We start from the raw sequence: 72,089 nt of genomic DNA, 5'->3' as shown, positions 1-72,089 counted from the left end.
CCAAGGATAACAACCGTCTCTCTCCAATGAAAACGGTTAGTCTGTTTGATTAAAGGAAGATAAATGAAGGGGCAAGGCCGAACACACCTCACATTCTGCCCTGGCTTGGTTTCCTTGAGACCAAACTGCCTAATGTAGGGGAAAAAAATGTAGCCAGTGTTCAAGCCCCTGCATTCCTGAATCAAGGACTTCTAAGACCTACACTAGCACTGGAGGCCTAGGCCCTGGGCCCTATTTTCTAAGGAGCTTAGACAGGGCCTGGCATAAGGAAGCAGACAAGACAGTCATAACCACTGTGTGTTCTCCGTCCATTCAAACAGAGGTACACAGCTCACCCTACAAGAGGAACAAAACCAGGAGCTATAACCTAACCTCAGCCAATCATGGGCATCTTTAAGCTTCTGGGTTTGTTTGTTTTTCCCTTCCTTCAATAAAAGAATGATCTAGAATGATATTTTTCAAACTGTGGGTTGTTGCTTATTAGAACGTAAAATCAATTTAATAGGTTACAATAGGCAACCTTTTGATAAGATGAGGAGAGTAAGTGTAGAGTATGTGACACAGCACCACATATTGTTTCATGGGACTTTGAAAATATTCTCATTTTAATGGACATGTAATACTTATGGTGTTATGTAACATTTAAGCCATGTGTAGAAACCATAATGATTAGCTCAGAGTGATTGGCACACATTCTTCATTTTATTAAATGTTTCAAATGTGACTGTTCATGGCAATACAAAATGTTGTTTATTCTTCGCCACACTTAACTTCTAGTGTGTTTGTAATCCTTGCATGTAAGCTTGTAGTTTAACATTACTCTCCACTATCTACAGTGTTAACTGAGGAAATGGTCTTCCAGAGAATATTTGATCAGCTCTTGCTGGTAAGGATGGGCACCTATAACCCAGAAGTAGTTCAGTTCTGAAAAGTCTAAGGTCAGAATGAAACAAAAATGCCCAACTATTTAAAAACAATAATTGAGGATATTATTTTGACAAATTAATTATTTCAAAGTATATGCATTTTATTTATTTATTTGAAGTCAGCCACGGCACTAACTTCACATGTTTGAAGGCTGTATCTGTCTTTCTATTTGCTTCTAGAAGTCCTACAATGAACAGTATCTCTTCATTACGACCTGCGGCTGTGATGTTCTGACTCACCAAAGGCCCAGAAACAATATTTCCAGATTTATTGGACTATAACTGACAAGCACAACTTGTTTATATTCAAGTTGGTGCTTTCACATACTTACAGACTGCGAAGTGATTCCCACGAGCAGCCTAGCATCACCCTCAGTTTACTCTTAACCAAATTGTTTCAGACCAATTTAATCTCTATTCCTTAGCCACCACGGTAGATGTCACATGGTTGTTTGTTGTTTGCTGAGCCAGAGTCTTGCTATGTAGCTCAGGCTGGCCTCCAACTGGTGATCAGCCAGCCTCTGCCTGCTTCAGTGTTGAGGTAACAGGTAAATGTTCATCAAAACTCTTCCTGATCTTACTTGCTATCACTGGGGACTTTTTTCATGAATGCCATCTTCTTCTGCTAGAAGAGATTGCAATTTCCAGTGTGTACTTCAATAACTATGTGGTTGAGTTTCAGTCTTCACTCATAATGATCCTACTTACCCATTGTTTTTTAATTTATGTGCCCTATTAAAAGATGAATGTATGGTTAAGGTCCTCAAAATGTAACTCACATCCAAAAGTGAATAATTTGAATTTCCTAACTATACATTTAATGTCAACAACTTGATAAGCAAAGATAATAATGACCATATTTGTATGCCTCTTTAAGAGACTTGTCACCATATCTAAACTAAAATATCCAAATTATTCAATAGAAAAAAATTCATTAATATCAATCCCATTTTAGAAACAAACACTTTTATTGCTATTGTTGTGACTTGGATATGAAGTGCTCTCCCCCAAATGACTCATGTGTTGAAGACTTGGCTGGTCCCCAGATGGTGGATCCAACCATTAATGAATAATTGGACCATGAGTAGTCTGACCTTGTACCTATGAATTAGTGGGTTAATCCTCTGATGACTTTATAACTTCAGTGGTATACTGGGAGTTATCGGAAACTTTTAGAGGTGGAGGCTAAGGAGGAGGAAGTATGTCAATAGGAACACATGTTTGAAGGCTGTATCTGTCTTTCTATTTCCTTCTAGAAGTCCTACAATGAGCAATATCTCTTCATTATGACCTGTGACCATGATGTTCTGACTCACCACAGGCCCAGAATCAATGAACTTAGCTGACAAGGTCTGAAACCTCTGAAACCATGAGCCAAAGTCAACTGTCCCTGATTTCGAGTTGATTATACTAATGCTAAGCCAGTGGTCCTTTAAAACATCGACACAATGGAGAAGTCCTGCTTAGGCTGTATGGCTAACACTAACAAACCAGTAAGGGAGGGTGACAGGTCTGGTCCAGCTAATGGACATGTTTCCTTTTTAGAGGATTCCTGACTGGCATAAACAGAAGGAAGGAGGTAGAAGATGAACATAAAGCCTCTAAGATTTATCCCTACACTTTTTATTCTTTAATACAGATGCTGAAGGAAAGAAAATATGACAATGAGACCCAACATATAAAAAAGTTTATTAATAATAGTGTGCCCTCTTTTCCCATGTATTAGAACTGCCTACCTTTAGAATCTCAGATATCCTGGGTAATTTTAAATAAATGCCATATTTTAAGGGCTCAAAAGAAAATTCACATGCAAATAAACAACTCCTTTACAATGAAAATACAGTGGTTCTAGTACACACTTGACATAATGGCAGCTTTTTTTTTTCTTAACTGAATCTATTAAATAACCCAGGGACCTTTATCAACACCTTCTTACAACTCATGTCATCCAACTTCTCCTTTGAGGGAATACTCATGCATTTAATATAGTGATGCTCTGATAGCACAGAGCTGGTTCTATGCCTGGAACTGTCACAGTGCTTTGCATTTACAAAATGATTTAATATAGCAGCTTCTCTATGATGTATATAACATTATCAGCATTTTTTGTCTGTATTTATCTTTAATAATATTTTTATTTTTATTTATTTATTTTTAAAGGTCTATTTATTTTATGTATATGAGTGCTCTATCTAGATATACACCTGCAGGCCAGAAGAGGACATCAAATCACATCATAGATGGTTGTGAGCCACCATGTTGTTGCTGGGAATTGAACTCAGGACCTTTAGAAGAACAGCCAGTGCTCTTAACCTCTGAGCCACCTCTCCAGCCCTTAATATTTTTATTTTTTTAACATATACAGTTATATTATTACACATATGTAAAAATAAACTACATACAGCAAGAAGAACCATGGAACAACTAGGAATTATATTAATGTTACATTCATAGTGTTTTGGCTATTTGTATTTGGTAACCTTGAAGAAAACATTTTCCTATCTTGGTGAGAGTTATGGGTGACTTTTCAGGCAGCAAACTGTCTCTATTATTTTTTTCATCTTGGAAGCTGCTAATCTGAATTTCCTGTTTACTCAGGTAATTAATTTTATTCCTTCTCAAGTCTCTGATAGGGTTGAAGACCAAACAGTTTAGTTTCACAATTAAGCTTAGTTGTTTAGGGGTTAGGATGTTTTTAGGTCTAGATAGGTGTTTTATCTTGATAGAGATGAGATATGATAGATATTGATTTACATTCAGAATTTTAGACTCACTAAGATATCAGCATCTTATAAAGTTAGTAACAAGATACTTAGAGGTGTTAGGGGACCACCTAAGGTTTTACTCCCCAAAGTATAAGAACCTGAGCTTATAAAATTGCCTCACCAGGCGGATCGCTGTGAGTTCTAGGTCATCCTGGTCTACAAAGTGAGTCCAGGACAGCCAGGGCTATACAGAGAAACCCTGTCTCGAAAAACAAACAAACAAACAAACAAACAAAAAGCCTCCGAATTCTTATAGGAAAGCTGAAGAGAAAGCAATTGATTTTTTTCTATGCTTGTGAAACTAAAGGAACTACTAACAAATGTCATATGCAAAACTGGGTAACTCAGGACATAGCAGAAAGTAAAATTTTAGTTTGACTCAGAAACATGTAAGTTTTTAAAACTATCAGCTTTTCTTGACTTCCCTTCTCTTGCAAAGACTTCTAGAGTCTCTGGAAGAGGAGATGGGTGAGAGGGCGCTCATGAAGTTAAAAACAGTGTGCACCTCTCATTGAAAGCCAGAGAAAACTCAAGTCGTTAATATATCGTTATTAGATACATTAATAACTGGATCCTTGCAGGGATATTTCAGCATGTGTACTATCTGATTTCAAGGTGAGCAGCACTTACTTTCCCCTCTTAGATAATAAGTTCAAACAGCCACAGACCACCCCCCCTGTCCATTTTCCTCACAAAGAAAAGGTTTGAATAGGCCCAGAAGTTGTCTCTATACTAAGCCTTCCATTTTCTTTCTAATCTCTTTTCTTTAGCACTTTACTGTTTTGTTTGTTTGTTTGTTTGTTTTTTGCTGTTTGCTGGGCAAGAGCAACTAGCTTAATTTTAAGGATACTGTAGTGACTTCAGAGATGAAGAACTCAATCACTGTTTAGTTTTCTGCATCCCATACTGGCTTAAGATGTGCTCCCACAAAATGTGGGGGAAAACACCAGTGCATTTAAATACCACAGATATATAAGTCAAACACTAAGAAGATGGTACTTGTGGGTACAGGATTAGAATGTTTCCATGTTGTCAACAGTTGTATTCAAGGTGAAACACTTAAATGTTTGGCCCTCCGGGTGGGCCCTGGGAGAGGAAGGATAAGCCCTCTACAGTCAAGACAAAAAAAAAAAAAATGAAGTGAAGTATTTCTAGCTCAACAGCATTTGGAAACAGTTGAATTTGGAGAACAGACTTCTGATGGATTGGTGCTTGGGTCAGCCAGGCAATCAACAAGGGGTGATCTAGGGAGGGGTTCCATCCTTCATTCCACTGGAGGCAGAACGGTGTTGATGTATAAATGTATGTCCTGTTTTCCAATTGTTCTCATTCAGCAATGAGGCATGAAGCCTGGGAAACCACAGATACTTGGATCTAAGAAAGTATTTATTTCACTCTCTAGGGCTGTGGAGTGGAAAACACGCAGGGCACTTTATCTTAACCTTGTGAGTTCTCATAGCCTTACAACCTTCTTCCTCTGAGATTCAGGTTCATTAATTAGATCTGTACATAATTCTGTTATCAAAAAGCGGATCCTATGCTAGGCGAGGCAGAAGACAGATGAGATGGCGTCCCTCCTCACATATGGCACACCTTGCCCTCCTGGCTTGTCAGATGCCTTTAATTCAAAGCAACAACAATCTGTGTAGTTACATGTTTCTCATAGAAAATGATTCTTCCCTCGACCAAGACAGACAGACAGACAGAAACACACATGTGCATGTACACACACACACACACACACACACACACACACACAAACACACACACACACAATTTTCTCCTGCAATCCTCCATTGTCCTCTATAACTCCCTCAGGACTGAATCTTCTATCAGAGTAAAAAGAAGACAGAGGGATGAATTCAGGGCTTTGCAACATGGGAATCCATGGAGACCTTCCTCTACAACTTTTTCCCAGCTGTACTTGGAAGCTGTAACAGATCCAGAGACCATTTTAGAACCTCATTTGTATTGGCCTGACACTTAGGAATCTAGTTTCTGTTCGAGAGATGTCATCAAAGTTGGTGGGCTCAAAACATGACCTACTTTTTAAAGCCCATCTGTTAGAAGCCTATAGATTTTCTTGGTTTGTTTGTTTCTAGCTGTCTGCTGAAATGGCAACAACAGCAATCTCAATTTCCAAGCCCAGCCCACAAACAGCAGTAAACTGAATGCTTATGACAAGAGGCAGAATGTCTTCCAAATATGAAGCAGACATGCACCCACTTACTTACATACATATATACATACATACATACACGCACTCAAAATAAACACATAAATAAATGTTTGATAAAATATTCTTTCTCTTTAGCCAACTCTCCACTATACTCTATTCAGAGTTGACACTGTTGGGATCTCTCTAGCCCTCTGGGAAAAGCCCAGAATCAATGCTTTGACATGCACAGCCCTTGCCAACTGACTTAGATCTTCAGTTTTAAATTTATCTTTACTTTGTCTCAACTATTCTGTGCTCACAAAAATAGTTCTTTGGTCTCTTGGATTATGGCTGTGCTTTAAGTAGAGAGAGCTGAGAAATAAGAAGAAAAACTAAGTCGGGCGGTGGTGGCGCACGCCTTTAATCGCCGCACTCGGGAGGCAGAGGCAGGTGGATCGTGTGAGTTCGAGGCCAGCCTGGTCTACAAAGCGAGTCCAGGACAGCCAAGGCTACACAGAGAAACCCTGTCTCGAAAAACTTTTTAAAAAAAATTAAAAATTAAAAAAAAAAAAGAAGAAAAGCTAAATCACACGAAAGTGCCTCTACCTTGGGAGCTGGAAGTGTCCCCATGGTTGCCAAGAGCTATGACTGGGGTGTCTTTAAAGACACCTGCAGTACTGACAGTACTGATAGTAAGAAAAAGGAGAGAAAATGAGAAATCACTAAATCAAATACTAACATCTTTATGATCATTTTTTTTCTCATTGATGTGTCCTAAAGTCACAAATTGCTAACAGACTTGCGATAAAATGAATGGGCTAAACTACCATAACATCAGCAAGTCAACTATTCTTCCTAGTTAAGAGCATTGTAACTTTCTCCAAGTATAAAAATGGATATGGAGATTATCCAGTATTTTAGATGTCTGCATGTAGGCACATTAAACTAATTGATATTTATTTTTAATCAGAAGAAAATAATGACAAATATTTGCCTAAAATAATAGTGCTAATAGAAAGGATTATAGCAAAAAACAAACAAACAAACAAACAAACAAACCGATTTCTACATAAGAACCTTCATGGAAGGAACCAGAGGGTTCAGGAGCCCCACAAGGGGACCATCAAGGCTGGTGGATCGGGACCCGGGGGGGCAGGGCTGCACAAACTGTTGCAGCAACCGAGGACAACGCATGCAGTGAACCCAGACCCCCCTGTTCAGATCTAGTCAATGGACAGCTCATTCTCCACGGTTGTCGGGGAGAGTGGGGACTGCCTCTCATATGAACTCTGGTGCCCCCAATTTGATCACTTCCCCTTGGTGGGGAGGCCCAGCAGTGGGCACACAGAGGAAGGCTATGATAGATCATACGGTGGGGGAGGAGGTCCCCTTCTGTCTGAGGTCTATGGAAGGGAATGGGGCAGAAGAGGGAGGGAGGGTGGGAACGGGAAGACACAAGTGAGGGAATAACAATTGGGATGTAATCTGAATAAATTATAATAACAATTTTTAAAAGAAGAACCTGCATGGAAAGTATAAGTACTAGTAGGTCATCTCTGTGAAGGTGAAGGTGTATGGGTTCTCATCAACATTCACAGGTCAGCTGTAGAGATAAGAATACACAGGAGAAATTGCCTCTGGGATCACGTCTGTGATACATCATCATCGTCTTTATACTTAAGAATTTGGCAAAAATGTGTAGAACTGTTGCCAAGAAGGTGGAAGTGAGTTTTCCCATAACCAGAGTCGACCTGAAGGGACCAGAAGAGGAATCACTGGACTTTGCTTCCTGTAGAGAAATTTCCTCCCCTCCCCCGATCTTTCACTTTGCCACCAGTACCTACTAACTCAGGCTGGTCTTCTCGTGCTTTAATTATTACCTGTGGCTTTTATGCCATCTTCACCTTAAAATGTAGGCTCCCAGAAGTCTGTTCCTTTTCTATCAAGCCCGAGTCCCATGCCCAAATCCAAAGAAAGCAGGCACAGTCCGAGGACTCAGACTTCCTTCCTCATCAGGCTTCAGGCAGCTCTTCCGCCTCCTTCATTTCTGAATGGGAACCACACCAGCCAGCCTCGCTTCCAGCACTGTTTCCTCTGCCATTACATATTTATGAAGCATCTGTATGCATGACACAAAGCTGGATTGTGCAGGCTAAGCCGACAGAGCTGCCCCTCACTTAAGGGACCATTTATGATGTGAAAGATAGGCAGTCTTGGGCAACATGAGTAAAGGCGAGAGTGTGCAAACTTTTGTGTCTGCAGACGGAAGAACAAAAACTGGAAACGCATTCCATTGGCTGTTTCTCTGGGTGTGTTTGCCTTGATTTTAGATTATCTTTGGAGAGAAATAAATGGGAATAAATTTGAATTTCAAGAATATTGGGTTTCGTTCCAAGAAACAAGCAAATTCTACCTCTTTTTCTTTTCTTCTCCCCCCCCCCCCAAGGGCATTCACTAGCATACGGCCAAGCATATTCACATACGAGCTACTCACAGCAACTCTATGGAGGAAGAATGTGTCAATAGTTGAAGTGCCAGGGAGAGTCTCGGGTGCCAGCTACCTAAGCATATAACGTTATGGTAGCATTTGTCCTTTATGAAAGAGTCAACATGAGACTACTGAGAAACTACTTTCTCTGGAAGGAAGAATGAATTCCAATAAACTGATAGCCCAGAAGGCGTAGAATGATAAATATTGTGCTAAAACGTCTTCATCCGCGAAGCGTCGGCCTTTCTCACTGACACTGTGGAAAGCTGTAGAGTGAAGAGACAATAGTTTAAGCGAGGTACTTTATAATTTCGCAAACGAGCAATGGCTGGAAGTGTTCATCTGGGCTCTAGCTGTATTCCCCTTATTTGTTTAATCTAGGCTGGTTTCCCTGAAAGATGAAAGTCTGCCATTTTGGCCTCAATGCCTCATAATATATGTGTTAAACTCACCACTGCCTCATTATTTATTAACGTCAAGTTATTACACTTCAGTGGAGGATGGGGGCTGAAGCCACACAGTGACAGATGTTCCAACAGATCAGCTTATATAATAAGAAGCTGGGCCAAAACTGTCGAAAGGGGTGTTTTTTAAAAAAACATACAGACTTCAAAGAAATGAGCGGTGGCATCTGCAGCATCTACAGAACAGTGCCAGGGGAGGGGGCGGGTCTGCAGGCGTGCGGTCGGGTCATGAAATGATGTGAGCTTGCAGCCGGGGACTGGAACAACATCTGGGCTGCAGCAAGCTGGCCAGGACATTTAAAAAGAGCTCCTGTGGTGCCTCAAACTTTGATTTCACGGAGCTGACGCAGGGGGTTGGGGCGGGGGGAGACAGGCTACCCTCAAGAGCTCATGTGTTTTGGCTCGCATGCTTTCTCCTCAGTCACTGCGGAGGGCCACACTCAGTTGCAGAATCGGATGGACACTCTCGGACAGTCTTTCTCTAAGCACAGGGCTGTCACTGTGGGGTTGTGCTGAGGTCTGGGTAGGCCATTGCTGCAAAGAGTATAAAATAAGGAATGTCATCATAAAGCTGTGAAAGCTGTGCATGCCCTTTCTCAGCAAGGAGTTCCCCAAATTCCCAAGAGACGTACGTCCATAAGAACATAGCATTCATCAGTTTGGGGTAATATATATGCCAATTAGAAACTAATTATGAGAGAGAGAGAGAGAGAGAGAGAGAGAGAGAGAGAGAGAGAGAGAGAGAGAGAGAGAGGATGCTACACACCACATGGTAAAATGAAGAGTTTCCTTTGCCAGCAGCACAGTGCTTATGTAGCACTAGCACCCAGGCTCTTCTCTGGAATGTTTCCTTGAATTGAACACATATTGCGAAACTGTATATGACACCCAGTAGAAAGTGTCCTGGGTGGAGAGAGGACTTGGTGTCGCAGCCCACCAACTCTTGAGTCTCACTGACGGCTGACAGGCTCTGCAGCCCCAGAACCTTATAACACGATGAAGGCCATAGGGCAGAAGAGTGATGACAAGGTGCTTGGACTCCGACGCTAGACCCCTGGGTGCAGATCTTGACTTTTGCTCTTTGTTGGGTATGTAACCTTGGGCACCTTAATCTCTCTGTGCTTCTCTGTGCCTGCACCTATATGACAAGTATCGAAACAGTAGAATCCACTCTCGAGGCTTGTTGGCTTACAAAAAAAAAAATGTGTCTATCATGTGATGCCTTTAAAATCGTACTTGACACAAAGCTTTATACACATGTTCTGCTAAAGCCACTCTCCCTGCCTCTCATATGAAAGATGATTATTTCAAAACCCACGCCATCAAACTCTGAAAACAAAAATGTCCTCTTTCATTTTTTGCCTTTTTTTTTCCCCACCTTCACTTGGCCAAACTCTGTCCTGGATTTCCTGGTTCCTTTGTTTCTCCCAAAACTTTGTCGTGATTTAATGAATAAAACTTATTCTTCCTTTTAAATTTTTTTGTATGCATAAAGTTTATACATTTGCAAAACTCATCAAGGAACTGGACGCAAGAGAGGGTGCTGTTGTGGTCCTTGTGACCTAAGGAAAGGTATAGTAAAGGCTGGGTATATGTCACTACGTCATGGAGGCTTTGCCTAGCATTCATGGCGCCCTGGACAGAAATAAAGGTGCGGAGAAGCCAGTCAGTACGGAAGAGGCTGGTGGTATAGGGTGGCAGGCTTTTATACTCTCATTGACTTGCCTAACAACAGTCACATGCCTCTGATACAGCAGCTTTGACAAATCACAACCACTGTGAGAGAGACCAAGCCACGTGACGTTGATCCTTTTCCCTCTCTCCTTCTTTCTCTTCTCCTATGTTATAAGACAAAATGGAATCTATGTGTGAGCACTTTCCAAGCCACAGCGTCTGCTTAAATCTAGAGAGGAGTCGGGATGGGAGTCTTTTTTCTATAGAATCGAGAAGGAGCAGGAAGAAGACCTCCCAGCTCTTTGACATTTTTCAGTTCAAGCCATGGGTGCTTAACTGTCTCCAAGTGCCTACTCTCATTTCCGATAGAAAAGTAGGTCAGCAAGACACCTCAAGCTACTCATTCGGGAAAGACACTTGCCTAAAAAAAAGAGCTATCATGAATACCAAATTCCAAATGATTTATAGGAAAAGCTACTCAATTTTCACATCAATGGCCCCTGTACCTAACAATGCAGCTAAATATGCCAACAGAATAAAGGATATCAAAAATAGCTTGAATGAGGTCATCACCTTTATGAGATATTACATGTGACTCGGGCTCTAAAAGTGGCAGTCATCCTGATGGGACACTTTATGTTCACGTGCTGTTAAAATCTTAGAAAAGAACCCCCAGTGTGGAAAGCCATAAATGAGTCAGTCGGAAGAGCACGGCTTTCTTTTTATAAACTCAGTAACGGCAGAAACACATCATGCTCTCTAGAAGCCCCAGTGGTAATCTTCCTCATCCAAACTATTTTCACTTCAGGATGAAAGATGGTGTTGGGGCCCAGCAGATTTTTCTTGAAGTTTATGGTGGGTCAACTAAACAGACAAGGCCGGCCTTCCCTTTGATATCGTCCTTTTCCCCCTTATCTAAGCCAGTCCAACTCTGTTTTTTATTGGATTTCCATTACTTCAATGTTCTTCACAGAGTCTCAGTTCCTGTAACTGTTAGAGCTTATGGTAATTTAGTACTTTGAACATCATTAATTAAATTATTGCATCATGCAAGCCAGGCATATTTCCATCAAAAGTTGCTGTCTTGTCCCCCAGTCTGGAAGCTTGGCATGGGAATTCCTGCAGAGCCTGGATTGCATCTAAAACCATGTGGCAAAGGAGAAACCAAAAGGATGCCCTTAAGAGAAGACTCAGGCTGAGACTAAAGTGCTATTCTCAGGGGACTTAGCACACACTTGCAAACTAGCAGTGCCGTAACTTCTCCACCAGTCAGCAACCAATGGCTGCATGTTTCTGAGCAATTTCACCTGCTGCATACCACCTGCCCAACTCTTTCCATTGAATAAATCCAAACCATGATTTCAACCATGTCCTCTTCAAATATGTATTTTTTTCATATATATGTATACCATATGTAAAAGTTAAGATAGACCTAGTACTGCTAACAACACTATTACTATTAAGCCACAATTATTTTCATGGAATATAAAAGAAATTTCCTTTTTTCAAAAATATTTTAAGGGTTGTCTTTAGAGGAAAGCCCATCTTGAGTCACAGCCATTATCCATATATATGGATAAAGAGATTTGTTTTTATTTTAGATTATGTACTATTTCACTACTTTGATAGAATCAGATATTATTTGTCAGTCATATGCTATAACTTCATAAAATCAAGGATCTGATATTTATATGAAAAACCTACACTACTGACCTCACAGTAGAGGCTGACACCTTTGAAGAGAGTGTATTAATACCATGTTCTTAGGTCATTCTTTTTTTAAATTTTTTAAATAATTTAGCTATTTTTTTCACTTTATATCCTGGTCATAGCCTCCTCCCTCTTCTCCTCTTATTTAGCTTATTTTTTGAGAATGGCGTACATGAGTAATGTATTTAAATTATGTTCCTCTCTCCATCTCCTCCCATGTCCTTCTCAAATTCACGACTTCTTATTTTACACACACACACACACACACACACACCACACACCTATTGAGATCACTTAGTGTTTCTCATAGTTTTGCTGACATTTGGGGATTGACTAACCTGTTAAGGAGCTCATCCCTGGAGAAGACTGATTCTTTCTCTCTCAGCAACCATTAACTGCCCGTAACTACTCTTCTAGGGATGAAACCTTGTGAGAATTCTTCCACCCACCCCCATTCCAAGTCTGTGTTGTATGTGTACACACACACACACACACACACACACACACACACACACATATATATATATATATATATAATCATTTTTAAATTAAGTTAAGAGCCATAGACTAACAAACAAAAAACCGTTCCAGACATGGGAAACCTTCTTACAAGTTATTGATCAGAGGAGTTCAGAAGGTCCCAAAAGCCAAATGAACTAGCATCATTTTCCTTGGATGCCTCCCAGACACTTCAGACATAGGACTTGGAGGAACTGGGACAGAACTGACCTAGAAGTCTCCTCTCTGGGCACTAGCCCTCATAGTATCATAAGTAACTATGCAAGCTAGCAAGGGAGAAAAGCAAGCAACAGTCTTACCCAGCTATAACAAACATTCTCAGAATGGTGCAGTACTGGCACACATATCCTGGGAACAACCAATAACCATCTAGCTGGACTTAAGGCCCAGTCAACAGGAAGGAGTTCATGCCTAGTACAGGAAACCTAGACCACCACTCATGGAGCCTAGGAGAGAACCTATTTCCAGCACTTTCATAGCCTAGCATAATTCCCAACTGCAACCCATGCCCACACCTAAGTGCATCTCCCACCCTGCACCAAAGAAGCTTCTTTAGGCATCACTCAGAGACGCATGCGGGAAGCCACAACTGATCAAAACGAAAATAAAAAAACCCACAACAGATTGTGGGAGCCCAGCCGCACGTGTCAATATGTCTATACAGCCGCTACACCTAAGGCTCAGGAAATATCTCAGACGAGGAAGTGGAAAGATTTTCAGAGCCAGAGGACTAGCGTGGGATGTGCCTTCTTTACATGACAGGGAAACTGCACCCAGGAACTCGCAACAAAATAGTTGCCCAAACAAGATCTTTAAAATGGCCATTGGCATGCCGTCGTGGGCTTCTCCTTTCAGTCCTCCTTGTCCTAGTTCTAAGACTCTGTAGAGGCCCTAGAAGCCACAGTGTACAGACGTCTCACTTCTGCAATAATTTAGCATCAACACTGCACACGTTAAAATGTTAGAACAACGAGGTGATGTTCATAGCTACATAGCTACAGCACCATTTTCTCATTGACCCTTTAATTCTGTGTTGCCCAACATGGCAGCCATGTGGCTATCGGGTACTTGAAATGTGGCTGTTGTAATTATAGAATTTGATTCTTGCTTATACTCAATATTAATTAAATTAAACTGAGGGTAACATATTTTTCTTATTAAACACAACTTTACTGTTTAAAAGGGACTATACTGAAAATGTAGTGTGCAAATTAAATGTGCTGCTAGTGTCCCTGGAGTTCAAACTATGAATTTTTTTCAGTACCAAAAGCAAAACTATGTTTTAAAAAAAATCGCTCATTAATATGTTTTTCACTAATTAAATTTGAATATGCTTGGCTAAGTACACTACTAAAATTTACTTCACCTGTTTTCTTTTTTTAAATATGCCATCAGGAACTGTAACATTATGTGTGTGGCTCACTTTCTGTAACTAATTGAATAATGATACTCTAGAAGAGGAATTTTCAGGAGAAAAGAACATACCGTCCACGTTGAAATGCAGACGATGGCTAAAAATGAGAAAATATTTAGCCCTGATAACTGAATGAGAGAATAATCTCACTTGAGACTAAATCATGGGCCCTTACCTCACCGTAGGGGCTAATCTTTTATCAAAACTGACCTTGAGGGGCCTATACTGGCAACTTCAAGGATGAGACCGCTCTCTGAAATGCCGATCGCTCACTGTCTGGAAAGGACGTGCTCCCCGTCACTTATCAAAGGGCTTGAAATGGTGCGATAAACACATAGCACACACATATAGTATTAAACGTCCTCCCCTCTGGTATTTGTGAGGGCCTTAATGAAATAGAAGGACTACAGGAAAAGTTTGTGTCAAAATGATTCTTTAAAGTGAAACCACAGATCAAAGTTCACCATTGCCAAATATACAACTTGAGGACCAACTCAAGTGCTGCTATTAATCACGGATTCTCAGGATCTGATGACACAGATTAAACGGCTGTAAAGAACACTGCTGTGCATCATGTTCTTGCAACTGTCATCAACGCTTCTGCCAAGTGTCCACAGATCAGGCGAAAAAGGCTGCTCGGTATTTATTGAGGTGTCTCTAGCTGAGCCTAGCCAAGAATCTGGACACCAGGTTTAAGTTCATGACAACGCCTCAGAGGTATCTTCCAGACCTCTGCTCCCTTAGGAAAGAAAAGCCTGCAAAAGTGAGCAGAGTGTAGGGGTGGAACAGCGTGGGATCTGACAGCACATTAATTTCATTGACACTTATCTTTCAATCGTGATACGACTTTCCATAAGTATGCCATAAAACATTCTAAGTAACTTATAATGTGCCAAAGTTCAAAGGTCTGCAGCTATGTGTTTTTTTTTTCCATTAAAAAAAAAATCTCCCAAACAGAAACACATCCTAGAGTGGACAGCAGCTCACAAACACTATGGGACAGACAGCGTGCAGCTCCAATTTTTATTGACTTCTTTGCACAATTGTCACAAGAACTCAGTTTAGCTGTCAACTGAGAACATTTAAATGAGGACATAGCATGGAACCAAAGGCATGTGCATGTGAAAAAAAAAAGCATCAGAAGTAAATAATAGGGCATGAATCTGACACTAATGAAGCAAATAGCTATCGGGGAAGGAACGGTGCGTGTTGCACATTTTCTTACAAAACAGCAGTTCAGTACCAGATGGGACCAAACAGGAGAGGAAGGAAACTTCAATTCTATTTGAGACAGGCTCAAAGGAATGCCTACTTAGCCTCCATCTCTAGAAACTTCACCTTCTGTCTTAGCCAAGGTTTATATTGCTGGGCTGAGACAGCATGGCTGAAGGCAACTTGAGGAGAAAAGTGTGTATTTAAAGCACACGGTTCTTTACGGTTCTACATCGCAGTCTGTCATCGAAGAAAGTCAGGGGAGAGACTGAAGTCAAAAGCCCGGAGGCAGAAACTGACACAGAAGCCATGAAGGAGTGTTGCTGACTGGCTTGCTCCTCATGGCTTCCTCAGCTGGCTTTCTTATCGCATGGAAAACTACTAGGTATAGGAAGCTGATCCCACCCACATCTGTCACCAAACAAAACTATGTGCCACAGGCTTGTCTACAGGCCAGTCTGGTGGAGGCATCTTCCCGAGTGAGATTTCCTCTTCCCAGATGAGTGAAGCGTGTGTCAAGTTGACATCAAACTACCAATCACGCCTTCTCAGACTGAAATGTGGAACTCTCCTTTCCCTTCTTGCAGCTCTGGTCACAACCACTCCACTTCTTATTTCTATGCTTTTCATTTGTCTAGGTATGTCACGTAAATGGAACCAAAATATTTGTCCCCTGTGTATACATATTTCACCTTAGCATGTTCCCAAGGATCAGCCACGTTGTAGTAACAACTATCAGAATTTTATTTCTTTATGAGGCTGAAAAGATGTATCACTAAGTAATAATGCTTTTGCAAGCCTGTCTGCCCAAATTCGAATCCCCAGAACCTGCCTAAAAGCCAGAGGCAGTAGTCTAAGTGTCTGTAGTCCCAGAACACTCCAATGGAGAGATGGGAGGTGGAGGCATGTTGCAGACCCCCAGCTAGCCTGGCTATCTGGTAGCAAAGAACCCTGTCTCTAAAAAGAAAGAAAGGCAAAGACTGACACCAGAAGGTTGTCCCTTGATCTCCACACTTGCTCTATAGTATGTGGCACAATGGTCACTTCACACAGACACAGACATACACATGTACACATACTTGCGCACACACATGCACACACACACACAATTTTATGTATATGAATGTCTATCTGTATTATGTATGTGAGCCCCATGTGTGTCTGGTGCCAGCAGAGACCAGAAGAGGATGTCTCATACCTTCAAACTAGAGTTGCAGATGGTTGTAAGTTGCTATATGAGAACTGGGAATTGAATTCAGGTCTTCAGGAAGATCATCCAATTCACTTACGTGCTGAGCTGTCTTTCTAGCTCCATCATGGACCTTTTTGAAGGGACCTGGAGAAAAGAATTGTCTCTAAAGACTTCACTATTGGAAAGAATCTTCCCATAGCATTGTGGACTTACATACGCCTATCTCCAAAGTGCCCAGTTTCATGGGAAAGAAGGTTTGCAGTTTCATTTCTCCTTCCCAATCTCTAATAATAAGCTCTTAACATCATGCAGACTTCCTAGAGGCAGCTGTCCATTCAAGGGAAAGTATTCACTAAAGTCAGGTGACAAGCAGAAAAGTTGTGTTGAAGGATATATATTGATAACTCTCCACCAATGACTGTCCCCAACATGAGCTTCCCCCTAAGAGGACATCAGCGGCTAGGTCATCAGGTACCCACTGGCATCTCGCTAGCATGCTTTGGGTCCCCAGTAAGAAAGAAAAAAAGAGCAAAGAGGATTTTCTTCTGCTTTTTCTTTTGTTTTGTCTTCTTTTCTTTTCCATTTTCTTTGTTTTCCATTCTCCCTAAGGATTATTCCCCAAACTGATATTATTACTCTAATCAATCTCCCTTTCTTGCTGTCACACTCCATTTCAGCATCAGACAACTTAGGCTTCATCCGAACTTTCATTAGTAGTCAAATGCCATTAATAGTTAAATGTCATTTATGGTCAAATGTCATTAATGGCCAAACTCCTATAATTTTTAGTTCTCCTGTTAGTAAATCATGGACAAAAACACCTCCCACAGTTGTTAGAAACAATAAATAAAGCAATGTTCTATGCACTATCACTGTGTAAACTCATGCTGCTTTTCTATCTAGTATTAAACCTTCAAAATTGATCCCCCCCACACACACTTTTCTGTGAATAACTTTAATAGAGTAGGGCAAGAGGAACAAATACACTCGCAAGTAAATGATTGGTCTGGCTTGACATGAGAGGAAGATTTTAAAGTAGCAGACAAGTGTGTGTCTAATGTTTCAGCAGTGGGTGCTCTTTAGGGTTAAATGAACATGGGCTGAGGAGAAAGAAATTCAAGGGGAAATGTCACATTCCTGACATCAGGAACATGATCTGGAGATGCGGAAGTGTGGGAACTCCTGCAACACAATATACCCTTCAAAGACCAGCTCCAGGGACCCACATCTTCCATCCACGTCCTACCTCCTAGCTTACACTACCATCCCAAGTCATCATCAAATTATGAATCTATTAGTTGATTCATCTTCCAGAGCCTTCATAATCCAAGCACCTCTCAGGGGTGGATATTACAAGCTGGGAGCACGTCTCCAATAATGTGCTGTTTGGGAGCCTACTTCCCATTCGAACTGTAATAGAAATTCTAGTACTTAACTCTCCAAAATGTATATTTTAAATCTCTGCCTGCATGCTACTTAGTATGTGGTGATAAGGCAAAAATACATGTTCATTAGCTTTGGATTTCAATGTTAGGTGGGCCGGTTGGCCTACATGAGAAGCGTGCAGTAAAGTATTTATATACTCTTTAGGAGAAATATGCAGGGCAAGCAAGTTGACTCAAACAGGTAAGGGTGCTTGGCCCTAAGCCTGACACCTTGAGTTTAGTCTCTGAAACCTACCTGTGGAAGGACAAAGGTAGGAGGCGCTCCTTCAAGTCCCCTTCTAGCTTTCACACAAGCAGCCATACACAGACTAAGCAAGCAAACACAAAACCGCAAGTGGGCAGAACGCTCTTACAACGCTTCGCAGGAAGAGTCGGTGTCTCCTGGGGGACGTTTCGTATCTCTTGTTGGGAGGAATGGAAGTTGTGAAGAAGTCCCTGAGTAAGTCCTTTCAGCTGAGAAGGCAGCTGCAGAAGGACACGCGGGACAGGAGCTGGCATGGAAAGACAAGGAAGACCGGAAATGATGATGGAAGCTGTCAAGGAGACTCGCTGAATTTATTCATAGCTTTCCAGTATTTGTAGCAGCTGCCCACAACGCATCTCTGTGCCTCTCTGCTATCGGATCTCTAAAGGGTCTTCCAAACAAGAACTTTTGAGGTTTTTCTGGCCCTCTTACTGACCTTGGGGTAAATCTGAGCAGGCAGCAAACATTCTGATGTAAATGACATCACAGATCCTTACACCAAGGTTATCAAGCTTAGGAAATCGAATGCCCAAGAGCTTCAGAGGGTTCCAGTGTGTGTCCATTCCTTGCCAAGGCCTCCTGGCCGTTTTCATTTTTCTATGGCAGCCTCTTTAAAGAGTTCCTTTCCTGCTGCACAGTGGGTGCTTCTATTTTGTATGAAAGACATGTGGCTCAACTCATTTTGCCTTGAAATTCAATTAGGCAAATTAAGAAAAAGGAATCTGTAAGTCTCTGCAATCCATTTTGCCAAATATCTTTAAGAGAAATGTGCAGTTTTCCAAAACCCTAAATAAGCAGGGTTTTTTCCTTTACTGCTAATAATGGAGAAATATCCTGTTACTGTTCTGTAAATAAAGTCAATTGGAAAAATGAATTCTAAATGATGCTAGGATTTCCAAAGAAAACCACAAAACAAACTCTCGGAGTTAAGGTGATAATGCATCCCTCTTGTACCTTGATGCATGAGCAAGCAGTTTTTGGTGCCCATCTGGGATCTGTAATGTCAGGACAGAGGCATCAAATCATAGAAAAGTCAAGTAGCAATACGTTTCTTGCCAGCTGTGATATGTTAAAGAGTACTGTTTCTTCAGAAACCATTTTTGCAAGGCATTGATGGCACCAATGGTGCCATTCACAGCTGCTCATGTCTAAAATAATGCCAGGCAAGTAGTTAAGGCTTAATAAACAGTCAGTGATTGAATATATATTGGAAGTGCTGACTGTTTCCTACGGTAATAAAAAGTCCATGATGCTTTAGGATCCGTTTATCAAGATCCTGAAAGGAAGATTTATTTCCTTAAGAACATTTCAGACCTGTTGGGAGGAGAGGTAATTTATCAAGTACTATTAAATTTATCTACTCTAAAAGCACTTGTGAAATGTGTATCAGTTATCACCACTGCTACTATTAAGGATGATGATAGTAATAATAATAATAATAATAATAATAATAATAATAATAATAATAATAATAATAATAATAATAAAAACATCAGATTAAAGGAGTTCATCAAAATATCTTGGTCTTAACATCAAAAGAACTATCAAGAGAAGAAAAACAAACTGGACCTCCCAAAATTAAGGTTTTTGTGCTGCAAAGGACACCATTAAAAAAGCTCAAAGACAACACACAGAATGAGAGAAATTATTTGCAGATCATATATCTTATAAGGGGCATGGATCTAGTTTATATGCAAAGAAAACTTATACTACAATTTAAAAAAAGACAACCCAATTAAAAAGTGGGTAAGGAATTTGTATGAATATTTCTCAAAAGAAGATACACAAATGGCCAATAAAGCATAGGAAAAGATGTTCAGTATCATTCTTGTCACTGAAGAACTGTAAATCAAACCATAGTAAAGCAGCACGGCATGTCGACTGGGCTGACTATCATCAGAAAGACTAATAATAACAAGGTCAGCAAGGATATGTGAAGATCATAGCTCTGCATTGCTGGCAAGCATGAAAAGTAGGGCTTTCAAAGAGAGCAAAAGAGTAATTCAGCATCTCATAGCCCTACCCCCAGCTATATACCCAAGGGAAATGAAGGTGTGTGTCCTCACTATAATATCTGCAGAGTTTACAACAGCATTATTCATGATAGTTAAAAGTAAAAACGGGTTGAGCATGTTAGTTCACACCTGCAATTTTAGCCCTTGTGAGGAGGCAGAGGTAAACGAGAGATTATTCCAAGTTTAAGGCTAACTTGGTTTGCGTAATGAGTTCCGGGACCTGGATAAGGCTGCACAGTAAAACTGCCTCACAAACAAACAAAATGTAACAATGAGTACACACATGGTGGTTCATCCATATAATAAATGTATTTGTCATTAAAAATGGATGAACTTTTAAAATTTGAAAGATATCAGTCCCAAAGGACCATACCCTACATGAATCTACTCCCATGACATGGTCAGAATTAGGAGGTTAACAGTTGCCTAGGACTTGGTAGTAAGAAGGCATGGAGGAAAGGGAAGAAATGTTATTAAGGAACAAAATGTGATTTTAAAAATGTTTAGAATTGATGATGGCGATAGTTTTACAGTCCTGTAGATATACTGAAAGTCTTGAATTGCTCACTTTAGAAAGATAACTTGTACGATATGTGGACTACATCTTAATAAAATTGATATGTGGAAAATGTCTTGGTATTAAGAGAAAGTCTTTCTAGTGACCATAATAATAGGATTCAAACACTGCCATGGAATGTCTGTGTAGATCTATCTAGTCCTGTACAAACTCAGTAAATAAACTGCTTGATATTATTGCATCTGAGTTTTGGCATGAATGAAATGTCAGAAAGACAAGTTGAAGTGTCTTCCCAAGAAATTGAATGGGCTTAGAAAGATGTCTAGACACTTTAAAAGATTTCTATGCTTGTTCCATGTGATGATTTAGGCCATGCAATTAAGGGCAATATGAAAGGGGACGTATTTTATGCATTATCAAATACATTACTAAATATAGTTTCATTAAAATGTGAAAACATTAAAATTTGCCCTGTATGTTGTAACTGAGTAAAGCTCCATGCCATTTAAAAGCCATCTTTAATTAAACCAGTATATTGAAAATAATCCTGACATTACTATGTTCTTTGTAAAGATATAGATAGATAGATGTGTATATGTAGACCAAAATAAAGAAACAAACACACACACACACACACACACACACACACACACACACACACACACACTTCAACAGAACAAGCTTTCTGATAGTAAGCTAAGTATTAATAAATAGGTATTACATTAATTCATACTTGAAAGAAGTGGTCAAGATTCTCCTTCTAACTATACTTTTTACACACTAGAAAACTGAGACTCAAAGTGATTTTTTTTTTGCATAAAATCTCTATTGAGACATCCATGGTGTGCAACCAACTTATCCAATTAACAAGACAATCATGTTCTCACTCTGCCAAAAATCACAAAAATAACAACTCACCTGCAAATCTACCAAGCTCAACATCTGTTGGAAGCTTCTATACTTTGATTACTTATATTATCTACTTCTTATCTTGGATTGTGTTGATTTTAATCTGTCATAACTACAGACTTAACTGCTCACGTGTTTAACTCCATTCCCAACTTATCACTTATTTTCAGAAAGGATGATGAAATTAAAATACCAGCATGGTAATCATTCGAAGAAAATCTAGTTGCTAATGCGAAGTGTGGGGAATCCTCTATGTAGCTGAGCCAGCGAGCATTGATGAGGAAACTCACTCTGAAATAAAGCATTCTTTGCAAATGCCTACCTAGAGCACGGAAGGGCCTTTTGCAGATCTGAATCCCCAATCTCATGGGGTGGTTCCTTTAACGGTCCTACACTAGACTGAGGAGAATCTGTGATTTCACTAAGGATCTCCTCTTGGACTTTCTTTTTTTCCTCAAATATTCCCAGAAGGGACCTGCTGCAAAAGTTACTCCTCCCCCCACCCAACCCCCACCCCTGTCCCAACACACCAAACATCCAGTTATCTACTAAAGCTTCTGTTTATTATTTCAGCTACTAGTAAGTTTAAACTTGGGAATGGACAATGAAGACCTACTTGCATTTTTAAATGTCTTTTTTTTTTTTTAATCTCTCACAAATCCATGAATCGACATAGTGAGTCCTTCCTTATATAGGCCACACTCTGCCTCCTCTGGGAGGCAGGAAGGTCTCCTGACCTGCTACATTCCAGAAATCAGGAGGTCAGTCACAGTGTGCCCCACTTGTGAAAGGCTGTTGACCTCTGGGGAGGGGGGCTTGTATGGAAGCAAGTATTAATTTTCAGAATGTGACTGGTGTTGATAACGACACCCTCATCCCATCTCCATGTGCCCTGGAATGTTTTCCAGTCAAGAGGCCTTGAAGTAATCTGTCATCACTGGTTAGCGGCTCAAGCCGACCATTCCTACAGCCTTGCCTTTCTCTCTGGACCTGAACAAAGCATGCTATTCCACCTTCCCCTCTCACATCCAAGATGTCACGTGTTCAACATTTGTCAGGGCCTTCACCCTCAATGACATGGTCACCACAGCGAGACATTATATTGGACACAGGAAAAGTGATCGTCAGACCCATTTCTCCAGGCTTTGTAGTTGGGAGCTACAGAAATTGTGTTTGGGGTATGTATGAATATCTTTATTCTTTAAAAACTGCTAGTAAGCAACTAAAAAGATTACCCTCCAAGACAATAAAACGGATTCATAATGTACTTTAATATAATTTCTTAAGCACTTCTTAATAAAATACAGATACATAATTATAATAATCAATGCATGTATGTCATTTAGTACAACAATAAAAGGTTAGTATTTGGAGTGGCATGGTGATTATTATTTACAGCAAAACCTAAAAAAACAAACAACAACAGCAAAAAAAAAAAAACCCAAAACCAAAAAAACCAGCATTTGTACAATATTACTAATTTTACCAAAATGATTAATAAAAATGTCTACTTGCATCATGGTGTCATCGCAGATGACCAACAGCAAAAGGAGAAAGGCTCCACTTGAGTTTTTCTCAGGATAGAAAACTATCCACCATGAATTATAATAAGACGAAGGCTGAATGCATTCTTAAGGCCTTTATTTCCATATCTCTGTCAAGTTAATAAGGCCATGCACAAAATCTCACCTAGATCTACCTATGGCAAACATTTCACATCCCCTTATGCTAATCTTAGACTGTAAAATTGTTATTATTTGATGATAGTCTTACAGAACCCATGGGGAAAGTTGCCAGTACGTATAAACAGAGACAAACCCAGAATGCATTCTGTTTATGCGGAACGCTCCCCTGAATACCCGACAATGGCCCTGCCGATCCAAATTAGGGAAACGGTAGAGCAAGTCTATGGATAAACAGAAGGAAACTGTTCTCGGCATTGTTGAACAGGAAATGTAAGGAACAGCTGGGCAGACACATGGCTTTAGCTTCTCAGTAGAAGGAGCCATCCCCGCATGCCCCACTTTTTTCCTGTGTATCTCAGACCCACCCACGAGCAAAGCTCCTTCTTTTTGAACTCGTAAGTCACGTGTTCATTATAGGCACTTTTAGAAGCCAATCCTGTTTTCATTTCTTCACTTCCATGGTTAAAATGCTGTTGAGGTTAAAAGTTTTATAGCTCACTTATCGTAATGAGTATCTTCCTCCTTGGTCCTCCTAGGAGGCCTTTCTGGTAATGTACTTTGGCCTTTGACTACAACCACAAGACAGATTGCTGGAGATAACCCTCTGAAATTCCTTGCAGCGCTAGCACCATAAAGGCAAGACCTGTGTGTTTTGGAAAAGAGTCAGACAGGGAGATAAGGCTGAGGGGCGGGAGGGGGGAATGGTTCAATTTGTAGGAGTTATGAGACAGAAATAAGCAGCAGAAATGTGTTTTCATTACTCACAGACCAGGGGTCAAGCAGCTCAAAGATAGAAAAAGGTTCCTAAGTCTAAAAAAACCAAGCCTAAGGGGGGGGTTTGACATTATTCCTCTAATTAAAATTAAGTAAATAAACATGACTCATTGGGACAAAAGAATCTGAGCTGTACTTAATTTTCTTCTTCACAACTTCTCATAGCATACAATCCAGTCCCTACCATAGTGAAAATTGGAATTTAAAAATGTTTACAGGACATCTGTAATGGCCTTCTTGATGGACTAAATGAAATGAGTAACAATTTCATAATAACAAATATGTATCTTTTTAACAGGCAAATAAGATTTTCTGTCCCATGGGAAGTAAAAAGGCACAAAAGCTCTCCTCCGCCTCCTTCAGAAAATAAACATCAGTACAAACTATGGGTTTTTATAGACCCAAGGTCTGAGGCAAACAAGAATAAGCGGGAATGGCTGGATGGTGATGGCATCCATCTTTAATTCCAGCACTTGGCAGGCAAAGGCAGGTGGATGTCTGTGAGGTTGAGGCCAGGCTGATGAACAGAGTGAGTTCCAGGACAGCCAAGACTACACAGGGAAACCCTGTCTCAGAAGAAGAAGAAGAAGAAGAAGAAGAAGAAGAAGAAGAAGAAGAAGAAGAAGAAGAAGAAGAAGAAGAAGAAGAAGAAGAAAGAGAGAGAGAGAGAGAGAGAGAGAGAGAGAAGAATAAGCAGGAATAAAAAGCTAAGCCTTTATTGTTACAGGTACCACAGAAATGCACTAAAATTTAACTGGCTTTTGCACCTGAGGTTCTCACATCATGTCCAAGAGTAACAGAAACCACAGTGCTATCAACACTCAAATACAAACGGCTCAGAGCACTCTTCTGATGAGCGAAGTTACAAATCTTTGGTTAAACACGTACAAAACCACTGTGATGAACCCCATCGCTCTGCATGTGAGCATTAGGAAAGTCTTTGGTTACTATCATTACCAACTTTCAAGTGTACCATTTTGCTCTTAGAGTCTGGTTACTCTGGATAAACACAGTACATGCGGCCAATACTGTGTATAACTAGATAAACAAGGCAGAGAGAAGGCTTCCGTATGCTACATGCTATGTATATACAGCATACACATATACCATAGATAATTACAATCTTGCTGTGAGAAAGCAAAAATCTTCAGTGAGCCTTCATTTACTACTATATGTACATTTTCCCCATATTGCTTCAAAAAAAAAAAAAAGAACAATCCATTAGATTCAAATGTAGTTTAACTTAAAGGCTTCATCAGACCATGTGTGCAGACACTTGAGAAGATGAGAGAGTTAAGCTTCCTAGGGTCCTGGAGTCAAAGAAACTCTGCTGGCTCCCACTGCTCAGCAGGTGCACTCCTTCCACAGGGGGCAGCATCTGCCGGTCGGTCATGGTCCCACTTGGTGAGGACCCCAAGAAACTTCCTTGGGAAGAGACAATTTTCTCAGGACTGGCAGCCAGTTTGGGGGACGTGGAGAAGTTGTAGCCATACAAGGCGCAGGGACTGTGTAAGCGGAAAGTGTTGTAGGACCCCTGATGGGTCTGGTTAGCAGCAAAGGTGTTGCTGGACGGCGACGGCATGATGTACTGGAGTTGAGGGGACATCCCTGAAATCTGCATGGATAGGCTGGTCTGCGGGCAGCTGAAGGTGTCCCCGTCGGCGCCACCCATGGCCATGTTCACAGAGGGGCTGCCGCTCACACCCACGTAGGACGGAGTCCTGGGTGGAGCGAAGGTCTCGCTGCTCTGGTTGGTAAGTCTGTTGTAGGTCTCTGCCAAGGACGTGCTGTAGCGGTTGAGGGCGAGGCCCGAACGGGCGCAGGCAGAGTAGTCAGCTGGAGCCAGAGTACACAGCTGGCTGGTGTTTGGCCCCAGGTGGAAGGCAGGCGAGGAACAAGAAGAGCCAGACAGCAGGTGAGGGTGTGTGGCAGGAACACCATTCCCAGTACCTTGGAGAAGAGCGGAAGAACTTGTGTTTCCTATTAAAAGAAGTTGCAGCATAAAGAATCTTTTCTTTTAAGTTTGGCAAGTATACAGTATATAGGCCTTGGTATGAGGGGGAAATTACAAAGGTGAAAGAAAGGTGGCTTAGCTTTCAATGAATTCATCTCACTGAACCCAGATGGAGTAACTTAAACAAGCATACATGTTTTTAAGCCATGGACTGGTAAGGTGGTACTAACACCTGCGTTATTACAACCTGTGTTCAGTTCCTGGGACCCACAAGGTAGAAGGAAATTGTCCACTGACCTCTATACATGTGTTCTCTCTCTCTCTCTCTCTCTCTCTCTCTCTCTCTCTCTCTCTCTCTCTCACACACACACACACACACACACACACACACACACACACACACTCACACACACACACACTCATAGCAGTAATAATTAAAAGCAAAATAATTAATTAAATGGGATGAAATCTTAGAGGAATATTTTTAAGCCAAATTATCTCTCCAAGTAATGAAGAGGTAATGAAAACAGTAAGACACTATCGCATGGAATTTTTATGTTCTGTCTCAACTTGCTTTCTCATAATTTTCTCATTTGCAAAAACAAATATCACAGATGCCAAACTTGCCAGGAATTTTACAAAATTAAATTTCAGATCTTTTTGCCTCTTGCCCCAAAAGTGTAATAAACTGTTCTTTTCTACCTGTGTTATTTCCCTTCCCTCCACAGTCCGCTTTCTTACAGTATACTTCCTTACAGAAGAATAGAAACAACTGGAAAGAAAGCACAGGACAGGCACAGGATGTCCCACTTCACAGACATCCGTAGCTTCTCGCTGAGGCTTGTGTGCATCGATGACTGTATCACTGGGGTCTCTGCTATGCAATCCCTTGTCCCTCAAAAATCTCAACCCCATCTAGGAACCAGGTTGGCAAATCACAGGCAACACAAGAGCAAAGGTCTAACAAATAAACAATGCTGTGAAACTCAAAGCGGGTTGTTTAATCCTGCAAACCATCGCTAGAGATGACGGTCGCCAACTCCCTTCTCTGGGTTTGCTGGCAGATTGATGCCTGCAACCTTGACATAACTTAAGAGGAATAGAGGATTCCAAAGAGCTGGACAGGCTGTAAAGCCTTCATTGTTCTAACAACAGTATTTCATTCTGGTTCTTTAAATAATCTAAATGCCCCCCAAACAACCAATGATAATAAACTAAACCCGAGTATGTGAAATTCTCACTGGGAGCTGGCAGGATCCTGGTAAAGTTTGCCTTGAGGGCAACCTGAGAGTCTACCTACTGAGTAGACCACGGTGTCCCTAAAGGGACAGAAGCCCTGGGCTTGTGAGAAAGGAGCTCAAAATAGTCTAATCCAATGTTCCTGATCTCATCAAGGACCCAATATGAAAACCCTGCAAAGAGGCTATAGATGAGTGAGAGGAACAGACAAGGGCAACTTCTCGTGGAGTGCACCCGGCTTCAGGTCCCTGCACCCCATGTTTCACCCCATGTGAGATGTCAGGAAGAGGTAATCATGATGAAATAAACAGCTAAAACATGCAAGATTTAACCTCTAACAGCACAGGAGAGCCATCTTCCCCGGCCCTGTCTCCTGCTGTACTGAAGAGGAATGAGTCCTAGAGTTGGAGGATCTTGGCGATAAACTCGGCATCAGAAGTGTAAACAACAAATGTGCATTTCTTATGCCTTTCCTTGGATATTTGGCTGCATGCATTACCCAGGAGACTGAATTACCTTGCTTTGGAATCCCAGGGATATCTTCAAAGGTGAGAGTCCGTAGGGACGGTCTCCAGAACGCGTACGACTCCACCAGGGCTTCCAAGCCCATTCTAAATGGAAAGGTCAGGATAAATGGAGTCTAGTTAAGAATGGTTGGCGTTTTCACTAACGATAAGCATTTGAGTGAACAACGTGGTATTGGCAATGCCCCATCCTTTCCACACTTAGTGGCATGATAGGAGATGGCCACCGGTGAGGAGAAATGCTGTGGACAGGGATGTAGGAAAAGAATGGAAACCTACCACGGTGCCTGCCAACATTCTCAGGACTCGAAAGCTAACACGTGGGCCCGAGGAGCTGAGCCCATGCTAACTACTGAGCCCCAAGGCTCTGCGGTACCGGGTGTGCTTTCCGTCTCATGGGAGTTTGCCCTCTGATGATGAAGGCCATAGTTACAAAAACATCCTTATGTCAAAGTTTCTTTTCTAAAGAACATTTCTGCCCATCACTCAGTATCTCAGGAGCTAGCTCAGAGTAAGAACCGCTCAAAGAAAACCAACTTCTGCTCTGAGACACAATCAATCTCCATTGCCAACCAGGCGAGGCCAGTAGGGGGCAGCACTGACCTCCCGCTCAGCTTTGCAGCGTGCAGGAGGGGAGGAGGTGATAGATAGATCCTATACAAAGCTCTAGGCAGTCAGGAGAAATGTTGTAAGCTACTACACAGCCTCACCACACATACTTAATGAACTGCTGTGTAAAGTAACAAACTTGGCTGCAGACTATTTGTCTGCCTCCGTGTATTTTAAAGCAAAAGCGACGACTCTAAACGCAAGCTTAAATCACTTCCTCCCCTAAGTGAGTCAGTCTTCCTTCCCTCTTATATCTGGCTAAGAATACTATTCTGGATCCGGGGTTGAGCCTTTCCCTCAATTAGCCACTCTCAAGTCATCCTGAGGCCTCACTTCACATTTGCAACACCTTCAACCCTAAGCAATTTGATAAAAAGATAACATGGTAGGGGCAGGGTGCGTCTCGGTCATTTACCATTTACCTAGGATACACAAAGCACTGGGATCATCCTCAGCACCACAGAAACAGAAAGCCCTCTTCTGTGTCAACTACTACCTGGGCACTTCTTGTGACTTTTATATTTCTTACTGTTTTCGACTCAGCTGACGCCTCCCGGCACCCCCAAATGATGAATTAAGAACTAAGGGCTAGAGAAAGCCCTTATATAGAGAAAGCCAGTCACATGGCTTCTTCAATACAGTGAGAGCTACTCAAAGGGCAGGAATGATTTGTGCGGCCGGGGGTGGGGGTGGGGGTGTGTGGAAGCTCACACTGCTGTCTTTGTTCATCAAGGTTTTACACCTCCTCCTGTTGTCATGAGGTCACATGGGGACCTCACTCATTTCTTCCATCTCAGGGGAGGGCATATGTGGGAAGGGTTCTGAGAGGCGTCACCAGCCCGTAATGATGCTACCAGAGGCTGTCATAGGGAGAACACCTGTTTCTGTTGGGCTATACAGGTGTGAAGAATGGAGTCTGACCTCTGACATTATCGTTGTGTCACAGAGAGGATTGTTTTGGGTAAAGATACTAGCCTGGAACCAGAAGAGCTGAACTGTGAGGACAAGTCCCTCTAGCTAGCTGTGTGCCTTGACCTCCCTGGGTTTCAGTATCCTGAGACGGGAAGGGTGGATTGCGCAGCTCTCGAGTCCTGTTAGAGCCAAATGGAGGTCGCTTCATTCTACCTGATTTTTATTTTTGTTTTTCTATCCATTTATCTATGTATTTATTTACTTACTTACTTTTGTAAATCGCACATCATACCTGTGGCCAAACTACAAGCTAAACCCTCAAGATCATAGTACTCAGCAATGTTTTCTATATGGTAAAAATATTCCTTTCTGTGCAGCCTGTGGGCCCGACCCATCTCAATGTTGGGTTGCCTGAGGGTTGTATTTAATACTGGACTAATTAATGCTGGCTATTTCTTTGATGGTCTCTCTGTATTTAGCTTAAAATAATACTGAATACTTACTGCTTTCAATAGGAAAACAAAATTATGTTAAAGAACACTAGTACACACCTTTTTAAAAATCACTTTTTATTCTCACACATGTGAACTTTAATAAAAGATCTTTATCTTTACTCTGGGATAGTAAAGATACCAATGTAATTATGGAACAGTTTTATTAAAACCAGAAGTTTGTAGGACTACAGAGATGTGCTCTGCTGCTTTATTTGTGTTCACAGTGGAAGCTGAGTTATATTTCAAATCTACAAATCAAATTTGTAGGGAGCGGTTACTAGGCATAGCAAACACATAACCCTAGGCTTAAAGCGACGGCTCGGAGGAGACACACAGCCTACAAGCATTCTCATCGGGAGCTCCTGATATGCTGCCCGGGGCGTCTACTTCACACTGTCAGTTCCACAAAGGATTTCAGATATTTTGCAGGAAACAGTTATAAAATATTTATTAGTTGAATGTGGACTTTTGTTTTAAAAAAAAAAAAAGCCTTCATTTTTACCCAGTAATGGAGACTTTTCCCATCTAGTTAAAAGAAAGATGAAAGGCCCCTCCTGCAGGAGAGTAGCCAAGGCGATAATTTATACAAGGTGCCTCTGAGCAACCTCCACGTTTACCAGCGCCCTCATTTATGCTATCAAATGGCCGAGTTTATTTAGTAAAACGGTTATGCTTTTCTTGAAGTATTTAAGGGAAGAAATTTCTGTACCTTCCTGAGTAAAAACTTTTATAGGGTCAAACCGAAGGCCTAAGTGAGGAACGGGGCTATTCTCAGCACATAAATTCACTCTCACATAGCAAATGCCTGCAGGAGGGCTTCCAGGAGTGCAGGCTACCGACTCCTGTAAAACAGGCTGCAGAGCCGCGAGTAGCCAGGAAAGGATGCTTTTTAATTAAACGGGATTGGTTTTAGGAAAAATTTAAGCAATCACATGGCTGTGTTTATCTTGTGTCCTGATCGACTTGTTTATTTCATGTATGAGGAAAATAAAAAATAAAATTTTTATCTTCAAAAAAGCAGCAAAACTGCATGCAGCAGAACCAGGAACAATAAAGGAAGATTGTGGGCTTTTCTCAGAGACTTTCCTCTCTATTACTATATGAAAAAAAAAAAAGGTTATGTCCTCAAAGCTCTATACCTTCAACGAAGCTGCACATATAACCTTTTTAAGGAAAATAATACATAAATTTTACATGTTTAAAATTGAGAGAATTTTCCCACAATGGTAAGATCAGATTTTTTTTAATGTAGAGCAGCATTTCATAAGAAAAGATGGAAACTTTATTTCACTCACCAGAAAGCTTTAGAGCAATGTTCCTCAACCTTCCTGATGCTGAGACCCCTCTAAACTCAGTTTCATTGCTACTCTATAATTGTAATTTTGCTACAGTTTGAATACTAATGTGACTACCTGATAGGTGACCCCCTGGGAAAGGGTCGTTTGACCCCCAATCCCTGCCAAAGGGTTGGGACTCACAAGTTGAAAACCACTGCTCCATACAGACACCACACACTTCACCAGTAACAAGAAAGTCACTTGGAACAAAATAAGAATTTTGAATTTTAACAAAATTCAGAGTGTCAAAAATAGAATTGATTGTTTCTGTGTGTTGATTTAAAACATTTCAGGTTTTATTAGTCTCAAAAGAAATAACACAAAGCACCATTTGACGCTAAGGCTAAATATTTCCAAACAACCAAAAGTGAAGGGAGCCCACGTCAAACCTAGTCTGTGGCCTCTAAACTGGACAACAGGCTTTGTGGTTTATTTTCACCCGTGGCGCTGATTATTTTTAATAACACAATTTAAATAACCCAATATTTTCACTGTGCTGGCATATCTAGAATTCTTCCTCCAAGTTTATCCTATAAACCGGTCATCTGGCTTCTTATAGAAGGCCCATTTATTGCTACTTTCTGTTACAAAATATATTTTAAGACTGTTCATAAGTCAGTGCCTCATAAATGAACTGCTCCCCTCCCCATGCCAGTGTCAGTAGCAATGAGATCTTTTCCAGACTGACCAGAAAGTTGGACATGGTTTCTGGTATTGACTCTCAAATCTGCAGTGTGGCCCTCCTATAGGTTTAATGAGTTTTAAAACAGTGTTTTTCTGCCTAAGAAAGAAAATTCACTGAAGCCAATGCAAGACTTTGAAATGTTGTTCAGGTGTAACCCAAGTTACAAGGGTTCAACCAAGTATTTGCCGAGGTGAAAAAGTCACCGGATAGGTTCCCTTGGGCCACTGAACTCATCATTTTAGGGCTTAATAAGTTGGTTTTTCACTCGGTTTTCAAAAATATCCCTGCAGAGCAGGATATCAAAGAGCATGACCAAGCAACCTCCAGGCACAGCTCTCTACCACAAAACAGGTCTAAACAGGCATAAAGCAATTTCGATGCAGGAGATAATTTTTTAAAAAAATATTTGCAAAGCTTCCCACAGAGGGAAGCACTTCAGAAGAAGCTCTCCTATTGGTCAGTCCTACACTAAACATCAAAAGAAGCTCTCCTATTGGTCGGTCTCGTTGGTCCTCCTACACTACTTGGTAGTCACTTTAGTCTCACTGCATCTTAGTTGCCTTTAATGAACATTAACTGTGTGCTGTTTAGGTAATGCCACTGTACATGAGGGTGACACCAACTCTCTTTAGCAATGGATCACATTTTGAGACTTGTCTGTCACCTGTCTTCACACGTAATCAGCTGAAAACACTAGAAATCTAGGCTATTACCTCATTGCTTTTTCTATCTAAAGTGTCAAGCAAAATTGTTTCTTGATAACTGACGACTTTCACTTCATGTAGACAAATCCAGTTCATATCAGTTTCAAAACATATCAGAATACTTTGGGGAGTGGAGTAATAAAGAAGTTCATACCTCTCTTATCATGAAATGTCTCAGACGCATGCATATCAAAGTCTCACCTGAGAGGACATTTAGAGAATATTTCTCTATTCTCACTGTCTATTGCAAAGAATTATTTTTTTTTTTAGAAAATTTAACACGGAACTGTACTGGAATAGAAACATTATCAATAAATCTAGAAATTTGCAGCAAGCAGACTGGATGAGCTATTCCTTGATAAAGGTAACAGAGTGAATTTATTTGCTGTAGCCATCCCACTTGGTGCAAACACCATAAAACACAACACAGAAAAAATAAACAAGTGTGCAGCTGTCAGTGAAGCCAAGACAAATTTGGAAACTGAAGAGCTGGGTTTCTTGGCAGTGTGAAACAGTTTCATATTCCAGTTGGAAATCTGAGTTAACAAGAGACTGTGGCATACCCTCCAGAGGGAATCAATACGCAGTGTGTCATCACTAAGAAGTTTCTAAACCAAAAGCAGAGGCAGAAAACACAGTTTCTTGGGATATGCAAGCCCATGGGCCATAAGGGGCAGGCTTCTCCATGGCTCCTCCAGAAATAACATACAATCTACATGCCAAGAGCTTATATCTTCACCTCCGCCTCACACATAAAAGTTCATCTTAGGGCAAGCCAAATGACTACACTCCAAACCTAAGGCTCCTCCTTAGACATAATAATGTTTACCAGCCTAAAAATCTCATCAGATGTGATTCTAATGCTCTGCTTCTTAAGTTAACCTTTAAGCTTGTAATGGGAAAATCATATTAAAATGTCAAATGTATTTACTAGGATGGCCAGAGGATCTCATTAGGACTTACCTGTTCCTCCCAGAGTCTCGGAAACCTTTGGCAAATGGATTCCTGTCTATCTTCAGGCGAGTAATCTGCAGAGGAGAAAAGAGATGACACCAAATCGTATATAAACATCACAGAACGCTATTTCAAAGTTAGGAGAACTACAAACAATCCAAAAATTAACAGACAGAAGAGGGTTCTGTTGTGTTCCTCTCTCGTATGTGTTACTATCCTGACAGTGGAGGTTAAAAGGTTTCAGAAATCATCTAGAACTTCTGCTGTGAAACAGATGCTTGTTCACTGTTACCATCTAAGAACACAGATAAAGGTTTGTTTTGTTTTGAATGTTCCTGGAGAGGGAACCTGAACAGCCTCCTGCTGCTTTGATCATCCTCTCGAGCTGCTGAAGTTGTGCCCTTCCATTCTAGGATGTGGTTCAGCCCCCTGGGGGTGGAGGGTCATCCTGCAGCCTGCATTTATTGCCAAATCATGAGTTTGCTTCCCTTCTTAAATTTAAGCCAGGCGTGGTGGCCCACACCCTTAATCCTAGCACTCGGTAGGCAGAGGCAGGTGGATCACTGTGAGTTTGAGTTTCTAACAAAACAAAATCACATTTGAGCATCAGAAATAAATGCTAATTTAAAAATACTTAATTTTAAGTAGTTTCGAGTTGTTGACTCAAAACCGACTTCTTGTCCACTAGGCTCTCAAAGTTTCCAAGAAAGGAGCTTACAAATATCTTCACCATCCCCACTAATTTTGGTTTTGGCTCATGCCATCCTAAACTTGACATTTTAAGCACCACTCTTCTGTTTCTTAGTAGATCTGCTCTTTACACAGAGGAATCCAGAGCCTTTTCCTTGTGTTTTGCTTTATTCCTTGGCTTAATGAAATCTATGTGGTTAATGAGCATGTTTGTGATTGCAGTAGTACGCTAAGGGTGAGACAGGCTGGGTAACATGATGGAGAAGGGACGCCTCTTTGGAATCTCCCTATTTGATGTGTGCATACTCTCAGCCTCGTCAGCCCTGCAAGACCCAAGACACACGAGTTCCATATCGTCTCGGTATGTGGCTAAAACTACATTATAAAGGATGTTGCAAACATTTGCTGACTTTCTTATCATATGTCATTTTATCACTGAATAGAATTTTCCACTACAGACTATATTAAAACTCAACTCTTGGGCTGGAGAGACTGCTCAGAGGTTAAGAGCACTAGCCGCTCTTTTGGAGGTCCTGAGTTCAATTCCCGGCAGTCACATGGTGGCTCATAACTGTCTATGATGAGATCTGGTACCCTCTTCTGGCATGCAGGCAGAACACTATATACATAATAAATAAATAAATGGTTTTTTTAAAAAAACCTCAACACTCTGTTCACTTAAGTAGTGTTTAAATAATATTAAATAATTTAAGTATTTTGGATCTTAGTTTTAAGAGTATAAATGTATATAATAGTGCCTTTCTAAACAAAATACATCTTTATTATTGTCATCATTATTTTAATACTAATATTATCAGATTTATTCAACATAGATTACGTATGGCATACCAAGTTATATGCAAAATCCCCACTTGATTATCTCAGCAACTTATATGCACTTTTAAGTTTCTTTTAAAGCAAGACTTTAAAAGTTACGTTCAATGGTCCAGGAGCCCAGACCTCAGAAATCACATTGATATTAACAAGAAGGGTCTTTATCAACTTCCTAAATTCTTAAAAATGATAGTTCTGAAAAATTAAAACCTGAATATGTGTGAGCATTGCCCATTTCCCTTCTAATTTGTTAACTCTTGACTGATTTGTTGGTATTTGCCCAGGATCACAATGTGGCAAAAGTACATTTGTCCTGCCCTTCAGGTAGCCCAGAGCATGGGAGGAAGTCAGAGGGCACAGATAACCTCTGTGTGCATAACAGAGAGATGAGGAGAAAGAATGGATTGAGGTGTGTTAAAACATAAGAAAAAAGGCTCTGTCGCTTTCTCCTCATACACTAATTTTTCCCAAGGAGAAGAAACACTTTCTGTCCCTAATATATTCTAACGATATTAAATGTCTCCAGACCTTCAAAAAGGTGCTTTCCCACTTCTTCCTAAAAGCCTGTCAGAGTGACAATGGGAGCAAGAAAGGCTGGGGGCGGCTTCAGCTGGAAGGCAGAAGGGTTGAGTCTCTCTGCCTTAGGAAAGAGCATACAGGAGGTGCCCCCAAAGGAAGACCCGCATCTCCTACGAAACAGCAACAACACAGCCGACTAAAGAGTAATAATGCCCCTGAGATGTACACAAGTGAAGAAGTAACCTAAACCAGTCTGGCTGGCCAATGAGTGAAACCGAACAGAGGAGACTCGAACACAGACCACATCAGCCACCGCGACAGAGCCAGGTCTTACAAAGCTCAACGGATTGGCATGGATTAAACATTTTTGCCTCCAATTTAATGTGGCCCCCTTCTCTTGATCTCTCTAGCATTTTTCTGTGTTTTAAATTAAAATAGAAGCACATCATTTCCTCTCTCCTTTTTTGTTTCCTCCCAGCCCCTTCCATACCCCTCACAGTCTCAGGTTGATAACTTCTTTTTCTTTCAGTATTGTTACATGTGTGTATAAATTGTATGAGTGTATATGTACAAATATATATATATACCCACACACAAACTTCTGGGTCCATTTTTTGTTTTTCTGTGAGCATGTGGTCTCAGAATTGATCATTCTGCTTTGGACAACCAATAAAAGGGGCTCAACACCCACTCTCCTGACTCATGTAAAACAACCTTAAAGAAACACAAGCATTTGCCCATATTGAAAGGAAGCATTTTACTTCTTAAACTATTTAAACTAGTATAAAAGTATCACTTTAAAACTGCTGGATGCTCAGAATGTCAGGCATATCAGTACCCTGCATAATAGTTTAAATCAGAGCTAAAATAAAAGGCCCTCTAAAAAGTATACAAAAGGAACATATAGGGCAAATCTTTCTGAAATTTACCTTACAATTCATGGGCTATAGTTTTTAAACAAATCCCCCATGGCTCGATATACAACTAGCTTTTCGTACTTTACATGCCTGTTTTCTAGGCGACCTACACGATTTCTAATTTTAATTATGGCAGGTGCTCAGCTGAAGTCATCACTACAGTAGCCCTGCTTGGGAGTTTGTGGACCGGGAGTTGTCACTGTGTGCATACACGCATACTGTGGATACCGTGTAGAGCAAATGTTTTGTGGTACTTTCCTGGCATTGGGATATAACAATAAAGAGAGCTGGCTTTCCTTTTATACCTGAGGAGCCTGGCAAAAGGGCCACTGAAAACAGTACCTGCTGATTCTGATAGGCAGTGACAGTCGTGAAAACAGTTTCCGGGAAGGAGAATGCCTTCACTCCCTCTCCTGACGGAACAGGCTTGATGGGGGACAGGTCGTCCCCACAGTCTTTACGAATCACGTGCACTCTCGGTTGGTATTTGTGCATAGAATGAAGAATAATCTAGATCAAGGGAAGAAAACCTCATGAAATAGGATTCCCTCTGCATCTTCATGGTGCGATCAAATATGTAACATAGAAAATGAATCCTTGCAGGAGAGATACATTTCTGAAGATGCAGGAAATTACTAAAATACAGCAAAGCTGCCTGGAAGGCCAAGAAAGACAATTGTAACACATATATAAATATACAAATCACTTTAATTAAAGCCTTGGTACAGCCACCTGAAGTCAACATCCAATTTCTATTGCTTAAAATACAATAATATATTCCTAAATTTTATTTATAGTGAGCCAAATAAAACCAAAGTCAGTACCAATGACGCTAAAAATGAGATTGGAATGACCACTTACACTGCACCAAATCCATCTCCTAAAAGATGCACACAAGAATTTGAACGCCAAGGAATTGGACTTTTGTAGGCAACTGTGCTCTGAGGGCGCCCTGATGCCTCCTGTGTTTGTTTGTTTTTGCAAAGTCTCTGGTTTGTCAGAGGAGTATAGCGGCCACGCCCTGATCAAATCTCAGACAGGAGGATGGAAATCATCTCTCACATGGGCTCCAAGATCCCACTAAGAATCATCCTAAGGAATTGCTCCAGATTCTGAACAGCTTTTCCTCCACAACGATGTGCCACAAGTAATCTATAAGCCAGCCACTCATATGCCCAGCATGAGTAGATTAGTTACCAAGGGAAATTTACCTTGTGAGGTGTGATGTCACCACGCTGTTGCTCATGCTATCAGGACAAATTCTAGCCATATAATAAAATGCTTATTTTTAATCTTAAAATGGTAAAACTGTACCTGACTATCTAAACACATTTTATGGCTTATTTAGGCAGACTACAGTGAGCTCAGGAAGAGATATTGACAGGGATCACCTCTGGTGACGGCATCACAGGTAGGCTTTATGTTTTAATATTTTCATGAACAGCAGGGTTTTTTTTTCCAGATCCTATATTCATAAATGACTTTAGAAAACAAGGATGTAACTTTTCTGAACTCTAAGCTTTAAATTTAAGGTTTTGGTTATGAGTCTAGAAGGAAAACACTAAACAAAAGTCACGGGAGGTACAGTGTTTGCTGGGCTTCACGTTGTTCCGGATTCAGGCAGTTTAATAAGCCAACTTCAGAGCCTTTGGTCAGCTCAAACGCAAGTATCCCTGTGCTCAGAGAATGTGTCTGCTGTCGTAAGAGCATGCCTTTACTCTTGGGCTAGCCAACACCGCACTTAGGGGCTCTGTTTTTGTTTTTGTGTTTCCCTAAGGTTTTCTCTCTGTCAATGAAAGAAATACTTGGGAAGCAGATCTAAAGATTTTTGTCAGTCAGATTTAGGCCTGAAGGAGGCAGCATGAATACAAGAAAAAGCAAAAGGGGCAGTGGTCCTCATCATCACCTGGAGGAGCACAGGCAGCTGATTGCTGCTCTTTCTAGAACTAAGAAAAGGACAGAATTTGAATGAACTGTTATTAGCTTTAACCAGAAAACTTTTAAATCAATACAATTACAAAATACAGTAGTTAACAATGTGAGGACTGTACAAAAGATATGTAGTCTTTAAAAACAAAACAAAAATAACCATAGTTTCTGTTAGCATTGAGTAGGTGTGTAGACTGCCATCATGTGAAAGGTATGCCTTGCTGTAAACTGAGATAAAAGAACACAGAAATGAAATTTTACTGGAAGAGTCTAACATTTATCATAGCCTAGTAAACATAATTTTCTTCTTTTTCTGTTTTTTGTTTTTGTTTTTGTTTTGAGATCAGGTTTTTCTGTGTAACCTTGGCTGTCCTGGAACTCTCTCTGTGGACCAGGCTGGCCTCGAACTGGGAGGTCTCCTGCTTTTGCCTCCTGAATGCTGGGATTAAAGGCCTGTGCCATCACCACCCATCTAGTAAACATATTTTCAGTGGATGAGAAACATCTTTTGCTCATTTCCTTATTACTAGATTATGTCCACTAATTCTGATTTTAAAGGATCAAAATCTAAGCTTCTATGTATCCTTGGTGAAGTTTATATCCTTGCAGAGCTTTGTTTTGGTTGTTGTGGTGATGGGTTGGTTGGTTGGCTGGGTGGTTGGTTGGGTGGATGGGTGGGTGGGTGGTTGGTTGGGTGGGTGGGTGGGTGGTTGGTTGGTTGGGTGGGTGGGTGGTTGGTTGGTTGGCTGGGTGTTTGGTTGGTTGGCTTGGTGGTTGGTTGGGTGGATGGGTGGGTGGGTGGTTGGTTGGTTGGCTGGGTGGTTGGTTGGTTGGCTGGGTGGTTGCTTGGGTGGATGGGTGGGTGGGTGGTTAGTTGGTTGGTTTTCTGAGGTGTACTAGTGGGAGGAGACCAGCTAAGGAGGAAGCTGGGCTTTATGCTGACTTCCATGTAGGAGCATGTCTGTTTAATATTTAGGATTCTACACAACATTTCTAAACCTTAGCCGATTTTTTTTTTAAGTTATATAAAACCTAGGGACTTCTGAGTCCTCAGAGCTCCCTAGGCCCAGGGCTAGTTTCCCTTCCTGTCTACATACCTTCCTTATGAATTTACACTTCATGAGCAGGCACAGGTCCTGAGACAGGCCCGGTACAGGAAACACAAGAATGTTTTTGAGCCTGAAGATGCAGTTAATTAAGCCCTAGCTTGTGTCTCAGTCCCCACCTGCAAACCTGCCCCAGTCCTTTTCCTATGATTTATTACTGCAATAGCACACTCTTTCTAATGTTAATGTAAATTAGCAAATGTCCATTTTTAATGTAATAACTTTAATGTCAACTCAACTTTTCTTTCCTTTATTTAGCTCATTTTATCTTTAGAAAACTGTCTTGCAATGGATATCTTCCAAGGCTGAAAAGTTTGAAAGAAAACACTTCTTCTTCTCCAAGCTAAGACTCAAATTACCTGGGGATGGAGAGATGGCTCAGTGGTTAAGAGCTTTGGTTGCTCTTCCAGAGAACCTGGGTTTGATTCCCAGCACCCACAGGGCAGCTCAGAACTATCTGGAACTCCAGTCTTAGGGGATCTGACACCCTCACACAGACATGCATGTAGGCAAAACACCAATGCACATAAAGTAAATGAATTACTTTTTTAAAAAAGATTTATTTATTATTATGTATACAGCGCTCTGCCCGTACATACACCTGCATGTCAGAAGAGGGCATCAGATCACATCATAGATGGTTGTGAGTCGCCATGTGATTGCTGGGAATTGAACTCAGGACCTCTCGCACAGCATTCGGTACTCTTAACCTCTGAGCCATCTCTCCAGCCCATAAATTACTTTAAAAAGGATCAAAATGTCAACAGCACACAGACAACAGCGTCTGTAATTCCTAGAGGGAATCGGCATCCCTTTAGAAGTGATTTTCAGAGCAAGAAAGAAAGAAAGAAAGAAAGAAAATCGAAGACAAGAAATTCCATATAAATAAGATAAAAAGTGCACAAGCAATATCAGAGCATCGGAACGAAGTGACTTGGAGTGGAGGCAGTAAAAGTTTCTTTTCTGTTCATAGTCCCAATTTATGAAGACTCTGTTCACTCAAGGACATCTCTCCATTCAGTTTTAGGCATGATACACTTATTTATTTTATACCCTTACCATATTTTAAAAAGTGTGAATTTGGGTGGGATATGCTGGAATAGGGTGAAAAAAAAACAAAACAACTAATAAATGCCTTTGTTTGCACATTATTTGTTTGGTAAAATAGTGTATTTTTAAATGTCTATAGAAATGTAGTGTATCTCTGGAATTTTGAGAGAACACTAAGCAAGCTCAGTTCTTCTGTATAAAAGTATCATTATTTTCTTCTTAATGAAGTCTGAAATCTAGGGCTGGAAAGATGGCAGAGTAAGGAGGGTGCTTGCCGCCAAGTCTCCCAACCTGAGACCCACGTCTGGCATCCACAAGGTGGAAGGAGACCTTTTCAGGGTGGACTCTGAACTCTAGACTTGTGCAATGGCATGCAGGGACCCACAGCTTCCCATACCCACTAAATAAGTAAACCTAAGAAGCTGTCCTGTCCATAATAATAGTAAGCAAACAACATTTTGCTTACTTAGTAGGACATGTGGGACCACTAGCCTTTTAAAGAAGAGAACATAATTATAACTCAAATAATCATACCTTATGTGTACTTTCTACACTGTCTGTTCTGTTTAGACAGTATCTGGGCAGGGGACTAAATATCATATTAGAAAAGGCATACAGACCTATGTCCACAAACACAGAGTGCTCTCATTCATAGGCTTATACATGATTTTCTACTGTAAAAACTAGATTGAGGGGCTAGGGATGTGGCTCCTTTGTAAAGCAGGTCCCCTGGGCTTAATCTCTAACACTGCTAATTGACTGACTGATTGATTGATTATAAACTAGGTTTGCATCAAAAGAAACATACTCATTAATCTGAAAAGCTAACAGATGGGGCTTCAAGTTTTACAACTTGATAGAGGAGCATGTCAATAACTGAATTTTTTTTTCCTAGATGGCAAACTCTTACAATTGGATTAAGCCAAGCAAAGGACCTAAAAGAGCCAAAAATCAATGCCCCCCCCAACAACTCCCACCCCACCCTGCTTTCTGCATGCATTTTAACACAAGCCATGTCTCACTTTAAACAGTGTTGAAACTTTAGCAGTCAGTCACAGGCAGAGTAGGATTTCCTCTTTGGTTCTTATGTGATACTGTGTCTCAGGCCCTCCTTAAATACCTGCTTTCAAGCTTGCCAGCTTCCTTGAGTGTCTAATTCCAATACACCCATGAGGAAACAAGGCCTGGGTGAACGGAACTGACTTTCCTGGGATCACAGATGCTGGTGTCCTTCTCAACCACTTCAACTTCCCTCCCCATGAGAGAGCTCAGCTACATCTCTTGCATCATCTTGCTTCCCATATGATTTTTTTTTTCAAGAAGAAACGGTAAGAGAGTGTGGTCATGTGCGTCACTAAACTGTCAGCAGTGGAGATGCACACACTTCTCCAAGCCCTGGACCATGGCTGCCTGAGAGGGTAGCATCCCTGGCATTAAAGCTATGAAGCTGCTGCAGTTCCAGGTGCACCATCCGTGTCTTCTCCTTCCCAGAGAGATGCTCATGGAAATACGGTCCCTCAGAGGACACATGGCAGGAAAAACAGGAAACATGCACCCGGTGAGAACCTGTCACCCAAGCGTATGGACCTCCTGCACCAGGGCAGCCCAATAACCAGCCTTGGCTTGTACCAAAGCTACCATAAGGCTGCCAAGAATCTCCATGGACCGAATAGGACCTACAAGGTCATCATCACTTTCAAGGATTAGTTGTGGCTCGGAGGGGCATTGCTACCCTGAGTCTTTCTCAGTTTCCTTTCCTGAACCAAGTCGACTATTTGGGAAGCTGAAAAGTTACTTTGGGGAAAACAGATCATCTCATGCGGTCACTAGTCTAGTAACAGCTTACAAGACGTGGACTCCTGTGATCACCTTATACTAACTTAGTAACCGCATACTCCCGGGGCCACAGAATCCTCACATCACAAAGCTGCATGTGTGTATATCTCTATGTGTATATCTTTAGCACAGCAAAATGGAGATGGGGAGGCTGAGAGATTAAAGCATAGGGAAGGAATTTGGAGGATTAAACTCGAGTGTATACAGCTTCATTCGGTAGAGGCGACAATGACTTCTTTTAGAATTGGTGGAATGATTGAAAGCAAAAGTCCCCGAGGGGCTCTGCTGAAGCCCCACCACGACAGGACAGCGCTGCCTTCTTAGAGTCGCAAATGGCACAAATTACAGGCATATCCCCAATGCCTAACCTGCTTTCACTTGGACCCATGGCATAGAGTGCACGCAGCGGAGGACTTCCGGTACTCCTTCTCAACTCTCTGGGGCGAGGCACCTCTATGGCCAGAGCAGACAGCAATCTGTAAGGCGCCCTTCTCACCCCACAGAGGCAGGAACCTCACAAAGCCACTCTGCCTTCAGTGTCCTGGGTCACATTTAGCAGTCTTCAAGAAGACATTTTTTAAATGAGTAAGGTAAAAAAAAAACAAAAAAAAACACCACTTCCACCTACATCCTCCTCATCAGTCGGCTGGACCCAAGCACAAACATTTGAAAAGCAATGCTCTGGCTTCTGGATTTCACACAGTTGTCTCCTGCTCTCCCTTCAAACTCCTTATGTCCTTGATTAACAGTACATCCGTCACAACCGTATAAGAAAAATTTCACCAGTAGACAAAATGCTTTCTTAATCTATTATTCTTTGCTGCATTTATAAATTTTCCTGATGGTGAGACTCTTTATCTAGATGCAAGTAGCTGAACTTCAAGTTGGAGCCTCTCTTTTACGTTTTAGACAAATATTTTGTCGTGGTTAATTTTATCTGTTAACTTGGCTAGGACACAATATCCATATTTTTGGCCAAATAGCACCAAAGATGTTGCTGTGAAAGTATGGCTCAGAGATAAATACTTAATCAGTAGACTCTAAAAATCAGGTCTCTGTAAGCAGTGAGCGGCAATCATCTAATCACTTGAAGGTCTTAAGAGAAATCAGAGTAAGGTCCCAGGAAGAAGAGAAAATTCAGATAACAGATTACCTTCAAATTTAAATCATAACTTCAATTCTTCATAGGTTTCCAAAAGATGAAGCTGGCCAAGTCTTCCACAATCACATGGACCAACATTCATATTTATTCTGTCTCTCTCTCCTCTCCCCTCCTCTCTCTCTCTCTCTCTCTCTCTCTCTCTCTCTCTCTCTCTCTCTCTTCCTCTCTCTCTCTTTCCTCTCTCCTACCTCTGTCTCTTTCTTCTTTCTGACTCCTCTCTCACATACACATACACAACTATTTTCTCTATATGTATGTGTTATACATTTATACATATATATTATATTTTCTGGAGGATGTTCTTTTAGATAAAAGCTGTTAAAATTAGAACTCTAAAATCATAGCTTACTAAATCTATATATAAAATTTGCTGTTTAACATACTGTATATAAACCTGGTACTTGGAACTAAAAGAATAAGGCCTGTAAGATTATTATATCAATATGAATTATTTATCAGTATATGTTTAAGGACATAATTATCTCTTTAAAAATATATTCTTAAACTGTAGAATTCAGAAAGCAGTGTACTTTAGGTTTTGAAAGTAAGTAGCACATGAAGCCAGACGTGGTGGCACACGCCTTTAATCCTAGGGCTTTAGGAGGCTGAGGCAGGCAGATCTCTGTGAGTTCGAGGCCGGCCTGGTCTACAAAGTGAGTCCAGGACAGACATGGCTACACAGAGAAACCCTGTCTCAAAAGAAAAAAAGAAAAAAGAAAGAAAGTAAGTAACACCAAATGGTGTTTAGTCTAAATTTCCTACTAAAAGGGGGAAAAGGAGCCCTTCAGATGGATGTACCAACACAGTTCAATCAGAGGAAACTGATATTTTTTTTTGTCAGCACTACAATCAGGTGAACAATAGTCATTACAATTTGACTGTGGACTTGTAAAAGCAAGGATAAGGAAAATGAAGACATCTACTAAAATACACGAATAAAATATCTTCTTTCTATGATCTAGTTTTAATTAAAAAAAGGCAAGTACAGAAGCATCATGGGAAATCTTATTTGCTGTGTTTTAAAACATTTGCCACCGGAAGGTTAGTATCCTGAGGGTCTCATCACGGTGGAGAACTTAAGATCCTACCTAGACACCTGTAAGCCACAGCACACGCTCTGTTCTGATGCTCACTACAGCTCAGAGTTTTACTTTAAGTGACTCGCTTAGAAATGAGCCGTGTATCTTCTCTGTTTGGGAAATAAAGGAGTTGCTATTTCTTTCCTGTACAATGTATTACTCAAAAGGCATCTTCACTTCTTCTTAATCAAAACTGTAAACAACAGACACCTAACAGCAGAAATCAGCATCCCCCAGAGTTAGGGAGTTATTAAAGTCAGCAAGCTGTTAGCAACGACCGTCTTTTTGGAATGGCTAGACTGGACCCTCATATCAAGTTTCAGCCGTTTTAAGAGTAAAGGGAATTTTAGCACACTTCGACACATTAGATGTCATTACAGAACAATTGGGAACTTGCAGATGGAACACACAAACAGAGTAAGGCCGGGTCATTGCTGCAGTGAGCCTCAGCTGGGAAAAGAGCTGGGCGCATAGAGGACACCATAAATCAACCCTGTTACCAAATTTCCAAGCCCAGTTCAAGTACAATAATTAGCACCTCATGGGATTTCACATAAATGTTTTGGTTTAAAAAAAAAAAAGAAAGAAAAAGAAAAAAAAAGTCTCTGCCTTGGCTCCTTTCACTCCAATATAAAACCAGTGTCTGGTTTAAACTTGATGTTTCATGGCACTTGTCAGTTACAGACGTGGTCTCTGATACAAACGCAACCTTGATTCGATTTGACACACGCTGTTCACATACTGACCAAACTGAAAGGAGTGGTACCGTTCTTAGCCGCTTTTAGCTAGGCACTGGGCCGTGTCGCCTGGTGGCTCGTGGCGGAGGGGCCGGTACTTACATGGCCTTGGTCATCCAGTTCATTGTTGGTAAGCTTGAGCTTGTCAAAGCTGATCACTTGTCGCATCCAAGTCTCCCCAGAGGCAGGTGAGTCTGGATGAATATATACTCTGGGTGGCACAGGAGAATCAGCATTACCTGCCACCATCCACTTAGAGCTGTGGTAAACATACCTACAAGGCAAAGACAAGACTGTCGGAATACAGGCTCGCCATTTCTGAGAATTACCAACTCAGACCAGATGTGCACCCTTTCCCAAAAATCCAAAGTAAACTTATTTCTCCATGCACCCAACAGAACCTTTAAATATACTTTCGGGTTTGTACTGTGGGGCCTTATATAGCTCAGAGTAAACATCATATGGATGGTTTAGTGAAAATATACAGCCTGTCTCTCCCCCCAAAACCACCAAATACTGTGACTCTAATGCATTACACTTTACAATAGACATAATTTATATTCTGAGGTTTTTCACCTGTATGTTTAATTGACATGAAGACACTATAAGGTTGTTAATCTCACCTCTGAGTAAATCTCAAAATACTTCATTATCTAATTTTGAGGGTTTCTACTTCCTGAGAGATCATTTCTCTTTTTGGGCTGGAGGGACAAGCAATTGAGATGTGGGAGAAACCATTACGTTGGGTGTTTTGGAAGAAAAATTTATCATTTCAAAATTTAGGATGGTTTTACCCGATTCTTTAACATTAGATGTCATTACAAAACAATTAGGAACTTGCAGATGGAACAGTTATAAGTAGAGGATAGAATAACTGGGCTAATTTAAATTTTTGAGGAATCATAAAATGTAGGCTATCGTTAAATCTTTCATGTTTTTCTTTCTTGCTTGGCCTTTCCAAGAGAATTATTTCAAACAGTTAGTAGATGCTAATTTACAATTACCAATACTCAACATACAAAGCATACAAAACATACAAAACATAGCAAAGCCAATTATTGTTATTTTCACGGTTAAGAAACACAGTAGCCTCTTCCTTTTCTTAATACACAAATAAATTGACTCGGCAAAAAAAAAATTTTAAATAATGAAATTTTCAGGAATAAATAAAATCTTAAAATTTAGTTCTATATTCAGCTTAGCACTTGTCAATATGAATTTTAAAACTAGAAAATAGTATACTGATGAAATGATAAAATGAAATTGTACACTAAGGTGTTTTGCCTCCTGTTCATGTTTTAAGATACTGCCCACAATTTATAGTGATAATGTTCAGGTAATGTCAGAAATGCCTATGTTGTACATGCACATCTTTTAGAACCAGCATGAAATATTTTCTTACATCTGTCTTTGGTGAGGCTCTTTGCCTCAACTACAGTTAACACATTTCAGTGAGCTCAATTTTAAGATCAATATCCCTTGTAGATTGTAATTCCTTTCCTTAAACAAAATACATAAACATAGCATTTAAATTATTTTTTAAACTTTCCTTTAATTGGATTGGTATAGTTTTATACAAATAAATTTCTGTGAGCTTTTGTGACTATTAATTTTTCAAAATGTTTTAAAGTTGGACCAAATACCATTCTTTGACAGAGAATAAGTCAAAAATAATTTCTTTTTTTTTTTCAAAAATAATTTCTGATGCTGATGAAAAAGTTGAAAATTAAAATGGAAACCTTAGAGATTCATGAGAAAAAAAACTTAGTTCAGATAAGACTTGGGTTATTACCAACATAAATAAGAATGTTCTATCAAAACCTTGCAAATTGTGTGTATTAAATAGTTCAAAATCCACCACACTCTAAGAGAAGAAGTTGTATGTCTCAACATTCCCCATAAAATATCCTAAATACTAAACCTAACTATTTCTTAGGAAGCAATGGGAAAAGGCAAATCTGTGTGTTTATGGTTTGATCTATTAATATATAAATTTTCACTGCTTTCTGTAAGGGAGTAAATCATGTAATTTTTTTTTTAATTCTAAGGTATATAGAGGAAAAAAATGGAGGAAGAAATAGAATAGAAACTTGAGAAAGAAAGGGATAATTTAGAAACTCATTAAGAATGGCATTATCTTCCTCAGCCCAACTCAAATTAGAATATTTAAATAATGTGCTTTGTGAACAGACTTAATGTCTTCTGCTTTGTGCTCCTTAGTAGACAATGGTATCAAAACGTCTCATGACTTACATAATTACAATAAAAAACACTAATACAACTATTATATTTAGCAGTTTTAGTATTTCCTATGCTCATATACAAATTTAAATCTGGATACTTTTGACTCAAAAAACTTGTTTTTACCAAAACAAGCACCCAATTAAAAAAAAAAAGTGGTAGAAACCAAATGATTTCACTTACACATATCCTAAATGACAAAGAAAATTTCAGAGTTTGTCTAATCTCTCAAACTTCCCTTTAAATAGATAAGCATTTTAAACTCTTCAGATAAGCAAAAGGCATTGTCATTGAAAAATCACTAATCAATTTCTAGCTTAAGTAAAAGCAAAGACAGTCTGAAACTAAAGAAGACGTATCTTTTCAGAGTTTACTTGATGTCTAGACAAAAGTATTGTTGCAAAATCCAAATACTATGGAAATTTTTAAAGAATTGCCCATTACCAACCTAAAAAACAAGCCAGTGATAAAAATTCATTACAAGTTTAGAGATGATTTAAAGTCACAATAAATTATGAAAATTTATTTTTCTAACTTGTAAACATATTTTTCAAATGGAAATTTCGTATATATATATGTCATTTTTAATATGACAAGAAAATTAACATAAGATCAAAAATAGAAAATATAGCACTTACTATAAGGTGCATATGCAAACTTTGCATAAAACACTTCTTATCAAACTTCTAACTGAACCCCTAACCAACATTAAAGATACATTTCACGCAGCAATGCCAGACTGTCTCCAGCTAAAGTCTCAATGACCAAAGACATCTCCTCATCTATTAAAAGCTGAGAAAACACTGAGTTTCCACATAGGCTCGGGCACAAGGCACCCACTGGGCTGCTAGAACTCATGGGTGTTAAGATCATGAGTCTGGAAAAGTTGATCACAGCGCCCTGGATCAGGCAGGCACTGGTAGCCGACTCCTCCTCTCTCGTGTTGCTGTCGCTCTGAGGGCAGTTGTCCTACCTGTATCTTTTGTTGTCCACTGGCACAATATCCATGGCTATGTAATATTGCTGGTGAGGATCTAATCCAGAGATTTTCACTCGCATTGCTGGAAACATGCGCCTGTTTGTAATGGAAGAGGGGGAAGAAGGAGGGCTTGGGTTTTTGTTTTGCTTGTGATTAAGGATAGAGACCGAACAAAGGCAAGAAACCCCATTTTTAATGTGAACGAATGTATAACATTCACTTTGATAGCAAAACTCTAGGTATCGGAACATAGGGCATGTCAGAACTATAGCTTTAAAACTGTGATCTGTTGCATCGTGTACACATGTTCTGTATTTACTGAAACATCAGAATAACTTAAATGTGAAAAGATTTTTACATGAAGGAAACTTTGCTTTTGAAACGAAATCAGCAAGCCTATTTACAAATAATGAAATACATCAAATGATAGAAACTTCAAATTGCTGAAAGTGATAAAATATCTTATAATGCGAAATTTTAAAGGGGGTTATAAAAAACCCACAAGGAGCCAATGTGCCATGCTATAACCAAACAATATGTTCTTTATTGAGACAGGGCTTCCTGTCTGCAGCCTGGTCTGCAGCCTGGTAAGGTAAAGTGCAAAAGGCGCTCTAAATTTGAAAGGTATAGTAAAACTTCTTTATTGGAAGCAGAAACTAAACACAACGTATATTTACGAATTTCCTTCCCTCACCGTAACCCCCTAAATGTTTTCATTTCTAACCACAAATATTGCTAATTAAAGCAAACGAAAATTCCATTTTCCCTTGACTTCCCAGATATGCGTATCAAAGGAGATGCTGAAGGAAAGGCACATAATCCCTTCAAAAAGAGAACAGAAGCAAGGAATATGCACATTACTGTGCATTAAAAGCAACATAAGTTTCACCCTTAAAAAAAAAGAAAAGAAGAGAAAAACACTTTCTTCTAATGATTTATGTCTAGGACCTTCCAACTAATCTCATTTTTGTTAATTTAACCTCATAACACAAATTTATTTACCATTTTTTTCTACAACAGTAGTGCTATTAAAGACCACTGTCAGCAAAAGGAAAGTCCGTAAGTATTAACTAAGCCTGAGAGCAGTTTAATGTGCTGGCTGTTTAAGTGTTCAGTGCACCTGTAAGATAAAGAGTAAAGGTCTTTAACTACATCATTTATAAGACAACTGTTGCTTTGTGTTGTTGAAGACCACATTTGGATCATTAATAAAGAAGAAGAAGAAAAAAAAAAAAACTCCTTGAGAATGCAGAAGGTAGCATATGGATTCAATAAAATATGTTTTTGTAATTTCTAATAAGTTTGGATACTTTTATGTTACCCAGGTTTTTACCATGTGTACTCCCTGAAAGAGTCGTGTGTGCTTTTTAAAAGACCTTTAAAAGTATCATATTATTCTTCGATTTCATTACACTAAATGAGCTGGAAACTTGAAAGTGCAAATTTCTCTCACCGACCTCAAATTAATATGATGTGGCCATTTATTTGACTAAGAAACGATGCACAAATTGTATAGTCCTAAAAAAAAAAAAATACAAAATACAAAACCAACAACTTCATTCCAAACATTTTTGTATTCAGTAAATTTAAGGTAGTGGACTGTCTTTCATGTGTGTGTGTGTGTGTGTGTGTGTGTGTGTGTGTGTGTGTGTGTGTTTAAAAAATCAGGGTAATGATTCTTATAGCAAAATATGATTAAGCATAATCATAGTGACTTATCATAGTAGCCTAATAAATATCAAAATAGCACACAGCACCATGGACTCATGTGCTAGGACCAACTTGGAAATCTTGAATTTTTAAAAAATAAATCAGAATTTGCTAAAAAAAAAAATAATTAATTAAGTTAAAATTAAAAATAACTAAAGCGGGAGGAGTCCATCTATTACCAGGTTCAGGGCTGATAACTAGGGCCTAAATAAATGTACAGACTGACTTCCTATCTATAACCAGCACGCGTTCCCTTACTCAAAACATTGAAAACTATGACTGTAGCATCCGTATTGACAAAGATCACTCTAACTTTAACAAGACTGGGCCGCGCTTCGCCCTTCATCGACAGCGTTTTGGGAAAGAAAACAACGGAGGTGTAGAAACGGCTTCTGTCCGGGACTCAGTTGGGTGGGTCACAGCAGCAACCAGGCGAGGGAGGGGTAGGGTGAGGCCAGAGTCGAAGAGCACCGGAGGAGCTCAAGCTTACCTGCCGGCTTTGGTGATAATCATCTCTGTGCCTATCTCATGAAAGCGCTTCCAGAGCTCCGCTCCTTGCAGATCCACCCTTGGGGCCTGCGGCGCGGGCAGCGGAGTCCCGGGCCGGGCCAGGCCAGGTACGGGAGAGCCCTTCGGAGAACCTCTCGGGGACACCATCGGGGAGGAGCCCTGCAAGAAGCCGTCCTCACAGCTGCCTGGACAGCAGAGGGCAGAGATGGGGAAGCAGTGAGGCAGAGAGCCGGCCTTGGGGACCATCTCAGGGCCAGGCCCTAGGACAGCTGCCCGCAGTCCTGTCGCCGGGCATTCGGAGCTGCCTCGAGGCCTGCGGGGTCCCACTAAGTCCCCATCTCCGAAAGCCAGGGCCGTGTCCTCTCCACGCGCCCGGCCTGTGCGTGGCCTTGGCTCGCGGACGCCTCTTAAACACACGCTACCCAGTCTGAGACCGGTTACAGAGCGCACAGTCCCGGGGCGCAGATCCCGCCGCCGCCTCCCCAGTCTGCTCTAGCACCCCTTCCTCCCTCTGCCACAGATGGCCGTCGTTTCTTTCTCAGTGCCTGGCCCTAGGCGCCTTCTAGAAACCTCTGCAGACCCCGCTCCTGCCAATCCTCCCTGCTGCTGGCTCTCCAGGCCGCTCAGCGCACTGGCTAGAAGAGGGCAAAAAGCCAGCCCTCCGGCGCTGTGGGTCCCAGCGGAGGAGCGACCAGCATCCCGGGGAAAGAGTGTGGGCGAGCTCGCCGCCACCTCCCGGGTTGGAGCACCAGGCTTCGGGGCGTCCAATCCGTTTTCCGCGCCCTAACTGGCGCCTTTCCGTACGCGCCCCTGGGCTCCTAAAAGTTAGGCGAAAAGCAGCAGCACCCTGGACTGGAACGTGCCGGCACAGAGAAGAGGCCAGCGGCAGCCCATTGGGCGGTGCTGGGAGCCGCGGATGGACGGTGCGCGGTGCCAATGGGTCAGCGCCTGACACCAGGGCTTAGCGGCAGACACCGGGGAGGGCCCGGCGCGAGCACAGCCTCCCCAAAGCTCAGATTCACCGCACCCGGGCGGGGACGCTCCAGGAAGCCACTGGGGCGAGAAAGGGCCGACTCACCCGCCGCTCCGCGGGAGCCGCAGCTTCGCTCCACGTCCGCGCAGTTCCGCGCCGGCCCGGAGGCCGCCCCTGTTGGCGGTGGCGGGGGAGCTGCGTCTTCGTCGGCCTCGGAGCAGCCCTGCTCGCCCGCGCCTCCGCCGCGGCTACAACTGGCGTCGTCCGCCGCCCCGGCCGCCTCTTCCGTGGCCAGCTTTCTCCGCTTCTTTTGAAGCTGTTGCTGCTTCTCCGCACCGATCAGAGCCTCCACGGAGAAGGCGTGCGCCTTGAGGCTAAGCATGCTGCACGGCGAGCCTCTCCGCTTCTCGGCCATCCCCGCCGCCCCGCGCCCGTCCGCCCCTCTCTCATAAACCCGAGGCTGGGGCGCACGCAAGCGCTCGCCCTCCTGGCCCCGCCAAAGCTCCGCTGCTCCCGACGCCTCCCGAGATCTGCTCCCTTCCCCGCTGCGGGCAGAAACAAATCTGCCGTTTCCTCTTTCTCTCTGGCGTTGGGATCCGAGGAAGTAGGAATGCGGCCGCCAAGTTTCCTTCCCTCTGTCTCTAACTTGAGCTCACTGAGGTACTTCTTTACTCCCAACCCCTCCACCTCCTCCTGCTGCTCCAAGATCTGCCTCAACTGATGCGCCAAAGAGGACTAACACGGGGGGAAAAAGAGAAAAAAAAAACCACTCTGCGGACACAAATTAGGGATTGTAATTGAAATTTGTTGCCTTGATCTGTCAGCACTTCCAGGCAGGAGAGCGGTGGGAAGAACTTGCTCATTAGTGTCAATAAAGCAGCAGGGGCGGAGCCTACTGAGCTGTCCATCACCAAGACGGCTCACCAACCAGAAAGTCACTCTCCGCTCAGCCCGCGCCCACTTCCTTACAAGGTCGGAAAATCTCGGACAGAAAAGCGCCGCCGTCTGGCTCATCTGTGCCAGCCTCGGGGAAGCTAAACCCTTTTCCGCTGACACCCACCAATTCTTATCAGGACCAGGAAAGGCTGAGCCTCCGGGTTTAAGCGAGAAGGAGCACCAAAGTTAGTTAGCATTATCAACGATCTTTTAAGGAATCTTAAAACCCCAGGTTCAGCATCCCAATCGATGTGGCTAAAAAGTACAACTTTTGGAGCCGGCAAGAACTCAAAGACAACATGTTTGTGGCTTCTCTTTTAAACAGTCCTGGTAACGCCCACTCTTCGCAGAGCATGACCGTGGGCTTAAACCTTACTCCGTAGATTTATTTTAGGTGAGATAAGTTTAAGCGTATTTGGCCTTTTACTTTAAATTTTTATTATTGTATTATCGCTCAGTCTTTCATATAAACAACCCAGGAAAAGAGCCTCCTTTCAGGAGACTCCCTTTTATTTCAGAGTAATTCTTTCTAAAACGTTGGTTGTGGATTTTCATTCTGTATGTCTTTAATGATACGGGCTTAACTTTAAAACGCCTTACAGTAACTTGACCAAGTAGAACATGTTTTATAACTCATTTATAGTGCTTTTTTATATCTGCAAGTTAAAGTAGCTTTATATTCATATTGAGTTTTTAAAGAATCAGTGTGTTCTTTTAGAATAAATTAAAAAGAAAGCAGAACTTTAAATTTTGCATGCTAAAGCAAACAGATATATGTCATTCTGTTGTTTAAACTCAACATTTTTAGCATTAACAGGATGTGAGGGTGATGTGAATTTCTAAGAAAGGTTTTATAGAATAAAATTCACTTTGCATACAAATCTTTAGTATAAGATACGCTACAAACGATTAGTTTTGTTTCAGTTTTCTTTCCTTATTCAGTGTTCATTTGAACACTCCACCTTCTACTTTCTTCTGGCTTCCCTTTAACTTTCAGGAGAGTGGCTTCTGAAAGTAGCATCACCTCTGGAACCATTATTGTTGTTGTTGCTGGTGTTGTTGTTGTTGTTGTTGCCTAGAAGCACGTGCAGGTCCTGAATAAGCCGAGTAACAGTCTTCAAAAGTAAAGGATTTAGTATTATCCTTGCTGAGGATGAGGATTTTAAATGCCTGAGAAACTCGTTCAATTGAAAGGCATTGTTTTATTTTTGGGAGGGGAACCTGTGCCATTGGCTTGGAGCTGTCTCGATACCGCCCCTACCCACCCAATTCAGCAGTGTGAAGGATGACATTGTGTTCTAAAGAAATAAGTTCAGTCCCTGTTTGTCAAGTTTGTGAAGAAAGCGGGATCCCAGGGAGCGTGGAGTGGCGGCCTGCAAAGTCTGGGCTGGTAAGGAGGGTAGTGGAAGAAATGAGATTCAAATGTCAATAGAGTTTACACTGGCAGCTCCCCACTGTGAGTAAAGCTCCCGTGCGCGCACAGTTGAAGCCACCTTCAGTTTGCCAGCTAGGCTAGAGCAGCCAGCCCCAGGCCCTGTCTCACGCAGATCCTGCAGTGGAGCGGTCCGCTGTGACTCTCCAAGCAAACCCTACTTTTAGCCTAGGAGGTTCATAAATTCTGTAGCCCAGGGGTGGGGAGTCACTAAAGGTTTCTAGCCTACTTGACTAGGCGACTCCTCGCAGGAGGAGGCTGAGCAGCTGGTTCCAAGAAACCGCCGGGATTTCCAGACCAGAAGCCTGGAAGCTTTGTCGTTATGATATTGTCCCTTTTAGATGCCACAGTTCAAACTGGTTTGGGATGTTTAAACAGGCCTTCAAGGGTGCCCAGGAGATCACAGGGCCCCAAGCCTTCCTCTGTCCCTCTGCCTCTTCTTCTGACTTTACTCCTAGCTGAACGAGAGGAGACGCAGGCCACAAAATTTGGACTTGGGTTCAAATAACAAATAAACTGGTAAGCCAGACTCTAAGGACATCCGCAATATTACAAACTAGCAACAAAAATAAAAGTAGCCCCTATGCTATAAAAGTGCGCTGAGCTCTCCGGGAGGGAGGGAGGGGGTGAGAGGTGGGGCAGAATGAGGGTGCTAGCTTACTTAGTCCTGGTCCAGGCCGGGCTTGGAGTACAGTCACTTGCATCCTCCCGCTGCTGGAATCCTGCCCCAGCTCTAGGACCGAGGGCAAACTGGTGCCCCACTGGTTTGCAAACTGTACGCACAGAATGTTCCGTGGAAGCTGGCAGAGAACTTCATACTGGGCTGGAGAGGGAAAGTAAACCTCAGTCGGCTGAAAAGTTGAAGAAGAGGAGGAGGAGGAGGAGGAGGAGGAGGAAGAGGTGGAGGAGGAGGAGGAGAGTCTCAGAGAAGCTTAGGTGCCAGTGTGTGCTCAGAAAGGGCTGTTACTGTTTGAATCGAGAGAGAGAGAGAAATGCACCCCTGCTCTGCAGGAACCTGCCCAACCTGGGATCTCATTTACAAGGAAGGGTCTGTCTTTCTGCATTTGTGCTTGTGTTCTCCCATAAGAGGTGTTGTGTGCGTGTGCACCTTAGCACATGTAAACGTGGGCGAGGTCCAAGCACTTGGGAGCGTGTACCTATAACTCTCGGAGAGAAAATGTCTTTTCCCCTTGGATTACTGACATTGAAGAAGGGTTGTGACTGAAACAGTACACAGCCAGGCCTCTCCCAGCACCAGCTGAACACTATTTCAAATGAAAGCCTCTCTGAAGATATAGTCAGCCTGAGCCAAGTGAGAGAAGCTAAAGGAGAGGCTGAAAATCCTGGAGTATCCAGAATTTTTTTTGGTGGGGGTGGGGCGTGGGATGATGTATGCTGGAATCAGGGTCCCAAAGGACAGCCACTCTGTGTGTGTGTGTGTGTGTGTGTGTGTGTGTGTGTGTGTGTGTGTGTGTAGGGATGCGTAGACTTTTAAAAGGGATATCTGCTCTCTGCTTTTCCTGATACAATTCTGAAACATTCCTCTCCCTCTCTCCCCCCACCTCTCCTTTTTTCAAGACAGGGTTTCTCTATGTAACAGCCTTGGCTGTCCTGGACTTGCTTTGTAGACCAGGCTGTCCTCGAACTCACAGAGATCCACCTGCCTCTGCCTCCCAAGTGCTGGGATTAAAGGCTTGCACCACCAAGGCCACCTGAAATACTCCTCTGAAAAGAAAAACAAATGAAGAAAAACATTCTGTCTGCTTCCATGATGTTTTTTTAGCTTGGATCTCTCTCTCTCTCTCTCTCTCTCTCTCTCTCTCTCTCTCTCTCTCTGTGTGTGTGTGTGTGTGTGCGTGTGTGTGTGTGTGTGCTGTTTCATTTTACTTGATTGATAAGACATCTATTTTTATAAACATGATAATACATCTATTTTTATAAACAATTGATGGTTTTCTAAAAGAAGTAGGCAGTTGAGACTTTTTTCTATACTAGGCAGCCTTCTCCTTCTCCTTCTCCTTCTCCTCCTCTTTCTTCTCCTCCTCCTCTTCCTCCGCCTCCTCCTCCTTCATACTTCACAAGCACTGTAAAATATTCTAACCTTTACGTTTGATTTCTTGGACTAGAAACCTGATATACTGACACAGGGAAATGAACAGTCAGCTGAACTCAGAGGTGCTTGAGGTAGTCCCTGGATCCTTTCTACACTTTTTAAAAAAGATATTTTACTATTAACTAAAAGATCACCTGAGGCAGAAACACAAAAGCAGGCGAGACAGTGGGGTAAACATTGGTAGAAGACAAACACCAAGAGTGTTGAGTGTTTGGTTGTTACTTTGTAACTAGATCGCAGAAGGAGATGTTGACTCCTAATTCTGGACTGTGAGCATCAGTGCCTCTCGCAGCTTACTAGGCTACAGAACCCGCTTCGTGCTCTTGGTCCTTCTTCATTCTGGGAGCAAGCTTCCTTGCTTCTCCCTCTAATCTAGACTTACCCAAAACAAGTCATAATCCAAATTAGTTTACCAAGACTTCGGGAGTAAATTGGGGAGGGCTGTGCTGCAAGTCTGCTTTAAGGAGACACCCTCCTAGCAGGCAGCTGCAAACCTAAGTGGGGCAGCAAGATCCGAAGCTGGGATTCCTTTCAGCTGGCTTCCTTTACTGACTCTCAACCCACACCAACTCCCTAGAGTTGCATCCCTCCCCCACTTCTTTTACCGTCTCCTAACCACAGGGCTCCTCTCAGTTCCTATTAGCTGAGACTAAGACTCCAAACAACGAGACCAAGACCCAGCTTAGGCAACACATTCAGGACCCTTTAGGGCTCAGAAGGGTTTAGGCCCAGGGAGCTTCCTGCCCAACTTTGGTTTCTCACCGCAGGCTTGTGAAGAGGTATGGTTTAAGAGCCTTGTGAAGAGTAGGTAGGTAGGGTGAGTGCAACCCTACCTTCTTCACTCCCCCAACCTAAGGGATAAGGAACCTGAGGTACTTGCAGAAGAAAACCCTGGTAAATAACCTTCCTATCTCATCTCATCCTCATCCGAACTATTTCTAGATATATCTGCTATCTCTCAGGCAGCAATTTTGGAAATACACTAAAATGTGTGAAATACATTGACTGTATCTGCTAATGGCCGATCTAAAATAAGATACCTTGATGGAGGCCATGCAATTAACACTGGAGGATGAATGACTGGACACTGCTAACACCAATATAGCAACGATTTGGACCAAAGGCAACAAAAGAACCTGAAAAATAATATTTATTCTCTGGTTACTGGGCCGTAGTCTGTGCTATAAAGTGTCAGTTTCGTTTTTTAGTTTTGTTTTTTTTTTAAAAAAGTAATTTCAAATTCTTTGAATTGGTACCATTTGTCCCTAGAAGCAAAGCTTAGCAACATTGTGGCTCCCAGTTTAACAAATGGATTAAAAATGGAACTAAGCATAGGCCTCATTTAAGTTGTTTGCTGCTTTGGTTTTGTTGGAGGTGAGAGGGTGTGTCATCCGGGCTGGCTTCTACACCCAAGTGACCCTCCTGCCATAGGGCCTTTAGGGGAGCACAGACTCCACCCCCTATGCCAAGCTTGTTTGGCTTTCTATAAAAGTTATTATATCCTCTGTTGGGGATATGATTTGTACCTTATATTAGTTAGTAGCGACCCACCATTCTTAATCAACAGAATTTTGGTGCATGTCCACGTAGTCTATTGAAAGTATCAACAATAACAACAAAATGTAAATGGAATTTATGCATACTTCATACTGGCAAAGAGACATTCACTTTTAAAGAATGACAGGACTTTTGACAGACTAATTTAAAGCTACTACTGCCATTGTGTAAAACAAAACCAAAACCACATTAAACTACTGAAGAGGAGCACTGGGGATGACTCCTGTTCTTCAGCACACGACAAAAACTGGACCAAAAGCAATGACCTGTCTACATAATCCTTTGTTTTGTTTTTACTTTGAATTGTACAAGAACAATTAAGTGGTCAAAAATAGAAATGACTGTATTCTTGCCCTTTCTATTTAAAATTCTTGAAAATATCTCAAATAAAACACATTGAAATATAGAGAGATATTCAAATCGGATTGTCTCTTTTTAAAAAGCATTTCAAACATTACTTTTCGTTGTGAGTGTGAGCACGTGCAGGTGAGTGCAGATGTCCAAGGACAGAAGCAGTTGGCTCCCCCTGGAGATGGAGTTAGAGGCACTGTAAACTGCCAGTCACCACTGCTGAGAACTGCTGGGCCATCTCTCCCACCCCCAAAATAGATTTTCAGGTAGAGTCAATGAAAATCTTCAAGCAAAGGGCTAAGTGGAGGTAAGTAACAAGGGGACCTCTACAAAGATTCTCAGGAAGTGACTGCAGAAAAATCATCAGCACACTCACACCGTGTTTCTCAACTCTGTCACAGTCTAAATTCAGTCACATCAATAAGTAGGCAAAAAAAAAAAAAAACCCACTTATCTCTGGCCATTCTTATAATAACTAGCATTTCTAGAAAGAAGACCTTTTTTTCCATGTTCACCTTCACTCTTCAGTGTGGTTCCTTCTCAAATTACACAAAATGTACTTTAGGAAGCACTCAGTACCTGCTACAGATGTTCAGGAAAAACGGACTCACGGCAGTCGGAAACATATGGCGGTTGCCTATTGCACAAGGAAGGTACATATGAAAGTTATAAATTTCTTTTTTAAGTCAGCATTGTAAACGCATTTTATAGGGTTCACGGTATGTATTACATCTGTAGATTTAATTCTTGAAATATATGGTTTCTAAAATATTTGAGTTTTGAAATTCTAAGAAAAAAAAAAAGAACAACTCATCTTCTTCGTGTTTCCTTAGATGTAGAGGAGGGAAAAGTCCAACAGGAAAAAATAAAATAAAATAAATGTATGGAGAGACAGACATTTTTGTTTTATTTCCCAGCTGGTTATCCTGAAAAGGACTGCAGGTTACTCTCTAGCAAAAGATCATTCGCAACACAGAAAAAAAGTGTCCCATAGATGCTATTTTTAAAAAGATCAGATTAAGAATTTGGCCTTGCAAATGTCAAAACCCACACTACCTACACTACCTTCAATTTGCGAGGAGAAACAAAACCCAACTTCTTGCTAATACTTTGCCTATCAAAATGTCTTTTAATCTTAACTATTTTATTTCATAATTTTGGAATATGCTTTGATTGCCATAATGGCCTTAAGTTGCACATCCAACATTATCAACAGACACTAAGTACCATCTTCCACCATGGGCTCTTCTAGTGTAGTTTCAAAGTGATCTTTTGTGGGCTTTTTTTTTTCATACTGTGTTATCTTTTAATTTAAAATTTAATTTTGAGGATTTTTTTTGAGAAAGTCATGGATTTCAATTCCAGTTTATCTGAAGATATTTCATAAACAATTTATGAGAGTGGCTTTGGTTTAAAAAATGAATTTAAACAAATATTGACTTGTTTAAATGTCTTTAAAGTGGAGCAGGTGCTTATAGGCGCTATCGGCTGTGTGCTAGCATGGAGAAAAACAAGTTGTATCCACGTCCAGGCTGGAGCTCCAGTGAAACTTTCTTGGGGGTGGGTGACTAGGGGAAGCCATGATGCAAAATAATACCAGATGCTTCCTTTCTGGGAAGTTCTATTACGATTGAATTTTGCATCCTCCTTTGTGATCGGTTGTTGAGTAGCTGCCTGGATGGATTTTCTGTTGTGCGGGCGGGTAAGACATCTAAGCATTTAGTATTCCAGACTGCCAGATAGATGGCGGAGAAGAAATCTCTGAGGTACAGAAAAAGCTCAGATTCCGTTCCCAGGATCCACTACAAACTGGGAACCATGGAACTGAAAGAGAAATTTCTCCTTATCAAAATGTAAGTCGCATCCCAGAGATCCTGCCCAGTTCCACCCTAGGCTATTCTCTGTCTCTTTTGTTTCTATGTCTAATTACAACTCTAGAAAAGGACCTCAATTTAGACCCAGATTAAGCTTAATTGCGGCCTTTGTTACTTAGTTTGGTTTTTTTTTTAAACGTATTTATTGCTTGGTATTGATACAAAACGGACGAAAAGTTTTTTGTTTGTTTGTTAAGTCCAATTTCCTGGGGTGTCGTGAAACTGCAGAAGGATCTCGCTGGCAAAACATTCAGGAATTCACATTTTCGATGAGGTTCCACACCTGAAATTAAAATCCAGCCTGGTTTTGGCTGAATTGCTGGGGTCAATATCTGCATTTTCTTTCATTTCGGTTTCCGTTCTTTCTGGACTTGGTGCCTCATCCCACCCCCACCCCCCATTGCTGAAGACAATCTGATTTACAGTTTGACTGAGCGCTGCATTTCTGTTTAGAAGGTGAAACGTCCAAGTCAGTTAGCCAAATTATCCCCCGACGGTTCCAATATTGCGCCACAGTCCCGGAGTCGGTTATTTTTTATGTCTGACTGTATTTCAAAGGTGCGGGGTGATAAATAAAACCCGCCTCAAACTTCAATCTATCTCAACCCGATGAGAACAATGACAAAAATTAACCCAGCCAAAGCGTTGGTGTTCTCGCGAGCTGCTGGTTCATAAATCAGAGTCCGCGCTGTGCGCCCACTCGCAGCTGCGCCTCTACAGAAGCCAGACTCTTGCTGAAGCGCGCCTGCGATGAGCCCCGGCCCATAGGACAGGAACCCTGTTCACGGAAGAACGGTGACGCGCTGGGGGCGGGTGGCGAGGGAGAAACTCCTGACCACGCCTAAAGGAGCCCTTAGTAATTCACCATTTAACAGTTCTCCCAGGTGGTGTGTGTAAAACCAAAACAGGCTAGAAAGGGAGCGGCGGAGAGGGGAGTGTTGAGGGAAAGCAAGCTGGAACTCCTCACGTACCCCTTGCCTCTCCCTGTCCCTTGAAAGGGGTGTTCGTCTCTGCCCTTTGCCAGGAAGCCCTTTTAGGGAAATCAAGTGAGGTCATGTGGAGGGCTGAGCTCCGTACCCGCTTTCCCTGTGCTGGAGTTTCCGCTCCATCTAAAGACGCGTTCCATCCCTGGAGCCAGGCTGCCACTTAGCCCGCATTCCCTCCCCCAGCGCTAGAAACCAGCCTCGGAGTGATGGGCCGGAGGGTAGTCGCGACCCCCGGCTTTGGCACGCGCACCTGTTAGAGACCTGGGCTGGGGAGCTTGGGCGAGCGGCAGCCAGCGCGGCCATTGGTAGCCGCAGGGAGCCTAGGGTGTGGGTCGCTGTGCCGAAGAGGCCCTTTAGGTGCGGGGCGCACGCCGGGCGCAATGGGTATAGGCTTCGTCTTTCGCGGCGTCTGTCACTAGCTCCGGTTTGCCTTCTGAACCTCAAAGCCAGCCCTGGGCTGCAACTGCAGTGCGTTTTAGCGCCTCCCTAGCCCTCAGGCAAGGGCACGCGGCTAACAGCGCACAGCAAACTGTCAGAAAGCTCTAGATCCCGTGAAGCCGCTTTCCTTCGCCTCGCCGCCACCTTTCCGAGAAGGTGGCTGTAACTCACTAAACAGAGCTGAGCGCTGGTGTGCGTGCTGTTGCGGATTCTCCTTAGGTTAACCTCAGTGACCGCGGGAAAGCGGGAGAAGAAACGCAGTACTGGAAAGAGGCTGTTGTGCCGTTTGCATATTTAAACAAGAATTCCCTAAACATAAAAAAAGAATTAATAGGTTCAGAATACTGAGTGAAAACTTAAGGGAATTGTTCCAGTGGTCGATCCAGGCGACAGGGCCTTTAGTGGTGTTCCCGCAGCTCTCCTCGGTGTACGTTCTCAGGGTCATCCGCGGAGGTCCGTGTCTGGGACCTGAGAGCTTGAACCGCGAGGCAACTCTGAATCCTAGGGATTGACAGCTTTAACCGACGGCGAAAGGCACGCCACCACGACCTCCTGGGACAAACAATAACACCCTGGCCTGAGGGCCTAGCCCCGTCAGCAAGAGGTGATGGAGACGGTGCCCTGACCTCCTCGTGTTTTGTGTTTGTGGCAAGAGCCAACGGCGTCCCAGCCTTAACATATGTCCTGGATAATAATTCCAGCTTGGCTAGCCGGCGGGGCGATCGTGAGACAATATACGCTGGTGGGGCAAAGGACGGGGTGGCAGAGAGTCAGTCAACTACCCTTCTGGGTGGCTGTTTCCCACTCTGTGGCCTAGGGCAGTAGCAACGAAACGAGGCCTCCTTCAGAGTGTGTATCCTGCCCCCCCCCCCGCCCCCTTTCCTATTGCTACCAGCGGGTGGGTCGGGCCTAAAGGCAGGGCCCAGGGCGCCCTCTGGGGACCGTTGGCGGTGCAGTCAGGAGCCCGACTCCTGGTAAAGCGGCTTTGCCTGGCACACCCTGCAGACCCAGGCTCTGCCTGCGTGCAGTCCAGGGAAGGTCTTGGGGATTGGCAGCCTCGGAAACCTAAGCCCTGCTAAAAGTGGAGCTCTACAGGTGGCTCTCTTTTGCCAGGATGGAAAAGGCTCCAGTTCTTAGGAGAAGCAGCCCAGACAGAGAAGGCCCTGGCCTCTGACTGAAAGAAAGTCGAAAAAATCTCCCATCCTTTATGAAAATGTAAAGCTGTGTTGAAACGGACACTTCTGCGTGGACGGTGGGGAGGAAGGCGACGGTGGGGAATTAAAAGGGTGACCCGAGGCGGGAACCTGGACTCACGTTAGCACATGTTCCTTACACTTGGTGTGAAGGTTAAACCCCGGGTTAATTGAGCCTGACTGAGAACCCCATTGAAGGGATACTTCCGGTGAAGTGGCCGCTTCATACCCTGGCCTGTGGGTTTGGCCCAGGACAGGTCCCAACCACTCATTCATTTCCTATCCCCACACAGGCTGGAAAGAGCCTGTTGCCCGTCCTCATTTCCATCTGCAATCCCCAATGACCGTTTATGCTTTTCTCAATAGTTAGGTTCTCCTTGTCCCTCACCCATTTCCTTCATTTTTTTTCATAGTCACATTCATAACTTTATTACCAGGTCAACGGGTGACAAACTGCCCAGGTCTTGAATAATAAACATACTAAAGAGCGGAGAGTAACCTGTCTACAGGGTGGTGGCTTACAGTGGTTATGGACTCTCGGGTGCACAGTTATTTCTGATACTTTACTTTAAAAAAAAAAAAGAATAAAACATTTCAGGGCAGTTACAGTTGCATTAGTATATGTTGTGGAAATAAGCTCGCGTTTAAAGGACTTTATTAGAAACAGCTGTGATGTGAATGTTTCAAATCCAGAATCTCCTCACGCTGCTCCGTATCTACTTTTCATTCTGAGTTTCCCCGTGTGCATCCACATAATGCATGCTCTCTGTGTGTAATACAAGACACTTGTTTAATAAAGCGGGCGATTGTCTGTGTCAGGGAGATTGGTCCTCTCTCCCTCTTCCAGCCCATGTGTACAGCAGATCAAAGACCTGAAGTACCTCTGTCTTCCTAAAGACAGCCAGATGGTGTCTTGATTTTTTTCTTCATTTTTTTTTTAAGCAATAGAATTCAAAGCACTAAAGAATCCGTATGGTACAACAGATGAAAGAGCATCCCAGGTAAATTACTATTATTTTTAATGTCATGCATGCCTTGCTTTAGTCTGCTAAGGTTTGGGGATGCTTTGTGAGAATACTTAACAACAAGCATGTAAATGCTGTGCGAAAACTTGAGGCTGCATAAAATTGAAATCAGCATCCACAGCCAAGATGAGAAGAAAACAAGGGCTCTGATGTGCATGTGAGACAATAGGCAGTTTACTAAAGAGGAGCTTTAAATTTGCCTCTGAGCTTCCTAACGGCAAGGGCAAACAGTAAAGCATGGTCCTCATTATACAAGGACGAAAATCAAATCATTTCTTTATAGTAATGAATATATTCCCTAAGTTGACAACCATGCTGAGGTCAAACACAGCAAGCGCAGCAGCAGCAGCAGCAGCAGCAGCAGGAGCAGTGTGTCTTATATGCTGCTCCATCAGGGAATCACCTGCCCCTGTCTCACCCAACACTTCCTGGGCTGTGGTTTTAGTTTGCTGCATATAACTCAGAGCTGCCATTCTATAGGAATGCAGTTTATCTAGGGATCATGGGAATCAATCCTGAATTCAGTGCTGGCTTCTTTTTTGGGGGTTCAAACAGAATGCAGCCTGCAAACCCCGGCAACATGCCTAATCTCCCTCCCTCCACCCTTCTCTTGTCTCTACAATATGGAGGCATTTGGTTTATAGAAAGGACATTCGAGAGACTGACACCAAAGGAAATGGCTCTTCAACAGGGTCTTTGTAGCCCAGGCTGGCCTCAGAGCTAGCATCCCTGCCCCCATGCTGGGATTATATTACACCTTGCCTAAGAAGCTTGAAACTACAAGCTTGTCCCTGCTGTTTTAACCGTCTGTCCTCTTTGTCCCTCAACTATTTCTTTCTAGCAGCTTCAAAGTCTTATGGTATTTCTATGTGCCTTGGAACAAAAAAAAAAACAAAAAACAAAAAAGATTTGACCTCCAAGTCCTGTCAGTACAAAGGTTGCAGGCCCACCTGTGTGGCAGCCTGTGGGGTGACGTGGATTGCCGGCCTCCCCACATGTAGCATGGGTTACTGCATAATGAGTTCCAACAGTGGCTAGGTACATCGGAATGTTCTAGAGGGACAGCCTGTCACTCTGACATTGCAGGTTATTATAAACACAACAATATTTTAGTGATGGAAGACTTGGGGCCTCAGGGGAAGGAGAAGGGGAGGTTTTCTTTCTCTTCTTCTCTCTCTCTCTCTCTCTCTCTCTCTCTCTCTCTCTCTCGCCTGGCTCCTCACTTTGAAATGCTGAGTCAAGAAGCAGGTGGAGTTTCATGAAGACAAGTTCTGTGTCCTGGATGCATCCATTAAGATTCACTGGGAAGATACTCTTTTCAAGAGTCTTTCCTTCCTTCCCTCTCTCCCTCCCTCCCTCCCTCCCTCCCTTCTTCACCCCCTTCCATCTGTTCAGCACTCACTGGTGACTCATCCTTCTTCCCTTGAACCTGGCAGGTTAAGACTAGGTTAGATATTCACCCAGAGCATTTCAATCTATCTCCAGAGGGTAACTGAACCTTAAGCTTAAAGAAATACATGTATATCTTCCTCTTTAGCTAGGTTGTAAAGGCCCTGAGATCTGAACCCTCCTATGTGTGTGCATTGATGTTCTGAGTTCCCACTTCCTGCCAAGGGGCTTGCTGGAGGAACTGCGTCCCCAGAAGTAGGCTTTGAGAAATTTATGGCCTTGCTTCACTTCCTCTTCCCCACCTCCACCAGGATTATTATATAGATGACAAATAGGATCAGCCAGCTTCTAGTCTGGGCAATCTACTGCCATGCTGTCCCCACTATTATGCACTCTCCTGGACCTATAAGCTAAAATAAACTCTCTTTTTCTTAAGTTGTTTTTGGTAGTAGTATTTTACCACACAGGAAATTAACTAAAGTATGGGTTAAGGTGCAGTGGCCATCGTTCAGTAAGTCCCACCTGGTTCACTGGCTGATATACTTCTTTGTATGGATAAGAATTCTAGATGAATCCATGTATGGAGATTGGTCTCTGTTCTTGCTCAGGACCCTGAGGTTCCCTGAACTCACCTGGATGCATATTCATCTCTGTGCTTTTAAGGTACAGTTACCACAGAAGCTTTAGTCTTACTGGTTTGAGAAAGCCAGAGTTCCAAAAGTTATTCATAAGTGATGCAACTAAATGCTAAGCTGTATCCAACATGTTCCAAACAGCAGCAGTGTAACCCAATACTGCTGGGTACAGTAGCTTTGGGGGACATTTTTCCTTGACTTGGCGATCTAAAGGTTAACTTTTTGTACCTGTGCCATCTACAACTTGACCTCTAAGTTCTCTGTGAAAAGGGAAGTGCATATGGGAACAACACATTGCTTCTCCATCACTTCCATCCAGAATAGATCCCTGTGACTCCTGCTCAATCTCTACTGATGAGATGTGAACTCCTAAGTCCACTTGCCTGCTGGGGTACCAGAAGAAGTGTACGAATTTCCTTCTGCCAGGAAGATAAAACTAAAAGAATTTGATGACTACTTAGCTTTGTCCTTGTCGTTAGTCTAGTATGGAAACTCTAAAGCCAGTATGCCCACAGGACAGAGAAAGTTGAATCTGCTGTTTAACTGGAGGGAAAATGGAGTAACTGTAAACCAGTGTTTGGGTTTACTCCTGTGGGGGCTATTTCAAGGACAAAGTTCTCTTGGAGGTCAGGTCAAATCATACTCCATGGAACTGAAACAAGATGGAAGAAGACGAGGGTGTGAGGAACCAAGTGATACCTACTTGTTCTGAAAATGGTCTCATTATTTCAAAGCCCCAAAGCTTTCTATTGAAGATTCCCATGTTCTTTTTTTTTTTTTTTATTGAGTGTGTTACCAGTGATTTGGAACTTGGGAAGGCTCAGCCAACGTGCTTAGTGGTATTTTTCAAATCCAGGAGTTAATCATCCCTGGCCTGTCCCTCTTAAGTCTTAGTGCATGTCATCAGCACTTTCCTTTCCTCCTCCATCTTGGTTAACATTTTATTTGTATCTTTAATGATTTAACAGATGTCAGACCTTCTATTGGCTTGACAAGAACTGACATCGCTTGAATGTCTCTGCCTAGGTCTGGTTCATTTATGAGGGGAAGAACAAACCACTGATGTCATTTTCATGTGCTTTGGTAGGAATTTCAGGGTCCCTACTCCCCAATGGAAGGAGTTTTATACGTGTAAAGGGGTTGCAATCTTCTTGTTAAGGTTTTTGCAACACACTCTTGAGTTTTACCTTTTGGCTGAAGAGCATATTGTGAATATCACTTAGCACAGGCCCAACGGAGTACAGTCAGATGTTCCAGATGAGAGGTGCAGCAGAAATCACAAGAGGATGTCTCCTGCCTCTGAGGCACACAATGGGCGTTCAGCGCTGCCTGCGGTGAGGCAGAGACACTAGAAGGAGCTCTGTGTTACCTTTTCTTAAGTGGCCTGACATTGTTTTCATTCTCGAATGTGTGTGTGGGTCTAAGAAGTTCAGCCGGGACCTCAGAACTGTGTGACAATTGGTGTGATAGGCTGCCGCTCACTGGCTGTATTCAAAGCACTCAAAGGAAGGCCCCCCCAAGCCTGAGGAAGAATTAAATGGGGGAGGGGGGTCTTATAAGTGCCAGAAGACATATATTATAAACTGCATGGAACATGAAGAAGATCTGGCCTCTGCCTTTAAGACTTTATAGTGGAATGAGCTACATGGAAAAAAATTTTAAAGGCCATTTAACTATATGAGTAGAGCAGAGAAGCCACGGCTAGAAGCAAACTCATTACCTAAAGGAAATGTTGGTGAAACTATTCGGCCAATATTCTTTTAGGCAAAAATGTTCAAAAGCAACCATGCAGAAGTTGGGGCCAAGTGAAGGAGTCCAAGTTGAGAGTTGGTTTTTGGGGCCCATTCTTTTCCTCACTGCTTCTATTCTATGACTTACAGGATGTTCCTTAACTTTTATGAGCCTCAATTTCTTTAATCAGAAAAAAAAAAGGAGTATGGGGAAAGAATACACTGGGCCCTGAAAATGCATTAACTAGTGGTGAATGCTGGAAGACACCGTACACTTGAAAGTGCTTTGAGATGGTCAACTGCTAAATAAAGGTCAAGGCAGACAGGCCTTGCACTCTGTCCTCTCACTGTCTTCTCTCTACTTCTCCCCCTCCTGTCCCTATGCAAGCTGCTACCATCCTTCAAAGCAACACAGGGAAAGGATCCAACAGGAAACAACACATTGGGCGGAGATAGTAGTCCTGTAGTCTTTCAGGGCACACTCTTTGACACCATAAGCACATGTAAAACCAGGCGTTTCATTGCAGACCAGCTTTTTCCTCCAGATTTTGCTGAAAGTATATTTTCCTCATGATCAGAAACTTGGATTAATTACAGGAAAGATACCTACTTGCTGATAGCTCTGCATCTCTCTGAAAAATGAGTTGCCAAAGCACTAGTCACAGGACATCATGGGTGCATGCTATTTCTTTATAAAGGTGGAGAAGAGTTTTAAGAGCTTCCTCATCTGCAGAGAAGAGAGAGGCAGACTAGTACAACCACTTTGGAAAGCTATCTGGCGCTTTCTCAGAAAAATGGGAATAGGGCTTCCTCGAGACCCAGCTATCCCACTCCTTGGAATATACCCAGAAAATGCCCTACCACACAACAGGGACATGTGCTCAACCATGTTCATAGCTGCTTTATACATAATAGCCAGAACATGGAAACAGCCTAAGTGTCCGTCAGTAGAAGAATGGACTAAGAAACTGTGGTACATTTACACTATGGAATACTACTCAGCTATTAAAAACAAGGAATTCCTTAATTTGTGGACAAATGGATTGATCTAGAAATTATCATAATGAGTGAGTTCACCCAGAAGCAAAAAGAGACAAACGGTATATACTCACTTATATCAAAACACTAGTCCAAGGGATACGTACCATGAAAAACTTTACTTACCAAGAAAGTGGGTCAGAGGAGAGGACATCCTATTGAGACTTTAGGCGAGAGTAGCATCGAAGAATGGGGAAATAGTAGGACCCACAGGGTCCTGGAAACCTACAAGAAGAACTTTATGACAGGCAGATCTGGGTCCTGGGGTCCTCCTCAAACTAAGGCACCAGCCGAGGAGAATATAGGCAGTAAACTTCGAACCCCTACCAAGACCTAGCCGACGAACACGATATTCTCCACCGTTGAGTGGAGAGTGAGATCTGACTGGTGCCCCTTTTCTGACCATGTCCCCTGGATGGGGAGGCCTGGCGGCACTCAGAGGAAGGATACCAAGTTACCAAGAAGAGACTCGATATTCTAAGAGCATATATAGGGGGAGGAGGTCTCCCTCAATCACAGACATAGGGGAGGGGAGAAGGGGGGAAGTGGGAGGGAGGGAAGAATGGGAGGAAACAGGGGAAGGGCTAACAATCGAGATGTAATATGAATAAATTAATAAAAGATGTAATAAAAAAAAAGAAGAGAGAGGCAGAGAACAGCCCACAAAAAGAAGGGCAGAGGAGCCATGTGAGGGCGTGATCATCGAGGGAGAGCTCTTCCACTCACATCTTGAATGTAGAGTCCTATAAAAAAAAATCTACAGCAGCTGTAATGCGAACCAACTACACAGGAACCCAACAGTCAGCTCACAGGACGGAGCATCTAAGCATGAGCAACCACCAAAACTAAGTGTTTGAGAAAGGACAACTCCATGAATTGGCTGTTCAACAGCTCTGTCAAATATAAGGTGATTTGTAGGTGCCCCTACCGTGAACATCTCTTAGAAAGCACAGCAGGAATGGGGCCACTCCCTAGCCAAATCAAGCTCTGGCCTGCCTACTCAGCTTCATAGAGATAAAGGCCACATCGTGATGAAGTCAGTTAAGCTTCTGTCCCCAGACTCCCAGAGAACTGGCTTCTCAGAAATCATATGACCAACAGCCTGCTATTCTGACCGGTAGGCTTGGAATGTCCCTCTCCCCACTGCAACACTACCTCCCTTGACCCTTTTCCTCCCCTCCTCCCCTCCCCCCATGAGCTATATAAGCTAGCCCCATCATTTCAATAAATGAGCTGTCCTCTGAGTTTGTTTATATCTGGCTTACTCATCGTCTGAGGCCCTGCTCCCCAGCTCATCCTCATCCTGAGACAGGCTGGTGTCTCAGGGCCAATCAGGGTTGAGAGAGCCACAGGGATTTGTTTGTTTGATTTGAGTTCTAGAACTGTAGTCATGAGCTAACGCACCCAGCATGCACTTACTGATTGATTGACCGGCTGGTTGATCTGATTGATTGATTGATTGATCAATGGATTGATTGAGATGGTCTCACTCTAGTGCAAACTTGTGTGGAACTCTAGAACTCACTATATGTTGGAAACAGTGTCTCATGTGATCCAGGCTGACCTCCACCTTTCTGTGCAGCCAAGGCTGGCCTTAAACTCCTGATTCTCCTGCCTCCACTTCCCAATTTCTGGAATTACTGACTTGCACTACCACAATGCCTGCCTCTGGCCATCATTGATTCAAATGAAAGTGGAATGACTCCAAATTCCTTTGTGTAGACACACACGTGCACGCGCGCAAACACACACACACAAGGCAAAAATGGACATGCACAGGTGACCTTTGGGCGATGCAGATTTCCAAAGCTGATGAACCTTAGGGTGGAAGATCCAGAATAAGAGAGGGAGGGAGGGAGGGAGGGAGGGAGGGAGGGAGGGAGAGAGAGAAACCCCAGGGATTGACTGTGCCTGCTTCTTTGTAACAAACACAGGCTGAATTGGCCTAATTGAGCCTTCTGGGAAGGAGGTAGGAATTTGGAAGCTAATGAGGTACATTAATGAAGCTCAAGGCTGTGGCAACTTAGAAGCTTCAGGAATTCCCTCTCTGTGGATGGGATGGTTTTTATTTTTTGCTTTGTTTTTTGGGGGAGGGTGTCAGTTTTTACACAAGCTCCAGTCAAGATGGCATCTCACTTGAGTAATCATCGACATCAGGTCGGCCTGTCAGGAACCCAGTGAGGCATTTTGTTGATTACTGATTGATATGGGAGGTCTCAGCCCACTGTGGGCAGTGCTATCCCAGGGAAGGAGTCCTGGCCTGTGTAAAAAAGCAGGCCAAGGCAGCCAGGAAGAGCAAGCCTGTGAGCAGCACTCCTCCGTGGCTTCTGCTTCGGTTCCTACCTTGACTTTCCTTCGTGATGTCAGACTACAAGCTGTAAGATGAAATACATCTTTCCCTTTTCTAGTTGGTCTGTGTTCTGTCACAGCAGCAGAGACATGACTAGGACAGCAGGTGCTAAGAGGAAAATTAGTGAAGATACCCCGGAAGTGGTGATTAGATAAATACATGTCCCGCAAAAATAACAGAAGAGCTTCGGGAGGGAGACCCTGGTGAAGTCTTGAGGTGTTAGTCACCACAAAGAGAAGTTGCGTGTGGACAGTGATCTCTGGAGGGAGAAGTTGCTAATACCTGGGGAGATTCCGGAACTTTGGGATCATCTGTTAACCATGCCCCGGTTTCTCATTCTGACTTAGAAGGTGTGAGCTATCTAAAATGTAACAAGTTTCCAAGTAACTTTATTCTTGCTGGTCCAGGCTTGGAGAAACCAACCAATGCTTCAGAGCCTCAAAGCTGGGGACAGAGGGAGGTAGAGTCCGAGAGAGAGAGAGAGAGAGAGAGAGAGAGAGAGAGAGAGAGAGAGAGAGAGAGAGAGAGAGAGAGAGACTAGAAGGAAAAGACATGCCCACCTCTGCTCACCGGTGACGCCGTCCTTACTGACCTGTGACATCAGCAACACGAGCAACAGAACAGAGTAGGTGTTCCAGAAATTTTTGAAGCTGAGGATTTTTGCCAAGACATATAACCTCTTTGAATTTCTGTTTCATTTAACAGAGATACTATTAAAAGCCACCTCTTCACATTGTTTTTTGTTTGTTTGTTTGTTTGTTTGTTTGTTTGTTTTGATTTGATTTCTTTTTTTCATAGTGTTTTTAGGGGAAAAAAATGAAACAATATGATGGAGATGGCATAACGTTCATGTCAGAAGTTGATACTCAAATAAATAATTGCCCAATCTGAGCATATGACATATTTATATACGGGCAAAATAGCTTTGGCAAATTGACTTATTTAGTGATAGCAATAGTGATTGTTTTTTTCCCCTAACTTCCTGCAGCCCTCCACAAATATTTCTATGATCATCACTCCAATGCTGTCTATGGACTATAAATTAAGCCAATAAAAAGGCTTGCCACTTTCGGGGACAATAAGATTAATACTGACTCCTGAAGTATTTTTCTCTGATCATTTTAAAAATAAACACTTTAATTCATCTTTTAACATGTATTTCATTAGTGTGATGAGTGAATATAAATCACCACAGCATGAGAAAACACTATGACAAGCTGAAAAGCTGCCTGCCCATAATAAAAAGT

The 72,089-nt window shown here is 42.2% G+C and overlaps 1 protein-coding gene across 3 annotated transcripts; it reads right to left on the bottom strand.

The window, feature by feature from the left end:
- Positions 1-22,909: 22,909 nt before the first annotated feature.
- TBX18 (T-box transcription factor 18) lies at positions 22,910-54,993 on the bottom strand. Of its 3 annotated transcripts, XM_084752378.1 has the most exons (9): positions 54,825-54,993; positions 51,901-54,118; positions 50,803-51,007; positions 48,597-48,698; positions 45,485-45,656; positions 36,826-36,993; positions 33,533-33,597; positions 27,821-27,915; positions 22,910-26,091 (listed from the first exon to the last, which is right to left on the bottom strand). In XM_084752378.1, the coding sequence occupies exons 2-9, from the start codon at positions 52,208-52,210 to the stop codon at positions 25,367-25,369; spliced, it is 1,842 nt and encodes a 613-aa protein (XP_084608504.1). In that variant the 5' UTR covers positions 52,211-54,118; positions 54,825-54,993; the 3' UTR covers positions 22,910-25,366. The 3 variants fall into 3 exon arrangements, with proteins under 3 accessions (XP_084608504.1, XP_084608503.1, XP_084608505.1); XM_084752377.1 differs by lacking the exon at positions 54,825-54,993 and having other exon boundaries at positions 51,901-54,757; XM_084752379.1 differs by lacking the exon at positions 54,825-54,993 and having other exon boundaries at positions 22,910-26,061; positions 51,901-54,757.
- Positions 54,994-72,089: the final 17,096 nt, after the last annotated feature.

The sequence above is a fragment of the Acomys minous genome (assembly GCF_964271855.1).
Source record: "Acomys minous genome assembly, chromosome: 13".
In the NCBI taxonomy this organism is placed as follows: Eukaryota; Metazoa; Chordata; class Mammalia; order Rodentia; family Muridae; genus Acomys; species Acomys minous.
This window is presented reverse-complemented; position numbering and strand designations above follow the sequence as displayed.

Excerpts from the sequence above, each read along its gene's own strand:
- TBX18 (XM_084752378.1), bottom strand. The coding sequence starts at position 52,210 with ATGGCCGAGAAGCGGAGAGGCTCGCCGTGCAGCATGCTTAGCCTCAAG. Across the intron at positions 48,699-50,802 it reads ATTATCACCAAAGCCGGCAG|GCGCATGTTTCCAGCAATGC; the intron begins GTAAGCTTGAGC and ends CATTACAAACAG. Across the intron at positions 36,994-45,484 it reads AACTGGATGACCAAGGCCAT|ATTATTCTTCATTCTATGCA; the intron begins GTAAGTACCGGC and ends CCCTTGATCTAG.